This window comes from Arachis hypogaea, chromosome 6, assembly GCF_003086295.3.
Source record: "Arachis hypogaea cultivar Tifrunner chromosome 6, arahy.Tifrunner.gnm2.J5K5, whole genome shotgun sequence".
Classification (NCBI taxonomy): domain Eukaryota; kingdom Viridiplantae; phylum Streptophyta; class Magnoliopsida; order Fabales; family Fabaceae; genus Arachis; species Arachis hypogaea.
In genome coordinates, this window is record NC_092041.1 from 71,315,104 (window position 1) to 71,387,192 (window position 72,089).

General features: G+C 37.7%; 2 protein-coding genes, 1 long non-coding RNA gene and 1 other non-coding gene across 4 annotated transcripts; 3 read left to right on the forward strand and 1 right to left on the reverse strand.

The window, feature by feature from the left end:
• Nucleotides 1-4,100: 4,100 nt before the first annotated feature.
• On the reverse strand, nucleotides 4,101-4,208 carry LOC112699621 (small nucleolar RNA R71). The gene has a single exon (XR_003152565.1). It is a non-coding gene; the product is annotated as a small nucleolar RNA R71 (small nucleolar RNA).
• Nucleotides 4,209-28,481: 24,273 nt separating this feature from the next.
• Nucleotides 28,482-32,792, forward strand: LOC112696688 (probable purple acid phosphatase 20). Its single transcript, XM_025749516.3, has 5 exons — nucleotides 28,482-28,811; nucleotides 31,219-31,513; nucleotides 31,602-32,179; nucleotides 32,281-32,369; nucleotides 32,531-32,792. The coding sequence occupies exons 1-5, from the start codon at nucleotides 28,656-28,658 to the stop codon at nucleotides 32,709-32,711; spliced, it is 1,299 nt and encodes a 432-aa protein (XP_025605301.1). The 5' UTR covers nucleotides 28,482-28,655; the 3' UTR covers nucleotides 32,712-32,792.
• Nucleotides 32,793-46,958: 14,166 nt separating this feature from the next.
• On the forward strand, nucleotides 46,959-48,620 carry LOC112698190 (uncharacterized). The gene is made up of 2 exons (XR_003151422.2): nucleotides 46,959-47,802; nucleotides 48,254-48,620. It is a non-coding gene; the product is annotated as an uncharacterized lncRNA (long non-coding RNA).
• A 1,242-nt stretch (nucleotides 48,621-49,862) lies between these two features.
• LOC112805611 (serine/threonine-protein phosphatase 7 long form homolog) lies at nucleotides 49,863-50,787 on the forward strand. The gene is made up of 4 exons (XM_025847972.1): nucleotides 49,863-49,868; nucleotides 49,954-50,010; nucleotides 50,056-50,650; nucleotides 50,744-50,787. Exons 1-4 carry the CDS (start codon nucleotides 49,863-49,865, stop codon nucleotides 50,785-50,787), a joined length of 702 nt encoding a protein of 233 aa, XP_025703757.1.
• Nucleotides 50,788-72,089: the final 21,302 nt, after the last annotated feature.

Consider the following 72,089-nt stretch of genomic DNA (forward strand, 5'->3'; position numbering starts at 1 on the left):
TTTATCAAACCTCCCCACACTTAAACTAAGCATGTCCTCATGCTAAACCAAGAAAGGCAAGAAAAGGGGTATGAACATTTATTCAATGCAAATAAAATATATGCACCTATCTATGTGAATGCAACTAAATGCAAAATGATTCTACCTACTTGGTTAAAAGTAAATCAACCTCTAAGAACACATATGAACATGTATGGCTAACATAGTATGACGATTCATGAATCCTACCAATTCAAATATCAAAATGATGTTCAAATAGACTTGCAGGAAGAAAGCTCATGAAAGCCGAGAACAAGGAATTGAGTATCAAACCCTCACCAAAAGTGTATCCTCTTTAGTCGCTCAAGTGTATAGGGTTGATTCACTCGTTTCTCTTCTAATCATGCTTTCCATTATTTGTTTTTCATCTAACAATCGACAATTATTCAATGCATGCATACATTTATCATGAGGACTTATTCATAGGTCGTAATAGGGCTAGGGTCAAGGTAGGATTGTATATGGTCAAGTGAGCTTGAAATTTGAATCTTTGATTAACCTAAGCTCTCACTAAACACATATAACAACCTATACAATTCTAATACAATGTTCCATATGCATCGTTATTATTACTTTGCTTTGGGGCATTTTTGTCCCCTTTTTATTGCATTTTTTTCTATATATATTTTTTTCTTTTTCTATTTTTTTCTTTCAATATATATATTTTTTCTTTATTTTGTATCTTTTCTTCCTTTTACAATAAAGTATATACATGAGTATCAATGCATATGGTTTAAACATAATTAATACATGAGTATGTACCCAATTCCCAATATTTTCAATAAAAATACAAAATACACTTTTACCTCAACTAATGTCCCAAGTTTTCCACACCCAAATGATACACAACCTCACTAGCCTAAGCTACTCAAAGATCCAAATTAAGACACATTTATTATTTTTCACTTAGGGGTAATGATGTGCGACAATTAAGAACAAAAGGGATTAAATAGGCTCAAAATTGGCTAACAATGGTTGATGAAAGGTAGGCTATTTGGGAAAGTGAGCTAAAAATGGTGGCCTCAATCATATAAATGCATGTATACAAGGAATAATGGACATAAAGAATCGAACAAATCAAAGATTACAATCATAGAAAGAGAATAATACACACAAGAATGAAAATAAGTGGTTATATAATGTAACCACGCAATTGGGCTCAAAATTTACATGATTGTGTTCTTAGCTCAAAAACCATGTTCCAAAATAAATTCTTCAAGCAAGTTCAACAAAAAAAAATTTCAAATTGGTGGGGTGCCCTAAAATAGTTTTCTTGGAAAAGAAATCCTCACCCTAACCAAGTAGTCCTAACATAAAAAGGAAGTGGTAAAATATGTACAAATCCTAACTAACATGCAACCTATCATGCAATGCAACAACTATCTAACATCGGTGTTGAAAAAGGACGTGTTTACCCACGGAGGTTGGTTGATGAGCGGATAATTTATACGCTTCTTGGCATTGTTTTTACATAGTTTTTAGTGTGATTTAGTTAGTTTTTAGAATATTTTTATTAGTTTTTAAGAAAAATACACATTTCTGTACTTTACTATGAGTTTGTGTGTTTTTCTGTGATTTAAGGTATTTTCTGGCTGATATTGAGGGACCTGAGCAAAAATCTGATTCAGAGGCTGAAGAAGGACTGCTGATGCTGTTGGATTCTGACCTCCCTTCACTCGAAATGGATTTTTTGGAGCTACAGATATCCAAATGACGGGCTCTCAATTTCGTTGGAAAGTAGACATCCAGGACTTTTCATCAATATATAATAGTTCATACTTTGCTCGAGTTTAGATTTACAAGATGACCAGAGCTTGCTTCATACCAACAATCTCTGTGGGATCGACCCTTACTCACGTAAGGTTTATTACTTGGACGACCCAGTGCACTTGCTGGTTAGTTGTGCGAAGTTGTGAAGAACGTGTGTGAACCATAGTATTGTGCACCAAGTTTTTGGATCCATTGCTAGGAATTGTTTGAGTTGTGAAAAGTATGAGTCACAATTTTGCCTATCAACTTTTTGGCGCCGTTGCCGGGGATTGTTTGAGTTTGGACAACTGACGGTTCATCTTGTTGCTCTGATTAGGTAATTTTCTTTTCAAAAAGTTTTCAAAAATCTTTCAAAATTTTTTATTGTTTTCGTTTTTTAAAAAAAGAAATTTTTGAAAAATCCAAAAAATATATATATATTTGTGTTTCTTGTTTGAGTCTAGTGTCAATTTTTAAGTTTGGTGTCAATTGCATGTTTTTTAAAGTTTGTGCATTTTTTGAAAAATTCATGGATGGTGTTCTTCATGATCTTCAAGTTGTTCTTGATAAGTCTCCTTGTTTGATCTTTAAATTTTCTTGTTTTGTGTCTTTTCTTGTTTTTCCTATGCATTTTTGCATTCATAGTGTCTACACATGAAAAATCTCTAAGTTTGGTGTCTTGCATGTTTTCCTCTCTTGAAAAATTTTCAAAAATAAGTTTTGATGTTCATCTTGATCTTCAAAGTGTTCTTGGTGTTCATCTTGACATTCATAGTGTTCTTGCATGCATCATGTGTTTTGATTCATAATTTTCATGTTGAGAGTCATTTTTGTGTTTTTCTCTCTCATCATTAAAAACTCAAAAGAAGTCAAAAAAATATATTTCCTTGTTTTACTCATAATTTTTGAAATCTTTGGGTTGACTTAGTCAAAAATTTTTAAAATAAGTTGTTTCTTGTTAGTCAAGTCAAGATTTCTTTTTTAAAAATCTTATCTTTTCAAAATCTTTTTCAAAAGTCAAATCTTTTTCATTTTCCTTTTGTTATTTTCAAAAAATTTTTAAATTTGATTTTCAAAATCTTTTTCTTATCTTTATTTCATGATTTCCAAAAAATTTACTAACAATTAATGTGATTGATTCAAAAATTTGAAGTTTGTTACTTTCTTGTTAAGAAAGGTTCAATCTTTAAATTCTAGAATCATATCTTTTAGTTTCTTGATTAGTCAAGTAATCAATTTTAATTTTAAAAATCAAATCTTTCTAAATATCTTTTTCAAATCTTTTTCAAAAATAAATTTCAATCATATCTTTTTAAATCATATCTTTTTCAAAATCAATTTCAAAATCTTTTCTAACTTCTTATCTTTTCAAAATTGATTTTCAAATATTTTTCAACTAACTAATTAACTTTTTGTTTATTTCTAATCTTTTTCAAAACCACCTAACCACTTTTCTCTTTCTAATTTTCGAAAATCACCATCCTCTTTTTCAAAATTCTTTTAATTAACTAATTGTTTCAAATTTTAATTTTAATTTTATTTCTTCTCTTAATTTTCGAAAATCACTAATCATTTTTCAAAAACAATTTTCGAAAACTCCTCTCTCTCATCTTCTTCTATTTATTTATTTATCTATTAACACTTCTCTTCATCTAAAAGTTTGAACCCTCTCTTCTCCTCTGTGTTCGAATTTATTCTCCTCCTTCTTCTACTCACACAAAAGAATCTCTATACTGTGACATAGAGGATTCCTCTTTCTTTTCAGTTCTCTTCTTTTTCATATGAGCAGGAGCAAGGACAAGGACATTCTTGTTGAAGCAGATCTTGAACCTGAAAGGACTCTGAAGAAGAAGCTAAGAGAAGCTAAAGCACAATAATCCAGAGAAAACCTTACAGAGAATCTCGAAAAAGAAGGAGACATGGCCGAACCCTACAATAATGCAAGGAGGATGCTTGGTGATTATACTACACCTACTTCCAATTTTTATGGAAGAAGCATCTCAATCTCTGCCATTGAAGCAAACAACTTTGAGCTGAAGCCTCAACTAGTTGCTCTAATGCAACAGAACTGCAAGTTTCATGGACTTCCATCAGAAGATCCCTATCAGTTTTTAACTGAGTTCTTGCATATATATGATATTATTAAGACTAATGGAGTAGATCTTGAAGTCTACAGGCTCATGCTTTTCCCTTTTGCTATAAGAGACAAAGCTAGAACATGGTTGGACTCACAACCTAAAGATAGCCTGGACTCTTGGGATAAGCTGGTCACGGCCTTCTTGGCCAAGTTCTTTTCTCCTCAAAAACGGAACAAGCTTAGAGTGGATGTTTAGACCTTCAGGCAAAAAGATGGTGAATCCCTCTATGAAGCTTGGGAAAGATACAAGAAGTTGACCAAAAAGTGTCCTTTTGACATGCTTTCAGAGTGGACCATTTTGGATATATTCTATGATGGTCTATCTGATTTCTCTAAGATGTCATTGGACCATTCTGCAGGTGGATCCATTCACCTAAAGAAAATGCCTGCAGAAGCTCAAGAACTCATTGATATGTTTGCAAATAACCAATTCATGTACACCTCTGAGAGGAATCCTGTGAGTAATGGGACGCCTCAGAAGAAGGGAGTTCTTGAAATTGATGCTCTGAATGCCATACTGGCCCAGAACAAAATATTGACCCAACAAGTTAATATGATATCTCAGAGTCTGAATGGATTTTAAAATGCATCCAACAGTACTAAAGAAGCATCTTCTAAAGAAGAAGCTTATGATCCTGAGAACCCTGCAATGGTAGAGGTGAAATAGATGGGTGAAGCCTATGGAAACACCTATAATCCCTTATGGAGAAATCATACAAATTTCTCATGGAAGGATCAACAAAAACCTCAACAAGGCTTTAATAATGGTGCAAGAAACAGGTTTAGCAATAGCAAGTCTTTTCCATCATCTTCTCAGCAACAGACAGAGAATTCTGAGCAGAGTCCCTCTAGCTTAGCAAACATAGTCTCTGATCTATCTAAGGCCACTTTAAGTTTCATGAATGAAACAAGGTCCTCCATTAGAAACTTAGAGGCATAAGTGGGTCAGCTGAGTAAGAAAATCACTGAAACTCCTCCTAGTACTCTCCCAAGCAATACAGAAGATAATCCAAAAAGAGAGTGCAAGGCCATTGATATTATCAAAATGGCCGAATCCAAAGAGGAAGGGGAGGATGTGAATCCCAATAAGGAAGACCTCATGGTACGTCCCCCAGACAGAAAGGAGTTCCCTATTGAGGACCTAAAGGAATCTGAAGCTCATATAGAGACCATAGAGATTCCATTAAACTTCCTTCTGTCATTAATGAGCTCTGAGAACTATTTTTCCTCTGAAGAGGATGAAGATTTAACTGAAGAGCAAGTTGCTCAATATCTAGGAGCCATCTTGAAGCTGAATGCCAAGTTGTTTGGTAATGAGACTTGCGAAGATGAACCTCCCTTGCTCATCAGTGAACTAAATACATGGGTTCAGCAAACTTTACCTCAAAAGAAACAGGATCCTATAAATTCTTAATATCCTATACCATAGGCACCATGACCTTTGAGAAGGCTCTGTGTGACCTGGGGTCAAGTATAAATCTTATGCCACTCTCTGTAATGGAGAAAATGGGGATCTTTGAGGTACAAGCTGCAAGAATCTCATAGGAGATAGCAGACAAGTCAACAAAACAAGCTTATGGATTGGTAGAGGACGTGTTAGTGAAGGTTAAAGGCCTTTACATCCATGCTGATTTCATAATGCTAGACACTGGGAAGGATGAGGATGAATGCATCATCCTTGGAAGACCCTTCCTAGCCACAACAGGAGCTGTGATTGATGTTGACAGAAGAGAGCTATTCCTTCAATTGAATGGGGACTTCCTTGTGTTTAAAGCTCAAGAATCTTCCTCTACAACCATGGAGAGGAAGCATGAAAAGCTTCTCTCAATACAGAGTCAAACAAAGCCCCCACAATCAAACTCTAAGTTTGGTGTTGGGAGGCCACAACCAAACTAAGTTTGGTGTTGAACCCCCACATTCAAACTCTAAGTTTGGTGTTGGGAGGTCCCAACAATGCTCTGAACATCTGTGAAGCTCCATGAGAGCTCACTGTCAAGCTATTGACATTAAAGAAGCACTTATTGGGAGGCAACGCAATTGTTATTTATCTATATTTCTATTTTTCTTTTATGTTTTATTAGGTTTATGATCATGTGGAGTCACAAAATAATTGCAAAAATTAAAAATAGAATAAAAAATAGCAGAAGAAAAAGCACACCCTGCAGGAAGAGCTGTCTGGCGTTTAAACGCCAGAAACAAGCATCTGTCTGACGTTTAATGCCAAAAACAAGCACCAAGCTTGCATTTAACGCCAGAAATAAGCATCAGGCTGGCGTTAAACGCCGGAAACAGGCTACATTTGGGCGTTTAACACCAGAAACAAGCTGCAGTCTGGCATTAAATGCTAGGATTGCATACAGAGGGCATTTTACACACCTAAAAGGTGCAGGGATGAGGAATCCTTGACACCTCAAGATCTATGGACCCCACAGGATCACCTCAGGATCTGTGGACCCCACAGGATCCTCACCTACCCCACTTCTATCTTCTTCACACAATCCAATAACACTATACCCTTCACCAATCACCTCAATCTCTCTTCCCCATTAACCCTTCACCAATCACATCCATCCACTCTTCCCCATAAACCCCACCTACCTTCAAATTCAAAATCTCTTTCCCACCCAAACCCACCCTAAATGACCGAACCCAAACCCCTATCCCCCCACTATATAAACCCCTCTATCCTTCTTCATTCTCACACAACACTACCCTCTCTTCTCCTCCTTGGCCGAAACCCACACCTCTTTCCCTTTCCTCCATATCTTCTTCTTCTATTCTTTCTTCTTTTGCTCAAAGGCAAGCAACATTCTAAGTTTAGTGTGGTAAAAGCATAGCATTTTTGTTTTTCCATAACCATTGATGGCACCTAAGGCCAGAGAAACCTCAAGAAAAAGGAAAGGCAAGGCAATTGCTTCCACCTCTGAGTCATGGAAGATGGAAAGATTCATCTCAAAAGCCCATCAAAACCACTTCTATGAAGTTGTGGCCAAGAAAAGGGTGATTCATGAGGTCCCTTTTAAGCTCAAACAGGGCGAATATCTGGAGATCCAACAATAGATTAGAAGAAGAGGATGGGAAGTTCTCTCCAATCCAATTTAACATGTTGGAATCTTAACGGTTCAAGAGTTCTATGCAAACGCATGGATCACTAAGAACCATGATCAAAGCATGAACCCAAACCCAAGGAATTGGCTTACAATGGTTCGGGGGAAATGCTTAGATTTCAGTCCAGAAAATGTAAGGTTGGCGTTCAACTTGACTATGATGCAAGAAGACGCACGCCCCTACACTAGAAGGGTCAACTTTGATCAAAGGTTAGACCAAGTCCTCATGGACATATGTGTGGAAGGAGCTCAATAGAAAAGAGACTCAAAAGGCAAGCCGATTCAATTGAGAATACTGGACCTTAAACCTGTGGCTAGAGGATGGTTGGAGTTCATCCAACGCTCCATCATCCCCACTAGCAACCAATCTAAAGTAACTATGGATCGGGCCATCATGATCCATAGCATCATGATTGGAGAGGAAGTAGAAGTTCATGAAGTCATCTCTCTTGAATTCTACAAAGTAGCCGAAAAGCCCTCTACCTTGGCAAGGCTAGCTTTTCCTCATCTCATTTGCCATCTATGCAACTTAGCTGGAGTTGTCATAGAAGGAGACATCCTTATTGTAGAGGACAAGCCCATCACTAAGAAAAGGATGGAGAAAACAAGAGAGCCCATTCATGGAACTCAAGAGACGCATGAGGAAGCTCATCATCAAGAAATCCTTGAGATGCCTCAAGGGATGCACTTTCCTCCAAACAACTATTGGGAACAACTCAACACTTCTCTAGAAGGATTGAGTCATAACATGAACCAATTAAGGATGGAACACCAAGAGCACTCCATCATTCTCAATGAGATTGGAGAAGATCAAAGACCTTTGAGGGAGGAGCAACAAAGGCAAGGAAGAGAAATAGAGGAGCTCAAAGACACCATTGGTCCTTCAAGAAGAAGGTGCCACCCTCACTAAGTTCGACTCATTCCTTGACTTCCTTGTTCTTATCTCTCTATTTTTCAGTTTTATGCTATATGTTTGTCTATGTTTTGAGTCTATATGTTTTGCACTCGAAATGAATCTTCTGAAGCTACAGAACTCCGAATGGCATGCTCTTAATTGTGTTGGAAAGTAGACATCCAGGGATTTCTAGCAATATATAATAGTCCATACTTTATTCGAGTTTAGACGACGCAAACTGGCATTCAACGCCAGTTCCATGCTGCATTCTGGAGTAAAACGCCAGAAACTTGTCACAAACCAGAGTTAAACGCCAAAAACATGTTACAACTTGGCGTTTAACTCCAAAAGAAGTCGTTACACGTGAAATCTCAAGGCTCAGCCCAAGCACACACCAAAGTGGGCCCCGAAAGTGGATTTCTGCACTTAAACTTATTTCTGTAAACTTTAGTAACTAGTTTAGTATAAATAGAACTTTTTACTATTGTGTTATCATCTTGGAATTAGTCTTTTGATTAATCTCTTGATCACGTTTGGGGGCTGGCCATTTGGCCATGCCTGAACCTTTATAACCTATGTATTTTCAACGGTGGAGTTTCTACACACCATAGACTAAGGTGTGGAGCTCTGTTGTTCCTCAAGTATTAATACAAAGTACTATTGTTCTTCTATTCAATTCATGCTTATTCTTATTCTAAGATATTCATTCACACTTCCACCTGATGAATGTGATAATCCGTGACACTCATCACTATTCTCACTTATGAACGCGTGTCTGACAAATACTTCCGTTCTACCTGTGAAAGCTATAGTGTATATCTCTTGGATTCCTGACCTATGATGCATGGTTGCCTCGCATGACAACCGAGCCTTCCATTCTGTGAGATGAGAGTCTTCATGGTATAAGCTAGAATTATTGGCGGCCATTCCTAAGATCCAGAAAGTCTAAACCTTGTCTGTGGTATTCCGAGTAGGATCTGAGATGGGATGACTTTAACAAGCTTCAAACTCGCGAGTGTTGGGCGTAGTGACAGACACAAAAGAATCACCGGATTCTATTCCAACATGATCGAGAACTGACAGATAATTAGCCGTGTGGTGATAGCGCACCTGGACCATTTTCACTGAGAGGATGGATGGTAGCCATTGACAACGGTGATCCCCTAACATACAGCTTGCCATGGAAAGGAGTAAGAATGACTGGATGAAAGCAGTAAGAAAGCAAATATTCAAAAGGAACACAGTATCTTCATGCGCTTATCTGAAATTCCCACCAATAAATTACATAACTATCTCTATCTCTATTTTATGCTTTATTTATCTTTATATTCGAAAACCATTATAACCATTATAATTCGCCTGACTAAGATTTACAAGATGACCATAGCTTGCTTCATACCAAAAATCTCCGTGGGATCGACCCTTACTCACGTAAGGTTTATTACTTGGATGACCCAGTGCACTTGTTGGTTAGTTGTGCGAAGTTGTGAAGAATGTGTGTGAACCATAGTATTGTGCACCAAGTTTTTGGAGCCATTGCTAGGAATTGTTCGAGTTGTGAAAAGTATGAGTCACAATTTTGCCTATCAGTGTTGAACCCCCACATTCAAACTCTAAGTTTGGTGTTGGGAGGTCCCAATAATGCTCTGAACATCTGTGAAGCTCCATGAGAGCTCACTGTCAAGCTATTGACATTAAAGAAGCACTTATTGGGAGGCAATCCAATTTTTTTTATTTATCTATGTTATTTCCTTTTTTTAGGTTGATGATCATGTGGAGTCACAAAAATAACTGCAAAAATTAAAGAAAAATAAAAAACAGCACTAAAAATAGCACACCCTGGAGGAGAAACTTACTGGCATTTAAATGCCAGTAAGGGTAGCAAAATGGGCGTTTAACGCCCAGTCTGGCACCATTCTGGGCGTCAAACGCCAGAAAGAAGCACCAGACTGGCGTTAAACCCCAGAAACAGGCTACAATCTGGCATTAAACGCCAGAAACAGGCTACAATCTGGTTTTAAATGCCAGAAACAGGTTGCAGCCTGGCGTTTAACACCAGAAAAGGAATAAAAGCTGGCGTTTATGCCAGAAACAAGTAGCAGTCTGGCGTTAAATGCCATGATTGCACAATAAAGGCGTTTTGTACGCCTAAAAATGAGCAGAGATGAGAAATCCTTGACCCCTCAGGATCTATGGACCCCACAGGATCCCCACCTACCCCACCTTTCACTCTCTCCCTCCATCTCCTCCATTCTTTTCTTCTACCCCTTCTTTCCTTCTTCTTTTGCTTGAGGACGAGCAAACATTTTTAGTTTGGTGTGGTAAAAGCATTGCTTTTTGTTTTTCCATAACCATTTATGGCACCTAAGGCCGAAGAAACCTCTAGAAAGAGGAAAGGGGAAGGCAAAAGCTTCCACCTTCGAGTCATGGGAGATGGAGAGTTCTTCTCAACGGTCCATCAAGACCACTTCTATGAAGTTGTGGCTAAGAAAAAGGTGATCCTTATATAATTCAGCTGGAATTGTCATAGAGAAATACATCCTCATTGAAGAGGACAAGCCCATCACTAAAAAGATGGAGCAAACAAGAAAGACCACTCATGGACCTCAACAAGAGCATGAGGAATTCCCTCATCAAGAAATCCCTAAGATGCCTCAAGGGATACATTGTCCTCCACACAACTATTGGGAGCTACTGAGGATAGGAGCACCAAAAGCACTAAGGATGGAGCACTAAAAGCACTCCATTATTCTCCATGGGATTAGAAAAGATCAAAGAGCTATGAGGGAGGAGCAACAAAGGCAAGGAAGAGACATAGAGGAGCTCAGGCGTTCCATTGAATCTTCAAGAGGAAGAACTAGCCGCCATCACTAAGGTGGATCCGTTCTTTGATTTCCTATTTTTATTTTTCTGTTTTTCGATTTTTATGCTTTATGTGCTATCTATGTTTGTGTCTTCACTACATGATCATTAGTGTCTAGTGTATATGTCTTAAAGCTATAAATAACTCCATGAATCCTTCACCTCTCTTAAATGAAAAATGTGCCTAATTACAAAAGAACAAGAAGTACTTGGATTTCAAATTTTATCTTGAAATTAGTTTAATTATTTTGATGTGGTGGCAATACTTTTTGTTTTCTGAATGAATGCTTGAACAGTGCATATTTTTTATAGTGAAGTTTATGAATGTTAAAATTGTTGGCTCTCGAAAGAATGATGAACAAAGAGAAATGTTATTGATAATCTGAAAAATCATGAAATTGATTCTTGAAGCAAGAAAAAGTAGTGAAAAAAAAAAGTGGCGAAAAAAAAAGCAAGCAGAAAAAGCCAATAGCCATTTAAACCAAAAGACAAGGGTAAAAAGGATCCAAGGCTTTGAGCATTAATGGATAGAAGGGCCCAAGGAAATAAAATCCAGGCCTAAGCGGCTAAATCAAGCTGTCCCTAACCATATGCTTGTGTCATGAAGGTCCAAGTGAAAAGCTTGAGACTGAGTGGTTAAAGTCATGATCCAAAGCAAAAAAAGAGTGTGCTTAAGAACTCTGGACATCTCTAACTGGGGACTTTAGCAAAGCTGAGTCACAATCTAAAAAGGTTCACCCAATTATGTGTCTGTGGCATTTATGTATCCGGTGGTAATATTGGAAAACAAAGTGCTTAGGGCCACGGCCAAGACTCATAAAGTAGCTGTGTTCAAGAATCAACATACTGAACTAGGAGAATCAATAACACTATCTAAAATTTTGAGTTCTTATAGATGCCAATCATTCTGAATTTCAAAGGATAAAGTGAGATGCCAAAACTGTTCAGAAGCAAAAAGCTACTAGCCCCGCTCATCTAATTGGGACTAAGTCTTATTGATATTGTGAGATTCATTATATATTCTCTTCTTTTTATTCTATTTTGTTTTCAGTTGCTTGGGGACAAGCAACAATTTAAGTTTGGTGTTGTGATGAGCGGATAATTTATACCCTTTTTGGCATTGTTTTTACATAGTTTTTAGTGTGATTTAGTTAGTTTTTAGTATATTTTTATTAGTTTTTAAGCAAAATTCACATTTCTGGACTTTACTATGAGTTTGTGTGCTTTTCTGTGATTTCAGGTATTTTCTGGCTGAAATTGAGGGAACTGAGCAAAAATCTGATTCAGAGGCTGAAGAAGGACTGCTGATGCTGTTGGATTCTGACCTCCCTGCACTCGAAATGAATTTTTTGGAGCTAAAGATATCCAAATGGCGTTCTCTTAATTGCATTGGAAAGTAGACATCCAGGTTTTTCCATCCATATATAATAGTCCATACTTTTCCCAAGTTTAGACGAAGCAAACTGGCGTTCAACGCCAGCTTTCTGTCCTATTCTGGCGTTAAACGCCAGAAACAAGTTGCAAGCTAGAGTCAAACACCAGAAACAAGTTACAAACTGGCGTTTAACTCCAAGAGAAGTCTCTACACATGAAATCTTCAATGCTCAGCCCAAACACACACCAAGTGGGCCCGGAAGTGGATTTCTGCATCATTTACTTATTTCTGTAACCCTAGTAACTAGTTTAGTATAAATAGAACTTTTGACTATTGTACTAGGAGTCTTTTTCCCTATTTTCAAATTCATATGCCATTTGGGGAGGTTGGCCATTCGGCCATTCCTAGACTTTGTTCTTATGTATTTTCAACGGTGGAGTTTCTACACACCATAGATTAAGGTGTGGAGCTCTGCTGTTCCTCAAGTATTAATGCAAAGTACTATTGTTCTTCTATTCAATTCATGCTAATTCTTATTCTAAGATATTCATTCACACACAAGAACATGATGAATGTGATGATTATGTGACACTCATCACCATTCTCACTTATGAACGCGAGATTGACAACCACTTCTTCTCTACATGAAGACAAGCTTGAATGTATATCTCTTGGGTTTCTAATCAACGATTCACATTGACTCCCCTCTGACAATGGGGCATCTGAATCTGAGATTGGAACCTTCGTAGTATAGGCTTGACTCCATTGGCAGTATTCTTGAGATCCGAAAAGTCTAAACCTTGTATGTGGTATTCCGAGTAGGATCTGGGATGGGATGACCGTGACAAGCTTCAAACTCGTGACTATAGGGCGTGGTGATAGACGCAAAAGGATAGTAAATCCTATTCCTACACGATCGAGAACCAACAGCTGATTAGCCATACGATATCTGTGCATGGTATTTTTCATCCGAGACGAGAAATCCGACAGTTGATTAGCCATACAGAAACCGTAGAGGACCATTTTTACTGAGAAGATGGGAAGTAGCCATTGACAACGGTGACACCCAACGTACAGCTTGCCATAGAAAGGAGTATGAAGGATTGGATTAAGGCAATAGGAAAGCAGAGATTCAGAAGAAACAACGCAACTCCATATACTTATCTGAAATTCCCACCAATGAATTACATAAGTATCTCTATCTTTATTTTATGTTTTATTTATCTTTTAATTATTAAAACTCCATAACCATTTGAATCCGCCTGACTGAGATTTACAAAATGACCATAGCTTGGTTCAAGCCGACAATCTCCGTAGGATCAACCCTTACTCACGTAAGGTTTATTACTTGGACGACCCAGTGCACTTGTTGGTTAGTTGTGCGAAGTTATGAAAAATAGTTGAGATTACAATTGTGCGTACCATGTTGTTGGCGCCATTTAGAAAGTAAGAAAGAAGAAAAAGATAAGAAGAAAGAGGAAAGAAAAAGAAAGGAGAAAGAAAAAAAAGAAGAAAGAAAAGAAGAGAAGAAGGGAGAAAGAAAACAGGGCAGAAAAAGGGGAAAACAGGGCGCAGAGGGCGACACGTAAGCATCGTCCATGCGTGCGCGTGGAAGGCAGGAGAGACAAGTGACGCGTAAGCGTCGCCCATGCGTACGCATGGAATGCAGAAAGTCCAGGTGACACTAAGCATCACCCACGCGTACACGTGGGTTTATATTGTGCTATTCGCACAAATCCCGCACCACTCCAGCACAACTCTCGAGTTTCTGTATCGGGAGTCCCAATATGGCATACGACGCATACGCGTCGGCCACGCTTACGCGTGGCTTGCCATTTTTTTTTGCATATGAAAACAGAAACAGGGCACTCTCCTAATCTACAAGCGTTCTAAAACAATCAAAATTTAAATTTAACAACAAATCTTTTTAGTTTTTGAAAAATTTTCAAATACAAAACACACAAAACTTACACTTCAAGCAAAATACAACTTAACAACAACTATTCTAATCAAAACATGAATTTAACAAACAACCTATCAGTAAAAGCAAAATGTATAAGAGTATAGAAAATAAGAAAAACTACCTACAATGGCAACTCAATTCATTCATTGATTATATTTACAAGAGAATGGAAAGAGTTTACTATGGTGGGGTGTCTCCCACATAGCACTTTTAGTTTAAGTCCTTAAGTTGGACCATTGATGGGGTCCTTGCTATGGTGGCTTATGCTTGAAATCATCCTTGATTCCCACTAATGTTTGCATCTCCAATGTCCACCGGGATCCCAAATTAGGCGCATAAAGCCTTCAAGTAAGCTTAAGTAAATGACAAAGCCCCAAGAGTTGTGATTGTTGAAATAAATTCCAGGCTCCCAAATCTTATTCTTGCACCCACCTTCTTGTTGACTACCATAGTTAAATCTGGGTGACAAGGCTTGTGAATTCTCAATTAAGCATCCAAACATTCTCCTAGACCCATGCAATTTGGTTCTACACCAACCATTGCTATTCAACTTTGAGCATGCAACCATCATGAACTTAGATTGATATTTCCAACCACTACACAACTCTCTCATACTCTTAACTCCACAAAGAGCTCTAAATTGACTATCATTTTCAATCAAACCATATTCAACTGAGAGAGTAAAGCTTAGGGATAAGAATTTTACCTACTTGAATGTTGTGTTGGATGATGGTGACTTAGGAAGGGGGACCTCCCCACACTTAGCCAATGCGAAATCCATTCCCTTGTGCTCTTCCTTTGCAACTTCCACCTCTTTGCAAGCTTCTTCAATTTCAATTCCTTGATCACCAACTTCTTCTATACACCCCCTCATTGCTTAAATCGTGTGTTGGAGGTTGTGCACGGTCCTCCTTGTCATCAATTTCATAACACAATGAGGGAGGTTCATCAATTTCAAAAGACACATTGGTTGGTGTGGAATCATCTTGAATAATGGAGCTTACTTCTTGCTCAACCTCTTCCTCTTGGTAGCTTCCTTCCAATTTGATCTCTTCTTCATTGCTTACCAAGGGTATGGGAGGTGAGGTATCTTCTTCTTTACTCTCTATGTCAAGCCCAATGGGAGAGGAATTCCTCTATGATTGAATCCATCTCTTGATCAACCTCTTCAAAGTCTTCAATCATGATATACTTTGGAGGTTGTGCACCTTCCTCAACACCAATGTCAATCTTCTTGGAAGAGAGCTCTATGATTCAACATTCCCATGGACTTCCAACAACCCCTAGGTCTTCAACCACTTCTTCCGGCTCAATTGTCTCAACTTCCTCCCTTTGTGACAATTCTTGCTTCAACTCCTCTTCTCCACCTTGAAGCTCCAAAATCACTCCCTCACTATGCTCCTTGATTGTTTCTCCACATTCAACAATGGGAGTGCCTTGATCGCATAGGCTTAGGTGGGAGGAGACCATGTTGCTAAGGGCTTCCATCACAATAGCAATATTGGCTTCTATCTCCTTGAACTCTTCTTCCTGCTTCAGACACCTAGCTAGATGTTCTTGTTGCTCTTGCATTAGGGGTTGGAGCGATTGGTCCGGTGAAGGTGGTGTGGAAAGAGAGTGTTCATTGTTTGGGAGAAAGGGTTCATAATTGGAAGTTGGTTCATCTGTTAGAGATAAGTGTGTATGTCCAACAAAATACTACTACTACTACTACTACTACTACTACTACTACTACTACTACTACTACTACTACTACTACTACTAAGTGTGTATGTCCAACAAAATACTACTACTACTACTACTACTACTACTACTACTACTACTACTACTACTACTACTACTACTACTACTACTACTACTACTACTACTATTATTATTATTTATTATTATTACTATTATTATTATTCCTTTTTATAAGAATAAACTTTTATAATTTATAATAGTATCCTTAATTAAAATTAGAAACGAATAATTACGATAGGGATCATAATAATGAGAAATACGTTTTTTGAGTACTTTTAATTTAAATTGTTCTTAATCGTAGAATCACTAAAAATGGGACATTAGTGATTTGGATAGATTAATATATATATATATATATATATATATATATATATATATATATATATATATATATATATATTCTTTATTAGATGAAGATTAATAGATCTCATTTATTAAATTATATATATAAAGGGTATATATAGAGATATAACCATTGAACTGACTCACTCTAAGAATTCCTAATGGTTATAGTTATCGCATATTTGTCAATAGGATATTCTTATGATGAACATAATATTAGAATTTTCCTTTGACCTATGACTATCATAGTAATTGACAATGTATTTGTTATACTTTGATTCTGGACACCTAACACCCTACGGTGTTAGTTGAATGGACATTGGGTATGATTTAAATATTTGTAGAATTAATGATTAGTCAAAATGGAATCCATCAACTATGTTAATGAGTTTGAGCTCTATGATTATAATGAATGAAATAAACAATGCCTTGGCCAAGGGGTTTGAATGAATTAAGAAATGAGTTTCTTAAGTCATTCATAATTCATTATAATAATGGTAACATGTTAGAGTTTAACAATCAAACCGTACTCTAAAAGTTAGCCAAGAGTTGAAAAGATGGAAGGAGTTGTATTTTTTGTTCATCTTGGGTTCTTAGTAAAAATATTATTACTTCATACTATCAGGTCGTCAAGGAGTGTTGCTAGACGCCAACCTTGATTAGTAAATTTATGATGACTAATTTATTACCCACTTAGTATTGAACCTATGGGGTCATACACTAATGAGTGTTCTAATCCTTGGTAAATAATCATTTAATTATTATTTTGATTAGATCAAATAAATAATTATATTAATCCAAATGGAATATATTTATATTCTTTACTAGCACCATGAATATAATAATATAATAATTGAGAATATTAAATAATTAACTGTTTATTCTATGATGAGTTTTAAACATGGATAATATCCTAACTGATTCTCTTTCAAATTAGGTTGTAATTTGATTCACAAATCAGTCACCAATCTCATACTATATATATGTGTATATGATAAAAGAATATATATGTGTATATGATAAAAGAAATACAACACAAGTTTTTTCTTTTACCTCCACATACACAAATATTCCAATTCTTAGTGAAAAATTGCTGGTGCAAGGAGTTGCAAGAAATTCCTCAGTTAAATCCATTAGTCAAGGAGTTGACAACAAGGATCAGTTTCGGTGTGGATACACACAGTACCTTCGTACTATCGAAGGAGAAAGTTTTCATTCACTAGGGTACTCAGGTATTGGCATCTAACCCATCTTATTTTAATAAAGCTTTAAGCACAAAATAGATCAATAGGATTACTTTATTACTTTCGCTGCGTGTTAGGAACACTTGTAATCCTACATTATCTTGGTAAGGGTATGGAGATGGTATATATGGAGGTGGTTCTTAGAAGTAGTTGTGTTGGAATCGTTGTTGTTCTATGTATGGTTCATATGGCTCATAAGGTGGTTAGTATGGTGGGTAAGGATTAGGGTCATGTGGAGGTGTTTGGTGGTAGGGGGCTTGTGAGTATGGTGGTTCAAAATTAGGTTGAGGGGTGGTTCATAGGCATATGGTGGTGGTTGTTGACAACCACAATGAGGGTCACCACATTCATTAGATTGATATGCATTAGGAGTGGAATTATACCTATAAGGGATCGGAGGAGGTTGTTGCCAAGGAGGTTGATCAATCCTTTGAGGCTCCTCCCACCTTTGATTGTTCTATCCTTGATGCATATTATCATTGTAGTTCCCATTTCCTACAACATAATTTGAACCAAACTCATAGCCAAAGGGATGAGAATTCATGGTAGCAATTAAAAATAAAAGCTAATAAAAATAAGCAACAAAGTCCTAAACCTAACAAAAACTAACAAATAAGCAAAAGGCAAGCATATTCACATATTCACAATAGCCAATAATATAACACCATTGCAATTCCTCGGCAACGGCACCATAAATTTGAAAGAATATTTCGTATGGTTAGGAATTTCACATAAAATATTTACCATTGATAATATAGTTCTCAACCAACTAACAATACTCAAATCAAATTTAAAAAATTGGTTGTCACAAGTACAAACTCCAATGAAAATTAACCGAAGTATTCAAACCTCGGGTCGTCTCACAAGGAATTGCAATGAAGTGCTCAATTATTGGCTATGAAAGAATAAGGGGGTTGATTTATAATTGGCAAGAAAAATAAGTAACAAGAAAGTAAATAACAAGAACTAATAAAAGAAAGGAGAGAACTCTTGGCTAGACATAGGTAATTGAGATCACCATCCTTGTCTACAAACCATACATTGATAATTATGAGGAACCGAGCTCATTAAGTCTACTTCTATGCTTGAAGTATGTCAAATGGCTTGATCAACATCAATCCATAAGTCCTAACCTAACTACTAATTGACTTAGTAGAAGGCTAGTGTCAATGGTTATCAAATTGACCACAAAGGGTTCTCAAATTACCAATTCATTGAGACCCAATGACTCAAGGTCACTCAATTCCCTTAGCCTAGGCCAAGAGTAAAGAAAACTACTCAAAAATTAGAGAAAACATTTTATCAAACACCTAGAGTGCAATAAAAGTAAACATCACAAAATACAAGAATTAATGAAACCCATAACTAACATAAGCAAGGAATCAACAATAGCAATGAAGATAAACATAAGAGGACATGGAAACATGAAATTAAATTAAAGGAAAAGTAAATCCAACAAGGGTTCTTGAACATAAAAGAGAGCAAAATAAGGAGAGTAACAAGAAAATCTAAGATTAAGACAATAGAACAATAAAATGTAAAGATAATTGAACTGAAAACAAGAATTAAAAGTAGATCTAAGAGAATTTTAACCTAAACTACCCTAAATTCTAAAGAGAAGGGAGAGCTTCTCTCTCTAGAATTCTACCTACGACATGATGAAAACTACACTATGAGTCTCCCCCCTCATTCCCTTGCCATCCTTGGGTTCAAAAGCATCATAAAATGAGTTGGATTTGGGCCTCTGATAAACCACTATTTTATGGTTTATCTTGTTCTCAATTGAGTGGTTTTTATCAACTCTTTACCCACTTATTCATACTATTTGCATGGTTTTATATTTGCCTTCCTAATTATGTGCTTTGATTGAAAATATGCTTCTTTGGCTTTTATTTCCTTTTGTTTAATCCTCTCTTATTACCATTAGATGCCTTGATATGTGTGTTAAGTGATTTCAGGAATTACAGGGCAGGAATGGCTTAGAGGATGGAAAGGAAGCATGCAAAAGTGGAAGGAATACAAGAAGTTGAAGGAACTGCAAAGCTGTCGCCTGACCCTCTCACACTAAAATGATCATAACTTGAGCTACAGAGGTCCAAATGATGCGGTTCTACTTGCGTTGGAAAGCTAACGTCCGGAGCTTTGATTTGATATATAATTTTCCATAGTGGCCGTATAGATAGACGACGCGAACACGCGCTCCATGCGGACGCGTCGCATCTGCGAATTTCATTCCGCGCGGACGCGTGGATGACGCCTCCGCGTCACTTTGCCGCGACCTGTACGGACCAGATTTCACAATCAGCGATTTCTGGGCTATTTCTGACCCAGTTTTTGGCCCGGAGAACACAGATTAGAGGCTATAAAGTGGGAGAATGCATCCATTCATGATCATGCTTTTCATAATTCACTTTTCATAGTTTTAGATGTAGTTTTCAGAGAGAGAGGTTCTGTCCTCTCTCTTAGGATTAGGATTAGGATTTTTAGAACTTAGGAATATTTATATCTCATCTTTTTATCAGGTTCAATATCTTTTTATTTCGACTTCTCTTAATTGTTGATTATTGATGTTGCTTATTTGGCTTATGACTCTTCATATTTGGATTGATTTTATTTTATTAATGCAATTGAGGTATTTCAGATTTATATGTTACTGATGCTTGGGCGCTATCCAAATTATTTTCATTCAAGTAGATGTTATTCCCTTTCGGCTTTGGTTGATTAATTGGTAACTCTTGAGTTATCAAACTCATTGTTGACTGAAAATTGGAATTCTTCAAGAATTAATTCGAGTTCCAATAACTCTAGCCTTTTCCAAGGAAAGACTAGGACCTGAGGAATTAAAATTAATTCATCCACTTGACTTACCTTCATAGTTCAAGGTTGACTTAGTGGAAAAAAAAAATCCAATTCTCAACACAATTGATAAGGATAACCGGGATAGGACTTCCAGTTCTCATACCTTGCCAAGAGCTTTATTAGTTATTATTTAAACAACTTGTTATTTTATATTACTTGTTCAACGAGTTGGGAAACATGTGTAATATGAACTAGATTTAGTATCCCCTTACGACAGATGCCTATTTATGGATTAGTGAGAATCTAGGCTGGATACTTGGTGAAAAGGAGTTTAGGATGCTTAGTGAGTTTTTATTGCAGTGCATTGTATTTATTTGGCACTTTTACCGTACTGGGAACCCATGGGCCCGGGGTTCTCATTCCGTATACACTCTTGTTTTTCAGATACAGGTTCAGGTGCTCAGAAGTGAGCTGTGGTTCGTCTGAGAGACGGCGAAGATATTTATTTTTTCTTCTTTCTGTTTTGCTTAGAATCTCTCCACCTTTGTTTTGAAAAGATTATATTATGTATTGAACTCTTTTGGAACTTGCCTATAGAGGCTCTTATGTTTCCTTTGGGAGAGATTAGGATATACTGTTGTCAACTACTTTCATACTGTACCCTAGCCGGCCTAAACTTCGCGGGTCGCGACTAGTGGCTATTTACTTATGTTATATATATCAATCTGTTATCTATCTCTTAATCTCCTTTATGCCTTGTCCGTATATCGCTTTCGGCTTCACGTTTTATCTTTTCGTTGTCGAAAAGTGAGTGATACATCTTCGCGATTTTATTTCTACTCTTTTCAGGCTTCTCGGTTAATACTCCTTTCGAAATTACCTATATTTATATATAAAAAAATCCACCTGAGAGTCGTACCACCGTAATATTATTGACTTATGACTCGAGCATAAGAATTTGAATATTAGGGTGTTACATTATGGTATCAGAGCAGTTCGTCCTCGTGAGCCTGAGGGATGGAACTGCTTATGCTTCAATGCATACTCTGAGTTTGTGCCTGTGCTAGTTAGGGTATCTAACCGATACATCTAGCATGAAGTACATGAGTGTACCTTTGGAACCTTGAAGCACTATACTTCCGATATTGAGACTGATCAACTTGATATTGATTGTTTGGTGTGTATTGGAACTAGATGGCGCCTCGTGGACCCGGTCGGGGACGTGAGAGAGATTGTACTAGTACGCAGGAACTGGAAATCAACCCGAATAACTCAGTAAACCTTATGGCGGCATTGGAGAATATGGCTGCTACTATGCAGGCCACTGCGGAGGCTCTTGGGCAACAGATAAACAATAATGGCAATGGCAGAAGGGAAGCTCAGGGCCCGATGACACTGGCAACTTTCTTAAAGGTTAATCCACCTAAGTTCAAGGGAACCACCAATCCGACTGAAGCTGATACTTGGTTTCAGGCCATGGAGCGAGCACTGCAAGCACAGTTGGTGCCTGAAGAGCAGCGTGTTGAATTTGCCACCTATCTTCTCACGGGGGAAGCATCGCATTGGTGGCAAGGGGCTCGACGCCTCCTGCAACAGAGAGATGATCCTATCACTTGGGATGCCTTCCAGGTGGAATTCTATAAGAAGTACTTTCCGAATTCTGCCAGGACAGCCAAGGAATTGGAGTTACTACTGCTGAAGCAAGGTGCTATGTCCGTATCTGAGTATACAGACAAATTTGAGGAGCTATTCAGGTTTTCCCGCATGTGTCAGGGAGCTCCGGGAGACTTCGAGGAATGGAAATGCATTAAGTATGAAGGAGGGCTCCGAAGCGACATCTTGAGTTCAGTGGGACCAATGGAGGTCTGAACTTTTTCAGAGTTGGTAAATAAGAGCAGAATTGCTGAAGAGTATGTGAAGAGGATGGTTGCAGAGAAAGGAAGTCATAGAGAGCACAACCAAGGATTCGCACCAAGGGGTCGAGAGTTTAAGGAGAGAGGATACATACAACACCTTCCCCAAGGACGGAATAACTTTGCGACGAGTGAGGAGTCCCAAAGAAACGGTAAAGCAAAACGGGTAGCGGCTGTTTCTGATGTTTCGAGCTGTCAAAGATGTGGAAGTCATCACACAAATAGGCCGTGCCGATTGGGGTTAGGTGTGTGTTACAAGTGCGAGTTACCAGGGCATGTATCAAGAAATTGCCAACAATGAGAGAGTCAGGATGCGGGCCGATTGCGGCAGTAAGATTGACGTAATTCCAATAATTAGGCTTAAATGGCAGTGTGTGATTTTATAATACCGCCTGTACAGTAAAACTGGGAATGTCGAGCTTAATATTTGACTGAAAAGCAAACCGGATGGTCCGAGTAAGGATTTGCCTTAATACAAATGGATAAATGCCTGTGATGTAAATGATTTTCTATTGAGAATGATGTGTTGTGTTTGTTATGTATTCAGTTGATTTCTAGATTTTTGGTGAAACGGATTGAACCCGTGACTTTTAGTTCCTTTGATCTAAATAGATAAGAAATGGTCCTAAATGATGATTTGGAAACGTTGATATGAAATACCAGTCATGCTAAGTTGTGGTTGGGTACTTGAGAAAATAAGTGATGGAGCTAATACTTGACGAGAAATCAAAGTGGCATAGCAGAAGCTTGCTAAAGCGTTAGCATAGTATGGTAATAATAAGGAAAAGTGGGTATGATTAGAAATGCTTTATGCTTTGAGTACCTAAAAGTTTAGTGAGCTTATGCAGATAATGATTCTAGATAATTGGAATTAATTGCGGCTGTGAGCCTTGCTGGTTCTGAAATGGAAGAGGAAATTATCATTGATGCGTAATCGGATTTAGATGATGATTGAGTGCAATTTGTCGTGTTTGAGAGATGAGTGCTATGATGTTTGGTCATGGTGACCTTGGATTTAGATCAAGATTTGTAATGATTAGTTTCAGAGGAATAGTTTGGAAACCTTTAAATTGCAATGCTGATGCGGTACTGAGATTGGTTTGAGGAAACCCGTGACGGGTGGTAGACTCCAGTTTTTAGGAAAGGTGCTGTCAAGATTTCCCAAGAATTTGAAAGAGTGTTGGTTATAGTTTCGAGAATGAAATTTGATTGATTATAGTGATGTGGAATGATGGCTATGATTAACGATGATGGCAATATTATTGATGACATGATTTGAGATTTAATAGGGTGTGGGTTGATGAGACGGTAAAAGTAAGGAACGAGGCTGTTGGTCAGCGTTGAACGAACGACCGAGACCCTCAGGAATGGAGAAATCAGAGCGCGGCAACGGAAGCGCGCAGAGTAAAAGAACCTTGGAACTGTTGTGCGTTTGATATAAAGGCAGACTATGCTCGCGTACTCGTAGTGATGGATAGAATTTTCGAGGGCGAAAATTTCTGTTAGGGGGGTAGAATGTAATACCCGGTCTAACCAAAATTAATTAAATAATAAGTTAAGTAGGAGCAAATATGCGTGGAAGATTTGGTAATTGGAATTTGATGATTTAAATATGATATTTGGATTCAGTGAATTTTTCCGAGTCGGAAGATATAGTTTTCTGCGTAAAAGCGCGCAGTGGAATTTTGATCGGCAGTACCGGCTGAGACCTGTCTGGTACTGCAGCTGAGAAAATTGATTATGAGTAAATAAGATTAAGAAATGAGGAATTATAATTAGGGGAGGTAGAAATATTTGAAGTGCGATTTAGAGCGCTAATCTTAAAGGTTTTGACCCAAAATTGGGCCAACGGACAAAAATAAGTGAACCGGGCCTAAGTAGGCCCAAGACCCAACATATATAAACATTAGTTATGAGCATTTCAGCTCATTTTACCATAAAAGAGAGGTTCGGGCGCTGAAATAGAGAAGAGAGAGAAGAGAAGAGAGAAAACCTAACTCTCTTTGATCTTCAAACCACCATAACTTGAGCTACGGAGCTCCGATTGACGAACCGTTTGCGGCCACGTGACAAACCCCAATTTGACGGTTTATCTTGTATTGATTTTAGGGAATTTTATAACCTTTGACCCACATTTATTCAATGAAATAGCATGGTTTTGTATATTCTCCTTTAATTATGCTTAAGAGTGAAAACATGCTTTTTTAGGTCTTAAAATGAATAAATTTAATTCACCTTGATTCCATTAGATGCCTTGATATGTTTGTTAAGTGATTTAAGGTTTAGGAGGCAAAGATTGGATCAAGGGAATGAAGAAAGAAGCATGAAAAGTTGGAGAACTCATGAAGAAATGAAAGAACCGGAAAGCTGTCAAGCCGACCTCTTCGCACTTAAACGACCATAACTTGAGCTACAGAGGTCCAAATGATGCGGTTTCAATTGGGTTAGAAAGCTAACATCTGAGGCTTCGAAACGATATAAGATTTGCCATAGTTGCTACAAGTATGGTGGCGCGCACGCGCATAGTACGCGCATGTGCCGTTGCTGCCACCTAGTCCACTTGAAGCAAAACGTGGCTAGCGATTTTAGAAGCCTTGTGGGCCCAATCCAACTCATTTCTGATGCTATTTAACCCAAGGAGTGAAGAGGGAAACATATGTTAGTTACCAATTAGTTTTAGTTTAGCTTTTAGTTAGTTTCTAGAGAGAGAAGCTCTCACTTCTCTCTAGGATTAGGATTAGGATTAGGATTAGGTTTAGTTCTTAGATCTAGATTTTAATTCATCTTATTCTACTTCCATCTTTTCAATTCCTTGTTGTTACATTCATCTTCCTCTATTCTTTTGTTGTAATTTCCTTTATGTTGTTCTTATACTTTGATTGTAGATCCACTTTTGTTCCTTCCTTTCTCTTTCAATTCAATTCAAGGTAAATCATAATAATTGTGTTCCTTTTTGATTTGTGTTGTTATTTTATATTACTTGTTCAACGAGTTGGGAAACATGTGTAACATGAACTAGATTTAGTATCCCCTTACGACAGATGCCTATTTATGGATTAGTGAGAATCTAGGCTGGATACTTGGTAAAAAGGAGTTTAGGATGCTTAGTGAGTTTTTATTGCAGTGCATTGTATTTATTTGGCACTTTTACCGTACTGGGAACCCATGGGCCCGGGGTTCTCATTCCGTATACACTCTTGTTTTTCAGATACAGGTTCAGGTGCTCAGAAGTGAGCTGTGGTTCGTTTGAGAGATGGCGAAGATATTTATTTTCTCTTCTTTGTGTTTTGCTTAGAATCTCTCCACCTTTGTTTTGAAAAGATTATATTATGTATTGAACTCTTTTGGAACTTGCCTATAGAGGCTCTTATGTTTTCTTTGGGAGAGATTAGGATATACTGTTGTCAACTACTTTCATACTGTACCCTAGCCGGCCTAAACTTCGCGGGTCGCGACTAGTGGCTATTTACTTATGTTATATATATCAATCTGTTACTATCTCTTAATCTCCTTTATGCCTTGTCCGTATATCGCTTTCGCCTTCACGTTTTATCTTTTCGTTGTCAAAACGTGAGTGATACGTCTTCGCGATTTTATTTCTACTATTTTCAGGCTTCTCGATTAATACTCCTTTCGAAATTACCTATATTTATATATAAAAAAATCCACCTGAGAGTCGTACCACCGTAATATCATTGACTTATGACTCGAGCATAAGAATTTGAATATTTGGGTGTTACATTAGATATGTGGGCACTGTTACTATGCTGAGAATCTCTGGTTCTCACTCCATACATATTTTGTAGTTTTCAAATACAAGACTTGAGGCACCTCGCTGAGACATGTTGGAAGCTTCTAATAGCGAAGATCTTTGTCTTTTAGGACTTTATTTTGGATATATGTATATAAGTTTAGATACTTAGTATCTCCACTGTTTATGTATATGATGTATTAACTTCCTCTTAGAGGTTATTTTGGAGAAATAGGTTCTATATGTAAACCTTGTATTTTGGTGTCTTTTGGGTTCTCTAATATATATATGTATATATGCTCATGTGCTCTGGCCGGTTTATTTTCGCAAGTTGAGTCATGAACTTTGCTATTTGTATTTTGGAACCCTTTTGTTTATATCCATGTTAGCTTTCTCTTGCCTTGCTCCGTTACGTTATCGTTTCGTGAGTATTGCGCTTTTCGATTTAATGATTTTGTTTTACCCTTTTCTTCAAAGGCTTCTAGTTATAAAACCTTTTTCAAACTATATTATATATATATATATATATATATATATATATATATATATATATATATATATATATATATAATTTTCTTTTTAGAGGTCGTAATACCTCACAACCTCTGTCTTATGACTTAAGCATAAGATTTTGTGTAGTAAGGTGTTATATTATAGTATCAAAGCAATTCATTCTTGTAGAGTTTGAGGGATGGACTAACACTAATTATTATATATTTTTAAAAAAGAGCTTATATTTTTAATGATATTGAGGATATTTAAAAAATTGAGAATTCTAAGAAATACAAAGAATAAAATAAATATATTTATAATTTATTTTAAGAAATATCATAAACAATTTCTAAAAGTCTCTTTTATAGTATATAAAAATATCGTTTTCGAGTATAATGTGTGAGTTCTTAGATTTGGATATTTAGGATTCGTTGAAGTATTGAGAGATAAAAATAATAGAATAGAATTTGCAATAGACAACGGTTAAAAAATAATATAATAGTGTAATTCTTTAATGCGTATATCAAATACACTTTTTTTTTTAGGCTTAATAATGTTTAAAATGGGTTACTGATAAGTTTGTTACAGGATACAATGAAAATATCTATCTTATTTTAGCATTACATAATCAAGCCTTATACCAATAATAATGGTATTTCCTATTCTACATATAAAGAAAGAGTTGAGATGGAGAAGAGAGAAATAATGAAATTGAGGAAGAGTTGTTATTGTATGGATTATTATTATGTTCTGTTTTGTTATTCTGTCATCATATTTACAGGCATTAAATTTGTTTTGTCATTCTATCATCATATTTATAGGCATTAAATTTATGTTTGAGCCTACTCTTGAAGAGAAACATTCTTTTAAAAAGATGTAACTCTTTAATGGATTACAATTTTTTAATAAATTATAACTCTTTAATAAGTCACAAATTTATATAGATATGTAACATTTTAAACTTAACTTTTTATATATTTTAAAATTATATTATCTCACATAATGTTCTAAAATAAATTAAGTATAAATTTAGAGAATACAATGTCCAGTTTTTCAAATAAAAAAACTCTACAATAACTTATATAATTTGGATTTTTGTTTCTAATTTTCAAGCACAACCTTTGTATCAATTTAATTAATTACTTAAACTTACTAATTAAGAGACGAATGGATTTAATATATAAGATTCTGGAGATTTATTATTTAACATAATATTTTATGTTATATTAATGTTTTTGTCTATAATAATATTATGAAAATATAAATTTTTTAAAATTACGTTAATTTTGTCTTGATATTATAGATTATAATAGAAAAGATTTATAAAATTAAAAGGTTGTAAGGAACCAAAGTCGACTAAAAAAATCAGAATCTCCGTAGATTAAAAAAAATAAATAATATATATAAATTTTTTAGTTATTATTTTATGTGAAAGAATTTAATTTTTTATTAATAATTAATTTTAATATTTATTATCTAATATTTAAAAGAATTTAATATATATATTTTTATATTTAATTTAGTATTAAGACTGTTATTCTAATAAAAAAATAATTTTTTAATTTAAAAAAAATTAATTTTAATTAAACAAAAAATAATATATAATATATTTTAATTATAAAATTAGTAATATATAATAAATATAATAGATTCAACCAATCGTTTAATATATAAATTAACAGAGATCATAAATATGCTGAGAATATCCTTTTAATTTTATGAACGGAAAAGTCTAGGGACCAGCAGTTTTATTGAATTTTGGCCAGCATGTAATCAGCAGAGAAAGGTGAGCCATTGGATGAAATCTCATACCAATCTCATACCATTAAATCACCATTAATGTCTAGTTAATGGCTAACAATCACAAAAATTACTGGTCCCCTAGCATTGCTCTTCATGAACCGGTGTGAGCCAAAAGACACATCCACGTTGAAGGGTTGACACATAATTGAATAGTTTCCTCGTATGAAAACAGACATACCAAACATTAATTACACTAAATTCTGAAAACAAATATAATATTTTTCATTGTACAGCTATATATATTGGACAGGGCAAAATATTTTAGCCATCATCATCATCACCATCATATATATAATTTGTTTTTGCGCTTTGTACGTGACACCGTCCTTAGTTTTGTTCTTCCTTAATAAATAACAATTACACCCACCACTTCTCATATCAACAGTAGTTTATATATATCTATCTGATCTGTTGCAATTACACATCAATAATTTCAGTAAGATGGGGATGGTGATGCAAATGCGTCTCTTGCAGTTGGTGGTGTTATTCATCGGAGTATTTGAATTAAACGGCGTCGTTTGTTCTTACACTCGGCCTCCTGTTCGTAAAACCATCTTTGTTCCTCATGACGATGATGATTCCAACTCACCAGAACAGGTAATAAACTCTAATCTATCTCACTACTCAAGTTTTAATTAATAAATTAAATTAATTTTGTGTATGTGCAAACATACATACATACAAGTGTGTAACTTTGAATATTGTTATTGCTTGCATTTTGGTCATGAATTTAATGAAATAAAAATTTTATTTTTTGGATCTGTCGCGATAAATATATGTATGGATGGATGGCAGCATCATCATCTTCATTAACTGCTACTATTCTGTCGGTGTAGATCGTAGTTTGATAAAATTTGCCGATTAACGGTGTGTATGTAAGTACAGTTAGGTGAAGAAGACAATCAAATGATGATGATGATGCGGTTATCAATTTGGTTGGGGAAGTCGTGGGGAGTGGTGAATTGTGACTTGTGTGTGATGGATTGTTGCACCCAAATACCGAATAATGTGTACGCTGTCACATTATGAAAATAATAAAAAGAGCAATGTTAGGGGGACAGCAACTTTTGTGATTGCTAGCCATCAATTAACCATCAATGATGATTTGATGGTGTGAGATTGGTATGAAATTTCATCTAATGGCTCACATTTCTCTGCTGGTTACATGCTGGCCAAAATTCAATAGAATTGCTGGCCCCTAAACTTTCCCTAATAAAAATCATTGTCATTATCTGCTTAATTTATACCGTTTTCAAGAGTAGATATCATATCATATATAATAGAAATGGGAAAGAAATCCTAAAATATAATGGATGTTACTGCTATAGTTTATTGGCTTGACGCATCTATCTTATATAATAATTACAAATGTCCTAATGGTATTTTTATGGATACTAAAGATAGAATCAATTTTTTTAGGACGCCTTTTTGTTTTTAATTAAATATATAACGTATAATTTTCTTTTTTAATTAAAAATTTTTAACTCTTTTTTATTAAAATAAGTTACGTTTACTTGAAATTACATATATGCATACATATAAACGATATAATTTTTTGGTTACTTCAAATAATAATAATAATAATAATAATAATAATAATAATAATAATATTATTATTATTATTATTATTATTATTATTATTATTATTATAAAAAATATATTTTATTAACGTAATATTAATTTCATTTTTTAACATTTATCATTAATTATGAAAGAAAAAATTATATAATTTTGTAGCAATTAAAATATTTTTTATTATATTAATAAAATGGTAAAAATTCAGCTGTAGTTTATTTCACGTGAAGTAGCCGTTAGATGAAAATTTAATCAAATAAGTCAAATTATCTAACGGCATGAAGTCAACTGCACTTGAATTTTCACCTAATAAAATATATATTTTATATTATTATTTGAAAAAACAAAAATAATATATATTATCTCGAAGCATATTTATTAAAAATAAGTCAAAATATAGCTTATTTTTATTTTCTAGTGAAAATATTTAAAAAAAAGGTGTCATTAAACATTTCTTAGAATATCATTTCCTCAATTGATTTTTGTTCTGTGAGGACAATTTATCAACACAAACCATTGTTGTATACGGAGTGTATCACATAACCGCAGTTTTAGTTTACGGATTTCAATACCATTTTTGTATTTGGTGCATGCAACACGGAGAGAGAAAATAACGAAGAGGTGAGGAGTTACTTTCATAGATAGATATTTTTTTATGAGAATCTGTTCTTTTATGTTTATTAATTTTTAAAATAAATTTATACACTATTTTTCGTCTTCTTCACATAGAAATCTCTCTATTATAGAATTATTCTTTGTATTTTTATTTGTTTTTCGCTGGAGCTCTCCTCAAGTTTTTGGTTCGTTTCCTATTGCTGTTTAAAGATTTATGTTATTAAAATTTAATTTTAAGACATTTCTATAAAGAAAAATTGAGCATGGTTATCTAATTATATATTTATTTGTTAAAAGATCATTTGAATAGTAGGTAAAAAAGATAAATATATTTTAAGAGTAAACTATTCTTGTTAACAATGAAACTTTAAAACACTGATAATATTAACTACGAATGGGTAAAATTAATTGTGTAAAAGATGGTTTTTATGTGATAAAAGTATCTGAGAGTTAATTTTATTCATTTGAATTTGTCAAATACTCTAAACTTTTTCGTCTTTCAAAAATAAAAGGTTAATTTTGTTTATTCATGAGTATATTTGTTAACATTAAAATTTCATATATAAAAATAATAGTTTATTTTTTAAAGTGAGATAGTAATATATAATTAGATGTCACTGTATAAAAATAGTAGTTATTTTTTAAAAAAATAACTGATATTAGTTAAAAAATTACTCTCTTAAAAAAATACGTAACTTATATAAAATATATTTTATATATAGCCTTGTAGCTAATGTTCCTTTTATTATTATTGTGCATACAATTTCCAATGTTTATTGTTGTTTCCTAATGAGTAAGTTTGGTGGGCGTAAAGGTACATATATCTCAAGTGGGCCAAGATAAGATGAGAATATCATGGATCACAGGCAACTCAGGCCCGGCTAAAGTTGAATACGGCCCATCTCCTTCTTCAATCGCATTTTCTGAAACTGGTTCTACCTCCTCATATCATTATACCTTGTATGAATCTGGAGAAATTCATGACGTGGTAATTGGGCCACTGAAGCCCAACACTGTCTACTACTACCGTTTGGGTGATCCACCTTCAAGCCGAACCTACCAGCTCAAGACTCCACCCTCTCAATTGCCCATCAAGTTTGCAGTTACTGGTAAGTCATTTTAAGGTGTTCTCAAAGTAAATACTCTTCTCTTTTTACTACTACTAAATAAAGATACGATACATGGTTATCTGTTTAGGTGATCTTGGACAAACAGAATGGACAAAGTCAACGCTAGAGCATATAGAAAAGTCAAATTACGATATGCTACTACTAGCAGGTGACCTAGCCTACGCAGATATGGTACAAGAGCTATGGGACTCGTACGGTCGGCTGGTTGAGCCCTTAGCGAGCCAGCGTCCATGGATGGTGACGCAAGGGAACCATGAGATTGAGAAGATTCCCATCATCCATAGCGAGCCCTTCACAGCCTTCAATGCCAGGTGGCGAATGCCCTACGAGGAGAGCGCTTCTGACTCCAACCTCTACTACTCCTTCGACGTGGCCGGTGGTGTCCACGTCATCATGTTGGGTTCCTATACTGATTTTGAGGCTGGGTCCTCGCAGTACCAATGGCTTCAGGGGGACTTGAAGAAGGTCGATAGGTCCAAGACTCCTTGGGTGGTGGTGTTGATCCACGCGCCGTGGTATAACTCCAACCAAGCTCATCAGGGTGAGAAGGAATCCGTCAACATGAAAGCGGCTCTCGAAGGTTTGCTCTACCAAGCTCGTGTTGATTTTGTTTTTGCTGGACATGTTCATGCTTATGAGCGCTTTGTGAGTCTTTTAATCTTATTATATTCTTGCTACTCAAGGCTTTATTATGATTTAACGTCTAGAATTTAAAATAAAATGACTTTTTTGTTTTATATTTTCAGACGAGAGTTTATAAAGACAAAGCTGACAACTGTGGTCCAGTGCATATAACAATTGGTGATGGTGGAAACCGTGAAGGCCTTGCTACCAAGTAAAGACAATTTTGACTTCTTTTCTTTTCCGCCTATTAACAATATGGATTTTTTGAAACTGAAGATTCACTTCTAAATTTAAGCCAGCAAGCACAATAATAATTGATCATGACTTTGGGTATTTATTATAATAAATTGTCTCTGATTTTTATGTTGACAGCTACATAGATCCGAAGCCAGACATATCGATATTCACGGAGGCTAGCTTTGGGCATGGAATATTGGAGGTATTTAATGCATCACATGCACTCTGGAGTTGGCATAGGAATGATAATGACGAAGCTACTGCTAGTGACTCTGCTTGGTTAACAACCCTCACTTCTAACCCTGCTTGTAAATGATCCTAGTTAGGAAAAATAGTATTCCTAGCTAATATATCCTTTTCTCAATTATTAAAAAATATACTGTTGATATATTCGTCAGCTGATGCCATGACCAAAATTTAGAATTATCTGTCACTAATTTTTTAACCTTTCAAATTTATCTAATTTGAATTGAGTAAATTTAAAAGGTTAAAAAAATATTGTAACGTTATTTCCTTTAATATACTTACAAGGCTCATAATTTAAAGTCTAAACAAGGACAAAAATTACAATGAGTAGCTGAGAATTATTCTGGAATATTTCCTGAAATAAAAAAGGTGAAAATGCTCCTTAATATTGCGATCTAAATGTTTCTCAAAGTGCTCCAGTCCACTCTTTGAACGGTGGTAGGAATACTTGTAAAGAATTTTAATGATATCTAAGTTAGTAAAAACTTTAAACATAACGAATAAAGTTGGGCGAAAAATATTTAAAATATTAGGATATTTATAAGATAGACCAATGATTTAGTCATAATGACTAGTAAACCTTTTATGCTGGTAATGGACAATTATTTTTTCACTACCAACAAAAAAAATTATGCCATGTAGTATGTAGAGTGGATTATCACTTTCGTGATAATAATTGAACTAATAGAGGAGTCCTTAATATACTCTCTACATCGAGTCGGGTTAGAAGTAATAGAACCTGAATTTTTGGGCGCGTATGCGTATACGGTGCGCACGCGTACATGAGATTGGGCCGGAGGCTTAGAATGGGCTTGAGGCACGCCCAACTCTCGGGTCCGTGGCCTAGAGTGGTGGCAGCACGCATGGACGCGAGCGCGGCAAGTGCGCGTCCGCGTGCATTACTAACTTTTGAAACGGCGCGTTGGCGCGATGTGCGCGCTCGTGCAGACCGAGTTGGGCCAGGGGCCTAAAGTTGGTCTAGAGCCGGCTCAACTCTCTGGATTTTGACTCAAAAACCTGCAGCAGCGAATCGGCGCGGACGCACGTTGTGCGCGTCCGCGTGGGTCGAGTTGGGCTCAAGGCATAATGTTTGCCCAAGGGAGGCCCAACTCTCTGGATTGTGGCTCGTGGTGCATCCATACAGGGACGCGTGCGCGTACATGGCGCGCTCGCGCCCACCCCCCATTTTTTTCTCTTCTCTCTCTTTTTTTTTCTTTTCTATTTATATTTTTTTGTCTTTCTTGCTTTTATCAGAAAACAAATTGCTGGATGCTCCCTTTAGTGTTCACAACTCTTATTCACTCAACTATCATACAATTCACAAAAATACAATTTTTTTTTGACATTATTCATCTACTACTAAACACAACATGCATGTGACTAAACTAACAATGAAGTTGTACAAACAAATTTGTATGAAACATCTACCTACAATGGCAACTCAAATCACTTATTAAGTAAATGTAAAAGATTGGAAAGAGTTTACCATGGTGGGGTGTCTCCCACCTAGCACTTTTAGTTTCAGTCCTTAAGTTGGACATTTTGAGAAGCTTGTTGTCATGGTGGCTTGTGTTTGTACTCATCCTTGAATCTCCAAGGATCCATGCTCCTCAATTGGTTGACAGAATTTCCAACCATTTTTATTGAGCTTGGGCAGAATTCTACCCAAAATACGAGTCCCCATATTTGGTCTTCACATGGCGAACCGGGATCCCATATCTTATTTTCGCATCCATCCGTTAGTTGAGTTCCATGATTTTGTCGGACGGGTAGTTGACATGAATGTGGTGGACACACAGAATTCTCTTTACTCCACCAATGCTTCCTTCTAGATCCACACAAGGTGATCCTTGTCCCAACATCATCCCTATACCTTGAGGCCTTGACTTTAATGAGCTTAACACCTACTTTCCAACCACTACACAACTCATTCTTACTTTTGATTCCACAAAGAGTTCGAAGTTGACCATCATTTTCAATCAAACCATATTCAAGTGAGAAATTAAAGCCTAGAGATAGAGATTTTACCCACTTAAATGTTGTGTTGGATGGTGACTTGGGAAGGAAGGCTTCCCCACACTTAGACAATGCAAGATCTACCTTTTTGTGCTCTTCGTTGCTTGTTTCCACCTCTTCACATGGCTTGGTGTTGACATTTTGTTTAATGGGAGGTGATTCAACTTTGGATAGGAATTCATCGATGAATGAATTCATCTCTTGATCAACCTCTTCATATTCTTCAATTTCAATATACACCATGTCATTTTCGTTTTCCGCGGGAGGTTGTACACACTCTTCTATAGCTTCAACTTCATGTTCAATGGGAGAGGATTCGATTGTAGATAGAAATTCGTCCATGATTGAATCCATCTCTTGATAAGCTTCTTCCAAGTCTTCAATGATGGTATGCCTTGGAGGTTGCGCACCCTCTTCAACATCAATATCAAGCTTCTTGGGAGAGTGCTCCATGATGCTACATTCCCATGGACTTTCAACATCTCCTAGATCTTCAACCACTTCTTCCCTTTCTTCAATGATCATAGGCTCCTCCAATTGTTCTAACACAAAATTCGACTCCTCCTTTTCCACTGGATTTTCCAATTTCTCCTTCATGCTTCGTTCTTCTTTTGACTTTTCGCATGGGATCATGGGAGTACTTTGAGCATTCAAACATCGGTAGGCTAAGGTGGACACTACCTTGGTCAAGTTGGTCACAAACTCAAGTGTATCCCGCTTCATGGCTTCTTGTCCTTGAAGTAACAAAGTGAGAGAATTGTTTATTGGTGCTTGTGGTGGGTAGGAAGGTTCATCATTTTGGGGAGAGAGTTCATAATAGGAAGGTGGTTCTTCTTGGTAAGGTTGTGGAGATTGTGTGTATTGAGGTGGTTCTTGGTTACAATAATGATAAGGTTGTGGTGATTCTATAGGTTCTTGCTCAAAATGGTTATAAAAATATGGTATGGATGATTGGTCATATGATGGATATGGATCATAGGAAGGTGCTTGGTATGGAGAGGCTTGTGAGTATGGTCGAGGTTCATGTTGAGGATGAGATTCATAGGCATATGGTGGTGGTTCTTGCAAGTCACAAGGTGATTCACCATAGCCATTGGATTGGTATGCATCATAGGATGGCTCTTCTTCATAGTGCATTGGTGGAGGTTGTTGCCATGAAGATTGATCATATGCATATGGCTCCTCCCACCTTTGATTGTTCCATCCTTGATACATATCCTCATTGAAGCTTTCATTACCTACAACACAATTGGAACCAAACTCATAGCCAAAGTGAGAATTCATAATGGAAAGAGAAGATAAAATTCTACACTAGCAAATGAAGCAAAAAGCAAGATATTTACACTATTTACATATGTACAATAACCAATAACACAACACCATTGCAATCCTCGGCAACGGCGCCATTTTGACGATTGGATTTTTGACGGTTTAGAATTTCACTAATAAAATCTCGTTGTAAAGTATAGTTTCTAAACCAAACAATAATCCTTTCGTACAAAAAGTTGTTTGTCACTAGTACAAACCCCTAAATTTATAAACCGAAGTATTGGACCTCGGGTCGTTCTCCCTAGGAATTACAATGAAGTGTCTTGTTATTGGTTTGAGTTATTTTGGGGTTTTGATAAGAAGCATGAAGGATAAATGGCAATGAAAATAAACTAACAACTATAAAAGGCTCTTAGCAAGGTATGAAAATTAGAAGTCCTATCCTAGTTATCTTTCTCAATTGTGATGAGAATTGTTCATTGCTCCCACTTAGTCAACCTCTAACCATGGAGGGAAGTCAAGTGGATGAATCAATTTTATTCCTCAAGCTCTAATCAACTCCTAAAGGAAAGACTAGCTTTAGAGGTATTCAAATCAATTAGCAACCTCTAATTATCAATCAACAAAAGGATTAGATAACTCAAGAGTCACTAATTACTCAACCAAAACCAAGAGGAACAAAATCTACACTAAAATCCAACCAAGCATTTCATCAAACACTTGGAAGGCATAAAAGAAAAGCATAGTAAATTGACAACAAGAATAGAATCTAACAACAATTATTGCAAAGAATTAACAACAACAATCAAGGAAATCACAATTATCATGAATTACCTCAAATTGCATTATTGAAAGGAAATAAAGGAACAACAATCTATCCAAAACAAAATGAAGAATTACAATTATTAAAACACATAACTAGAAAGAGGAAGAGAGGAAGATTGAGAATTGATAAAGGAAAATTGAATCAAAGTAGGAATCAAACCTAGATCTAAGAAGAGAGATTAACCTAAACCTAATCCTAATTCTAATTCTAGAGAGAAGTGAGAGTTTCTCTCTCTAGAAACTAAAACTAAAACTAATCCTAGTGAGTGTGTGTCAATGTATATCAAAGGTATCTTCATCCCCTTCAATCCTTGGCTTTTATATGCATTTTGGCGCCAAAGTTGGTTGCTGAAAACCCTCCAAAATCGCCAGGCACGTGTTACATAAATGAAGTCATGTGCCATCATCGGCGCGTGCGCGCACGGTACGCGTGCGCGTCCTTGGCCTATTTCGCAATGTGCGCGCGAGCGCCTTGTGCGCGTACGCGTGCACGGCCTGGATCAATTCTTTGGCTTTTTTGTGCTTCTCTCCACTTGTATGCTTCCTTCCTTGCTTCCCTTGATCCATGCCTAGCCTATTTCAACCTGAGATTACTAGCAAACACATCAAGGCATCTTATGGAATCAAAGAGAAATTAGAATTCATCAAAATAAGGCTTGAAAAGCATGTTTTTACACTCAAGCACAAATATGGGAGAGATAACAAAACCATGCTAATTCTAGGCTAAATGTGACAAAAGGCTATCAAGATGCTCTAAATTCAATACAAAACAAACCGTCAAATTGGGGTTTGTCAACCTCCCCACACTTAAACCTTAGCATGTCCTCATGCTAAATTAAGAAGGAACTAAGGGTTATGACATTTATTGAATGCAACTAAACTATATGAGTCCTATCTAAATGCAACTACCTAAAGTAAATGCAAATGCTTAATTCAAACACCTCAAATTGCCAAGAGAGCATGTGTGAGCACAAGGGCTAGTCAATAGGAATTAATTCCAAACCACAATTGTATTGAATTATCAAAAAGAATTTAAACTTGCAAGAATATAGATAATACGGGTGAACACATGTAGTTGAACTTTTGAACCCTCACCGGATATGTGTATCCGCTCTATTCACTCAAGTGTTTAAGGGTCAATTCACTCAATTCTCTTCTAATCAAGCTTTCCAAAATTTGATTTTCTTCTAACAATCAACATTTATTCAATGCATGCATACATTCATCATGAGGTCTTTCATTTAGGTTGTAATGGGGTTAGGGTCAAGGTAGGATCATTTATGGTTAAGTGTACTAAGATTTGAATCTTTGATTAGCATAAACTTCCCCACCTAACTATACAATGACCTATATAAGTTCAAACTATTCCAACTACCCATTCTTCACTTTTTCTTACATATTCATGCATCCTTATTTGATTCATGACACCTGTGCATTGATTCCTTTTTATTGACTTCACTTTGGGGCAATTTGTCCCCTTTTTATTATTTTCTTTCTTTTGTCTTTCTTTTTTCTATTCTTTTTTTTTTCTTTTTCTTTTGTCAAACTATATACAAGAACATCAATGCATAAGGTCTATTCATTTGATCAATACATGAGTATGTACCCAATTCCTAAACATGAAGGTATACTACCCCTTTTATCCCATCCAATGTTCCCAAGCCTCACCAACTTGAATAATAAACACTCTCACTAGCCTAGGCTAATCAAAGATCCAAACAAGGACTTTTATTGGTTTTCCGCCTTAGGCTTGTAATGAGCTAAATTGAGAATAAGTTGGTTAAGCATAGGCTCAAAATTGGCTAACAATGGAGAATAAAAGGTTGGCTATTTGGGTAAGTGGCTAATGAAATAATGGCCTCAATCATGTAAACGCATAAATACAAGAAATAGATGGACATATAGAATCAAGCAAATCAAGGATTACATTCATAGAAAGAGAGCAATTTCACACAAGAATGGAAAATAAGTGGCTATAAAATGTAACCACATCAATAGGCTCAAGTCTCACAAGCTTGTGTTCTTAGTTCAATACATGCTTCACAAAGTATGAAATTCAAGCAAGTTTCACCAAAAATTTTCTTTCAATCAATTGGATTAATGCCCTATATTTAAATTCCTTGGAAAATTTCAATGTTTGACTAGGCATTGTTGTGATTGAAAAATTCAAAAATTCTTTAGTTCACCCTTTTTCTTTTTTTTCACTTAAAACCAATATATTATGCAAAAGGGTGACTAAATATTTGCAATCCAAAATATGATTTCTAATCACAACCACAAACTAAAAGACAAAGATAAACAAAATGTATAAAGAGGAATCCAACTAAAAGTATGAAATCTATCATCCAAAACATCTAAAAGTATCCAAAAGCATCAAAATATCTAAAATCCAAGCTAAGCAATAAAAGTGTCTAAAGCAGACTAGAAATGCATCAAAATGTATACAAGAATGTGCAAAGTAGGATAACTAGGCTGAAAAGTTCACCGGTTCCCAAATAATGCTACCGGTGCCCTCCCCACACTTAAAACCAAGCATCGTCCTCGATGCTAAACCGGAGGATCAGTGGGAGGTACAACGATAGGCTCAGGCTCTGGCTGTGGGATCGGCTCCTCCTGAGTCTCTGGTGGCACTGTAGTGTCAGGGGCATCCTGCTGAACCGGCGGCTCCGCAGCCTCCTCCTGATGATCCTGCACATCGGAGGCCGGAGAGTCGGGAAGCGGGGGCAGCTCAAGGCCCTGGGCCACAAACATCTGGTCAATCCGATCCAAACGGCGTCTGATATGGCGTTTCTCACGCTCTAAGAACCGGAAAAGACGCTGGACTAGGAGATAAGTAGGCTCAGGTGCTGCTGGTGGATCAGTGGATGATGAAGGAGCTGCGGCTGTAGAGGATGATGGGGCAGCTGTAGGGGCTGATGGTGAAGGTGTCCCCACGACAGCTCTGGCCCGAGAGCGGCGTCTAGCAAGTGGTCTCTCGTGCACCCAACCACCCCAGGGAATAGTAACCTCCCTGTCATTATCATCAGGGGGCGGTGGTCGCACATCATCATCCAACCATGGAACCTCAGCTAGGGCCGCCATACTCGTGACCAATGTAGAAAATGGAAGTAGGCCACGAATATGCGCCCGCCACATACACTGCCAGATGAGTCTAGGGAAAGAGACCTCCTTCCCCTCCATAACACACCCAATCAGTAGAAGCATCTCCATAGGAATCTCAGAGAAGTGGGTGGTGGGAAGGACATAGCAAGCAAATATCATCTGCCAGGTCTTGGCCTCCCTAGTCAAATGAGTAAACAATATCCCTTTCGGCTTGGTGTTGTTGGCATCCATAACCCATGTGGCCTCTGGTAACCCAATAACAGTCCTGAGTGCCTCATAATCGAAGGTCATGCTGTGTATGGCTAACTCAGCCTGCTGATGGGCACACAGCGCATCCGGGACATGCCGGCACTGTAGCGCCTCCTCAATAGCGGTCTCAGTGATCATAATCTCCCTACCCCTCACCTGAACCGAATCCAATGTCGGACGGAAGAAGTTGCAGTAAAATTCCTTCACCCAAGATACATTGATATCCCCCAAATCCCGGTCAACAAAGTTGATACCCAACTCAAGGATCCGACCTTCAATGGACCGTCTCACATCAGTAGGGAGAAGCAGCTTCTTCTCAATGTTTAGCTTTGTAGTCTGATATTTAGAAAACCGGAGCTCACAGTAGAGATTAGGGAACTTGTCCGGATTGGTAGAAGGTAACTGCTGATTTTCCTTATCCACATCATTTAGCGGATTCTTGGCATAATTCTTATAGATGGAAGGAATAGAGAGGGTAGAGTGTTTTCTCTTCTTGGAGGCAGTGGCTATGGCTTTGCCTTTGTCCGACATCCTGAAAAATATGATAGGATATATAAGACATTTAGCATGTAGCAAAGAAGGCATGTTCAGGAGACAAATGACAAAAACAAACATGATGTTGCAATGAATATGCAAAAGTGAATCAAGTAAGCCATAAGTGAACAAATGAACCAAAAGATATAATCCTCATTAGGGCAACAATTCTTAATTCAAAAGGCAATAATGTCATCAAAATGTAAAAGAATGGTTAAAGAATGTTAAAGAGGAGTGGAAGGTAATTAGTTAAAGAAGTTAGTGAGTTTAGAAAAGTAGGTTAGGAAGATGATGACATTTTTGCACAATTGAGAAGAAAAGATTGTGGTGCATGTTCACAATGGTTGTGCAAATCCGGGAAGTCAAAAGGAAAAGAAAGTTGCCCAAGTTTGAAATAAAGATCAAAATGAAACCAATTTTCTTGAAAATCGGGCAGCATTCCGGCTTAAAGTTGGACGTTCCCGGATAGCAGAGTGTCACAATAAGCATAGAAAACAACATCAATTAGGCAAAGTGACAGTGATGTAGCATGCAGGCAACATGAATTGCATAAAAATCAGTCCAAAAATCAGCATGTAACATCCAAATAGCAGACAACAAATAAGCATGAACGGAGCACTTATCAGGCCTAGAATCCTCTATCCAGCCCTAGCTACCTAACCGCAATTATTTCTATCTAACCTAGCATACAAAATTCGAATTCAACTAACTAACATACAATAGACTAACTAACATACATGAACAATAAAAAGAAAAACAGAAAAATACAGAAACGGAGCAGGAACCTGGGAGCAGTGAAGAACTAAGAATGGAAAGGAAACTGGGGGGAAAGGCAGTGCCAGGAGCAACAGAGGCAGCACTTGCGCCGCCGTGGACGGTGGCCGGAAGGATGAGTGGTTGCGGTGATGGAGGTTCGGCCAGGAGAAAGAGGAGAGAGGAAATGAATGAGAGAGAGAGAGTGAGTGAGTGAGGAAAGAGCGGGAGGGGAAAAAGAGAGATGGGCTGCCGGCGGTGAAGACGGGGTGGCGGCGGAGGGATCGGTTGCGGTGTGGGAGGAGTGAGAGAGAAAGAACAGGTGGTGATGAGAGGAGAAGAGAAATGGTGGTCAAGAGCGGTGACGGAGGTAGGTAGTGCGGCGGTGGACGGCGCTGCTACTACGACGGCAGTTGGGGGCGAGAGAGGAGGAAGAAGAAGATGGAGGTTTTGGGGTGGTGTGCGCGACTGCGCAGTGTGCGTCGCGCATTAGGGTTATCCCTATTTTTAAATCGACGCGCGCGCGCCACTTGCGCGTCCGCGTCCCTTGATGAAACTTGGGTCCTACGCGTGCGCGTGCAGCACGCTCGAACGTGGATGAGCACATTAGGAATGGACGCGTGCGCGTACAGTGCGCGCACGCGTGCATGGAGTTGGGCTAGGGGCTTAGAGTTGGCCCAACTCAAGCTTAACTCTCTGGAGAATGGCCTGGAAGTCGCGCAATCAAACCGGCGGGCACGCGGCATGTGCGCGTTCGCGCGCAGTGAAAAGAATTGGAGATCCACGCGTGAGCGTACAGTGCGCTACAGCGTGTGTGACAAAGATAAGTATGGGCGCGTACGCGTATACGGTGCGCACGCGTACATGAGATTGGGCCGGAGGCTTAGAATGGGCTTGAGGCACGCCCAACTCTCGAGTCTGTGGCCTAGAGTGGTGGCAGCACGCATGGACGCGAGCGCGGCAAGTGCGCGTCTGCGTGCATTACTAACTTTTGAAACGGCGCGTTGGCGCAATGTGCGCGCTCGCGCAGACTGAGTTGGGCCAGGGGCCTAAAGTTGGTCTAGAGCCGGCTCAACTCTCTGGATTTTGGCTCAAAAACCTGCAGCAGCGAATCGGCGCGGACGCACGTTGTGCGCGTCCGCGTGGGTCGAGTTGGGCTCAAGGCATAATGTTTGCCCAAGGGAGGCCCAACTCTCTGGATTGTGGCTCGTGGTGCATCCATACAGGGACGCGTGCGCGTACATGGCGCGCTCGCGCCCACCCCCCATTTTTTTCTCTTCTCTCTCTTTTTTTTCTTTTCTATTTATATTTTTTTGTCTTTCTTGCTTTTATCAGAAAACAAATTGCTGGATGCTCCCTTTAGTGTTCACAACTCTTATTCACTCAACTATCATACAATTCACAAAAATACAATTTTTTTTTGACATTATTCATCTACTACTAAACACAACATGCATGTGACTAAACTAACAATGAAGTTGTACAAACAAATTTGTATGAAACATCTACCTACAATGGCAACTCAAATCACTTATTAAGTAAATGTAAAAGATTGGAAAGAGTTTACCATGGTGGGGTGTCTCCCACCTAGCACTTTTAGTTTCAGTCCTTAAGTTGGACATTTTGAGAAGCTTGTTGTCATGGTGGCTTGTGTTTGTACTCATCCTTGAATCTCCAAGGATCCATGCTCCTCAATTGGTTGACAGAATTTCCAACCATTTTTATTGAGCTTGGGCAGAATTCTACCCAAAATACGAGTCCCCATATTTGGTCTTCACATGGCGAACCGGGATCCCATATCTTATTTTCGCATCCATCCGTTAGTTGAGTTCCATGATTTTGTCGGACGGGTAGTTGACATGAATGTGGTGGACACACAGAATTCTCTTTACTCCACCAATGCTTCCTTCTAGATCCACACAAGGTGATCCTTGTCCCAACATCATCCCTATACCTTGAGGCCTTGACTTTAATGAGCTTAACACCTACTTTCCAACCACTACACAACTCATTCTTACTTTTGATTCCACAAAGAGTTCGAAGTTGACCATCATTTTCAATCAAACCATATTCAAGTGAGAAATTAAAGCCTAGAGATAGAGATTTTACCCACTTAAATGTTGTGTTGGATGGTGACTTGGGAAGGAAGGCTTCCCCACACTTAGACAATGCAAGATCTACCTTTTTGTGCTCTTCGTTGCTTGTTTCCACCTCTTCACATGGCTTGGTGTTGACATTTTGTTTAATGGGAGGTGATTCAACTTTGGATAGGAATTCATCGATGAATGAATTCATCTCTTGATCAACCTCTTCATATTCTTCAATTTCAATATACACCATGTCATTTTCATTTTCCGCGGGAGGTTGTACACACTCTTCTATAGCTTCAACTTCATGTTCAATGGGAGAGGATTCGATTGTAGATAGAAATTCGTCCATGATTGAATCCATCTCTTGATAAGCTTCTTCCAAGTCTTCAATGATGGTATGCCTTGGAGGTTGCGCACCCTCTTCAACATCAATATCAAGCTTCTTGGGAGAGTGCTCCATGATGCTACATTCCCATGGACTTTCAACATCTCCTAGATCTTCAACCACTTCTTCCCTTTCTTCAATGATCATAGGCTCCTCCAATTGTTCTAACACAAAATTCGACTCCTCCTTTTCCACTGGATTTTCCAATTTCTCCTTCATGCTTCGTTCTTCTTTTGACTTTTCGCATGGGATCATGGGAGTACTTTGAGCATTCAAACATCGGTAGGCTAAGGTGGACACTACCTTGGTCAAGTTGGTCACAAACTCAAGTGTATCCCGCTTCATGGCTTCTTGTCCTTGAAGTAACAAAGTGAGAGAATTGTTTATTGGTGCTTGTGGTGGGTAGGAAGGTTCATCATTTTGGGGAGAGAGTTCATAATAGGAAGGTGGTTCTTCTTGGTAAGGTTGTGGAGATTGTGTGTATTGAGGTGGTTCTTGGTTACAATAATGATAAGGTTGTGGTGATTCTATAGGTTCTTGCTCAAAATGGTTATAAAAATATGGTATGGATGATTGGTCATATGATGGATATGGATCATAGGAAGGTGCTTGGTATGGAGAGGCTTGTGAGTATGGTCGAGGTTCATGTTGAGGATGAGATTCATAGGCATATGGTGGTGGTTCTTGCAAGTCACAAGGTGATTCACCATAGCCATTGGGTTGGTATGCATCATAGGATGGCTCTTCTTCATAGTGCATTGGTGGAGGTTGTTGCCATGAAGATTGATCATATGCATATGGCTCCTCCCACCTTTGATTGTTCCATCCTTGATACATATCCTCATTGAAGCTTTCATTACCTACAACACAATTGGAACCAAACTCATAGCCAAAGTGAGAATTCATAATGGAAAGAGAAGATAAAATTCTACACTAGCAAATGAAGCAAAAAGCAAGATATTTACACTATTCACATATGTACAATAACCAATAACACAACACCATTGCAATCCCCGGCAACGGCGCCATTTTGACGATTGGATTTTTGACGGTTTAGAATTTCACTAATAAAATCTCGTTGTAAAGTATAGTTTCTAAACCAAACAATAATCCTTTCGTACAAAAAGTTGTTTGTCACTAGTACAAACCCCTAAATTTATAAACCGAAGTATTGGACCTCGGGTCGTTCTCCCTAGGAATTACAATGAAGTGTCTTGTTATTGGTTTGAGTTATTTTGGGGTTTTGATAAGAAGCATGAAGGATAAATGGCAATGAAAATAAACTAACAACTATAAAAGGCTCTTAGCAAGGTATGAAAATTAGAAGTCCTATCCTAGTTATCTTTCTCAATTGTGATGAGAATTGTTCATTGCTCCCACTTAGTCAACCTCTAACCATGGAGGGAAGTCAAGTGGATGAATCAATTTTATTCCTCAAGCTCTAATCAACTCCTAAAGGAAAGACTAGCTTTAGAGGTATTCAAATCAATTAGCAACCTCTAATTATCAATCAACAAAAGGATTAGATAACTCAAGAGTCACTAATTACTCAACCAAAACCAAGAGGAACAAAATCTACACTAAAATCCAACCAAGCATTTCATCAAACACTTGGAAGGCATAAAAGAAAAGCATAGTAAATTGACAACAAGAATAGAATCTAACAACAATTATTGCAAAGAATTAACAACAACAATCAAGGAAATCACAATTATCATGAATTACCTCAAATTGCATTATTGAAAGGAAATAAAGGAACAACAATCTATCCAAAACAAAATGAAGAATTACAATTATTAAAACACATAACTAGAAAGAGGAAGAGAGGAAGATTGAGAATTGATAAAGGAAAATTGAATCAAAGTAGGAATCAAACCTAGATCTAAGAAGAGAGATTAACCTAAACCTAATCCTAATTCTAATTCTAGAGAGAAGTGAGAGTTTCTCTCTCTAGAAACTAAAACTAAAACTAATCCTAGTGAGTGTGTGTCAATGTATATCAAAGGTATCTTCATCCCCTTCAATCCTTGGCTTTTATATGCATTTTGGCGCCAAAGTTGGTTGCTGAAAACCCTCCAAAATCGCCAGGCACGTGTTACATAAATGAAGTCATGTGCCATCATCGGCGCGTGCGCGCACGGTACGCGTGCGCGTCCTTGGCCTATTTCGCAATGTGCGCGCGAGCGCCTTGTGCGTGTACGCGTGCACGGCCTGGATCAATTCTTTGGCTTTTTTGTGCTTCTCTCCACTTGTATGCTTCCTTCCTTGCTTCCCTTGATCCATGCCTAGCCTATTTCAACCTGAGATTACTAGCAAACACATCAAGGCATCTTATGGAATCAAAGAGAAATTAGAATTCATCAAAATAAGGCTTGAAAAGCATGTTTTTACACTCAAGCACAAATATGGGAGAGATAACAAAACCATGCTAATTCTAGGCTAAATGTGACAAAAGGCTATCAAGATGCTCTAAATTCAATACAAAACAAACCGTCAAATTGGGGTTTGTCACCCACCACCAACAACTCCGTCATGGACTGCAACATACAACTCCATCACATGTTGCGGCATTAGTCATGCATGTACGTCAAACATTACCTTCACATGCTGATCCCCATCAATCCAAAATAACCAGTTGGTAAATCCACCATTCGGAAGCGCGTGCAGAGACATCTACACCATAATACACATATCTCGGATGCTGATACCCTAATTATATTCTTGACTGTATTTCGGATGATAAGGAGGCATTAGGAAGCTGTGTTTATCTCAAATGTTGAGATCCCTTTCACAAAACACGCGTATCTCGGATATTCAGTATCCGATATCAGTGCATGTTCATATCTCGGGTGCATCCAATATGTAAGTCGCAGTCACTATCACATAACATAGTCTATTTATCCGAGATACACCCATTTTTAAAAATTCTTTCAACGTCCGAGATGTGGCCAAAAATATTTTTTTTATAATTATCTCACCGTTTATTATTTTTCGTAAATATTATATTTATTTAATCTAAATTAAAAAAATCTCTAAACCCACCATTATAAAATAGAGAATATTTAAAGGACAGAAAAAAGAAGAGACGTTTAAGATCTTTGTCTACTGTTTAAAAAAAAAAAAAGAGAGAGAGAAATCTTTCTGTGGGCAACAGTAAAAGCCTCTTACACATGATGAGGGATGAGCTGATATGAGTAAGTAACTAATATGGGTTGAAATTTGAAATTTCAATGGATTCCGTCACTTGTATTCGATCGTTGATGAAACGAAATCATCAATCTGCACTGAATGATGATGCAAGGCAATCATCCCCAACTCTTTATCCCCTTCTTTTTATTTAGTCCTTGATAAAAGAAATTATGAATGCCTCATGGCTCATTACCTATTGTAATTATGAAACAGGGTATCTGACGATAGGTATTCATGAGTAACATGTATAGGTGATCATGGAGGGGGAAAAAGAAATAATAATAATGATAATAACACTAACTCTTGAGCAGTCTCATTAGTCATTAATGAACAAGAACAACTATAAACTCCATTGAGTTGTGAAGGGTTATGAAATAGGAAATAAGATTATTTAGGTGATGTGTCAATATATAGTGATAAGAATAGATTGCTTCTAATAATAATAATAATAATAATAATAATAATAATAATAATAATAAATCTATATATTGAACTGCTATTATTTTGAATTTGTACAATTAATTTAATTCATATTTTTCAATTTTTTTCTCTATTCAATGGAATATGGGTTTTGCTATTTTTTTCAGCTGAATAGTATTTTATACTGTCTTTCTGGTTATTTATTAAATGAAAATTTATAAACCCCTAGACTTTCATATTGTTATTTTTTGCAGTACACGACAAAATTGTTTTTTATCACTTTTGTGGAGATGGAACATAGCAAGAAAATTTAGACCTCTCCTCTAATGGTAGTCGCTAATTATTTTTGTTATGGCCGAACGTTTGGTATATTACTGTTACATATATTAGATAAGAAGGGTGAATTATACTGTTATGATTGTCACTGCAGATAGAGGAAAATCATTAATCACAATTTTATGCGTACAATAAGAAATCGATACTCATGATTTGCTTTAAAAAATTTAATAAAATAAAATCATTACTCAATATTTATTCTAAAAAAAATTGTAAAATGTGTCTGTCACAATTTTCCTTTTGCTTTAGCAATATTTCATATTGACAAAATTTAACCAAAAATCCCCTGTATTTTTGGCAAATTACGCGTGTGTTCTCAATATAACAAGAATTAGCAAATGGAGTAGGTAATTTTTTTTTAAATAGCTTTTTCTACAGCAAAAAATAGGCTTTTAAATATGCATATCCCTTTAGTTGCAAAACTTTTTTCCATTTTTTGCTCAGGTAATAAACCAAATGGCTGCAAAGTTTGGAAAATGGTGTGGGCCCCTATGCAGGTCCAAGCAAACAAATTAAAACTTGAGTTGGAGTACTCGTTCGAAGTTATAGGGATAGTGGCAAGACTGTCCTTTCTCACCTGAGTTTATATATCAGAACTGAATGGCAGAAATACAACAGAGGGTTGGGAGGCCTAGAAAAGCGAGATGATGATGCTGAATTATGCCTTGGACTGTGTTGTGATACCTTATTTATGTTTATCCAGCTATATGTACTGTATTAAGTTGTTGTTTTGATACATTCTGGTTGCTCCATCCTTTTGGAAGTGTAATTATTTTCCATCTATAGAAAGAAAGGCACTTTTTAATTTCTATATGGACCACTCGGTTGTGTTGCACCGGGTTATGGAAAGGGGCTGAACATAAATATGGTATCAGGTGTGTTGTAAATCGGATCTTGTGACACAGTGTGTGCAACACAGAGGGTCTGAGTTCTTGTTACAAAAACGGATGGTTCATTTTGTTGTATGGTGGACACGCGGTATGCAAATATAGCTTTTCAAATGGTGTTCCACAGACTAACTCATTGGATACAATAAGGACTCTCACTCACCATTTGAGTTATTACTTTGAACTTTAATTTTCAACCTCAAAATTCCATCTCCTTTCTCTGCTGCTGATGGGTTTGCATGGTGGAGAAAATAGCAAAATGGGTTTGCATGGTGGAGAAAATAGCAAAATGTCAAAAAAAATAAAATTAAAGATGTTGATCGTCCTGAGCTTCATATTATGCACTATCTTAGTCATTCTGATTAAGTAAGTTTGTTTAAAATTTTTTAATTTTTATAATTATAGTTATTATTGTTAGAAATTTAGTTGTTATTATTGTTAAGATCTGAACTTAAAAATATATATAGAATGGTTAAGACTAATTTTAATTTTTTTAATTTTTTCACTATTTTTGTATAAAAATTATTATTGTTAGTGTGTTAATTATTATTATTATTGTTAGTGTGTTAACATGCTATATACATAGTTGTTGCAGTTTAAAAGAAAGAAACGCAATAGTTTTTTTAATTTGTTTAATATTTTTTATTATAATTATTAGAATTTTGGAAGATGTGAAATATTAAAATATTTTAAAAATAAATTATAAAATGTAAACCAAATTGTTATTAATTTTTGGATACAACGTCTTTTTTTTGAAATATTTTATAAATTTTTAATTATTTATAATTGTTAGGATATTAAATATTATTGTGGCTATAAGTAGTTGGACATAGGAATAAAAACTGAATGGTTAGTATTAATTTTTAAAAGTGTGTTACTTTATTTTTGTTAATTGTAATTATCATTGTTAGGAAGTTAATTATTATTGTTATTAGAAAATGAATTTAAGAAGAAAATGATAATAATTATTAATATCTTTTAAAATTTAGAAATATGTGTTTAATTTTACTTAACTAATAATTAATAGATAATTAATATTACAAATAATAATAATGTTATGTATTAGAAAAATTTTTTTCATATCGCAAATAAATAAACAAACAGCATCTCTAATTTTACTTAAGTAATATTTGTTGTTGAATTAGTTGTGTAGATTTTGTTAATGAATGGCTGTAGTTAAAAATTTTTTGTCTTCTAGTAGTAAGTAAGTTAGTAATAGTTAATGAGTTGACTAATAATTTGTTATGTTTTTTGTAGAAATTAAGAATGTTGACCTGTGACCATCCAGTTTCGCCGGATCGGTACAACAATCGAGTGAAGGAGCATTTACGAGTTACTGGATTTTATCATGCATCTTAGATTGGTGTCGTACAAAATCAGAAAGCACTCGTGAATGCTCTAATCGAACGCTGGCCCCCTGATACACATACGTTTCACCTTCCAATTGGTGAATGTGCCGTAACTCTTGAAGATGTGGCTCTAATTCTTTGTCTTCCGACGGATGGTCTTCCAGTTACTGGGATGACAACGAATAGTTTCTCAACGTTGGAGGCGGAGTGTTTGCATCAATTTGGAGTTGCACCGCGTAAGTCGGAGTGTAGAGGATGCTGCATAAAACTGACTTGGCTGCGGGATCTAAAAGAAAACATGCAGTTGAATGATGGAATAAGTATACAGAGGTATGTGAAGTGCCACATTATGTTGCTAATCGGGACGATCTTGTTTGGGGATAAATCTGGGGCAGGTGTGTACTGGAAGTTTCTACCCTTGCTTCGTGATTTTGCCAGTATTGGACAGCATAGTTGGGGATCGGCATGCCTAGCACACCTCTACAGGGTGTTATGCAGGGCATCTCGTTATAACTGTAAGGAAATAGATGGTTCAATAACACTTCTGCTCGATTGGGCTTGGATCCGACTGCCATATCTATCGCCGCTTCCCAGGGAACCCCACAGTTTTTCACTAGTCAACAAGGTAATATTATGTTACAATCTACCCCTATCTTTATATTTAAATTCAGTTTAGCTAATTGAATATATGATATTAGGTGGCGTAACTGGGAGCGTGGTGACCGACGATATAGATATCTAAATCTAGCCACTTTAGGAATGCCTTTGATGAACTCCAGGAAGGCCAAGTGTGTTTTAATTAAAGAATTCTTAGTTTCGGGTTCGGTGTCCGGGACAAATTTATGAAGCATTGTTGCATTGTTGTTGTTATTGGTATTCTGGGTTGTAATCATGAGTTTCCTTTATTTTTCCCAGTTTGTGTGGGTTGCATATGCTGTGGATCGCGTGGATCCGAACATAATTCCTACTGAAATCTATATGCAGTCGGTTGTGTGGACCGCTATTGTTCCGTTGGTGTCATTTGAATGTATCGAGTGACATGTGGTGCACGAAATTGTGATAATCAACAATGGCACCAAAGACTTGGAGCTCTTAAACGTGAATCACACTTTGTCATAACTTCGCACAACTAACCAGCAAGTGCACTGGGTCGTCCAAGTAATACCTTACGTGAGTAAGGGTCGATCCCATGGAGATTGTTGGTATGAAGCAAGCTATGGTCATCTTGTAAATCTCAGTTAGGCGGATTCAAATGGTTATAATGGTTTTCAAAAATTAAGATAAATAAAGCATAAAATAAAGATAGAGATAATTATGTAAATCATTGGTGGGAATTTCAGATAAGTGTATGGAGATGCTTTGTTCTTGTTGAATCTCTGCTTTCCTACTGCCTTCATCCAATCCTTCATACTCCTTTCCATGGAAAGCTGTATGTAGGGCGTCACCGTTGTGAATGGCTACTTCCCATCCTCTCAGTGAAAATGGTCCAAATGCTCTGTCACAGCACGGCTAATCATCTGTCGGTTCTCGATCATGTCGGAATAGAATCCAGTGATTCTTTTGCGTCTGTCACTACGCCCAACACTCGCGAGTTTGAAACCCGTCACAGTCATTCAATCCCTGAATCCTACTCGGAATACCACAGACAAGGTTTAGACTTTCCGGATTCTCAAGAATGCTGCCAATGGATTCTAGCTTATACCACAAAGATTCTGATTAAGGAATCCAAGAGATACACGCTCGATCTAAGGTAGAACAGAAGTGGTTGTCAGTCACGCGTTCATAGGTGAGAATGATGATGAGTGTCACGGATCATCACATTCATCATGTTGAAGTGCAGCGAATATCTTAGAATAAGAATTAGCTGAATTGAATAGAAAATAGTAGTAATTGCATTAATACTCGAGGTACAGCAAAGCTCCACACCTTAATCTATGGTGTGTAGAAACTCCATCGTTGAAAATACATAAGTGATCAAGGTCCAGGCATGGCCGAATGGCCAGCCCCCAAAGTCTAAGAACTAAACGTCCGAAGATAGATACCAAGATAGGGAAAAGGACCCCCCAATACAATAGTAAAAAGTTCTATTTATAATAAACTAGCTACTAGGGTTACAGAGATAAGTAATTGATGTAGAAATCCACTTTCGAGGCTCACTTTGGTGTGTGCTTGGGCTGAGCTTGAGGTTTACACATGCAGAGGCTTCTCTTCGAGTTAAATGCCAAGTTGTAACGTGTTTTTGGCGTTTAACTCTAGTTTGTGACGTGTTTCTGGCGTTTTACTCCAGAATGCAGCATAGAACTGGCGTTGAACGCCAGTTTGCATCATCTAAACTCGAACAAAGTATGGACCATTATATATTTCTAGAAAGCCCTGGATGTCTACTTTCCAACCCAGTTGAGAGCGCGCCATTTGGAGTTCTGTAGCTCTAAATAGGGGTGTGCAAAAAAAACTGGTTTCACTGAACTAAATTGAAACTGAACTGAAACTGTTTTAAATAAACCAATTTTTTTAAATAAAAAACTGAACTGAAACCATAGTTTTTATGAAAACCAGTTTATTAAAAATCAGTTTTTATGGTTCAGTTTAGTTTTAAACCAAATTAAAACTGGTTTTATTTAAACTCTGAATTAGTTTTTACATACTCTCTCTCTCTCCTTTCACTCTCTCTCTCTCTCCTCTTTCTTCCCCTCATTTTTCCCTTCTCTCTTTCTTTCTCCTTTTTTCCGTCTCTCCCTACTCTCTCTCTCTCTCTCCCTCCTTCTCTCTCTCCCTCCCCTCTCTCTCTCTTTCACTCTCTCTCCTTTTTCTCTCTCCTTTCTCTCTCTCTCCTTCTCCCTTCCCGTCTCCTTTCCTCTCTCTCTCTCTCCTCTCTCTCTCTCCCTCTCCCTCTCCCTCTCCCTCTCCCATCCGTATCTCTTTCTCCTCTCTCTCTCCTCCTCTCTCTTCTCCTTTCTTTCATTCTCTCTCTTTTCCCTCTCTCCCTCTCCCTCTCCTTTCCTCTTTCTCTCTCTCCTCCTTCTCTCTCTCTCTCTCTCTCTCTCTCTCTCCTTTTCCTCTCTCCCCCTTCTCTCTCTTCTTTTCTTCTCTCTCCTTCTCCCTTCCCGTCTCTTTTCCTTTCTCTCTTTCTCTCTCCTCTCTCCTCCTCTCTCTTCCCCTTTCTTTCTCGCTATCTCTCTCCCTCCCATCTCTCTTTGTCTCTCTTTCTCTCTTTCTCCCTCTCTCTCCTTTCCCTCCTCTCCCTCTCTCTCCCCCTTCCTTCATCTCTCTCTCCACCTTTTTCCTTCCTCCCTCTCTCTCACTTCTTTTTCTCGCTCTCCCCTTTTCTTTCTCTATCTCTCTCCTCTCCCTCCTCTCCTTTCCCCCCTCTTTCTTCCTCTTTTTCTCCTTCTCCTCTTTCTTCCCCTCCTTTCTCTCGCTTTCTCCTTTTCTTCTCACTCTCTCTCTCCCTCTCTTTCCTTTTTCTCCCCTCTCCCTTGCTCCCCCTCCCTTCTCCCTTTTCTCTCTTTCTCTCTCTCTCTCTCTCTCCCACCCTCTTTTTTCTCTCTCTCCCCTTTTGTTTCTCTCTCTCCTTTCATTCTCTATTCCTTCTTCTCTCTCTCTTTTTTCTTTTCTCTCTTTCTCCCTCCTATTTCTCTCTCTCCACCTTCTCTTTTTTCTATCTCCTTTCTCTCTCTTTTTTCACCCTCCTCTCTCTTTTTCTCCTCTTTCTTCCCTTTCTTTCTCTCTTTTCTCTTTCTCTCTCAACTTTCTCTCACTCTATATCCCTCTTCTCTCTCTCTTTCTCTCCCTTTTTTCTCCAAAATAAGAGAGAGAATGAGGGATAAAGAGAGAAAAAAAATAGAAAAGAAGGAGAGATAGAAAAAAAAGAGAGGAAGAGGAAGAGAGAGAAAAAAAGAGAGGAAGAAGGGGGAGAAAGAGCACAAGAGAGAGAGAAGAAGAGAGAGAGGGAGAAAGGAAAAGAGACAGAGAAAAAGAGAGAGGGAGAGAGAGGGGGGAAAAGGAAAGGAGAGAGGGGGAGAGAGAGATAGAGAGGAAGAGGGATAGGGAAGAGAGAATGAGAAAAGGGATAAAGAGAGAAAAATGATAGAAAAAGAAAGGGGAGGGAGAGAAAGAGGGCTAGAGGAGAAGGAGAGATAAGAGGGAAAGAGAGAGGAAAATAAGAATAGAAAGGGGGAGAAAGAGAGAGGAAGACAAAGAGAGGGGAAGGGGAGAAAGAGGGAGAGAGAGATAGAAGAGGAAGAGTGAGAGAGGAAGGAGAGAGAGAAAGGGAGAGAAGGAGAGAGAAAAAAAGGAGGGAGAGAGAGGGAGAGAAGAGGAAAAAGAGAGAAAGAGGGGAAGAAAAGAGAAAAAGTGAGAGAAGGAAGAGAGAAAAATAGAGAGAGGAGGGAGATAGAGGGAGAGAAGGAGAGAGAGGGAAAGAAAGAGAATGTAAGATCTTATTTTATATATGTTAGGAGAGAGAGAGAGAGTGAGAGAGTGAGAGAGAGAGAGTGAGGGAGAGAGAGAAATAGGGAGGAGGGGGAGAGGAAAGGAGAAGAGGGAGAGAGGGAGGGAGGAAGAGGGATAGGGGAGAGAGAGAATGAAAGAGAGGGGGAGAGAGAGAAAGAGAGAGAGAGGGGGAGGGAGAGGAAGAGGGATAGAGGAGGGGGAGAAAGAGAAAGACAAAGAGAGAAGATGAGAGAAAGAGAGAGAGAAAAGGAAAAGAGAGAGGGGAGGGAGAGAGAGAAAGGAGGGAGAGAAGGGATGTAGAGAGAGGAGGGATAGAGAGAGAAAGACAATGAGAGGGGAGGGGAGAAAGAGGAGAAGGGGGAGAGAGAGAGAGAGAGAAAGAGAGAAAAGGAAAAGAGATAGAGAGAGAGAGAGCGAGAGAAAAGAGGTGGAGAGAGGAAAAGAAGAAAAGAGAGAGGAAGAAGGAAAGGAGAGAGATGGAGAGAAGGGAGATAGAGAAAGGAGGGATAGAAGGAGAGAGAGAGGGAGAGAAGGGAGAGAGAGAGAGAGAGAGAGAGCAGGGAGAGAGACAGAGAGAGAGGAAGAGAGGGGGAGAAGGAAAGAAGGAGAGAGAGAGAGTAGGAGAGAGAGGGGGAGAGAGAAAATGTAAAAATTAATTTTATATATGTTAAAAGTTAAAACTAGTTTTTAGCTTATAAACCAGTTTAAACTGGTTTTTTCAATTAAAACTAGTTTTATTTTTATGAACTGGTTTAAACTGGTACACTGTATTGTAAACTGGTTTAAAACCAGTTTCTTATTTGACAAAGTAGTTTGGTTCAGTTTCTAAACCATTCAAAATGGTTTAGTACAGTTTCAGTTCAATTTATGAAAAAACTAAACCATGAACACCCCTAGCTCCAAAAAATCCATTTCGAGTGCAAAAAGGTCAAAATCCAACAGCATCAGCAGTCCTTTTTCAGCCTGAATCAGATTTTTGCTCAGGTCCCTCAATTTCAGCCAGAAAGTATCTGAAATCACAGAAAAATACACAAACTCGTAGCAAAGTCCAGAAATGTGAATTTTGCATTAAAACTAATAAAAACATCCCTAAAAGTAGCTAGATCCTACTAAAAACTACCTAAAAATAATGCCAAAAAGCGTATAAATTATCCGTTCATCACAACACCAAACTTAAATTGTTGCTTGTCCCCAAGCAACTGAAAATAAAATAGGATAAAAAAAAGAGAATATACTATAAATCCCAAAACATCAATAAATATTAGTTCTAATCAGATGAGCGGGATTTGTAGCTTTTTGCTTCTGAACAGGTTTGGCATCTCACTTTATCCTCTGAAGTTTAGAATGATTGGCATCTATAGGAACTCAGAGTTCAGATAGTGTTATTAATTCTCCTAGTTAAGTATGTTGATTCTTGAACACAGCTACTTTTATGAGTCTTGGCCGTGGCCCTAAGCATTTGTTTTCCAGTATTACCACCGGATACATAAATGCCACAGACACATGACTGGGTGAACCTTTTTAGATTGTGACTCAGCTTTACTAAAGTCCCCAGTTAGAGGTATCCATAGCTCCTAAGCACACTCTTTTTGCTTTGGATCACGACTTTAACCACTCAGTTTCAAACTTTTCACTTGGACCTGCATGCCACAAGCACATGGTTTGGGACAGCTTGATTTAGCTGCTTAGGTCTGGATTTTATTTCTTTGGGCCCTCCTATCCACTGATGCTCAAAGCCTTGGATCCTTTTTACCCTTGCCTTTTGGTTTTAAGGGCTATTATTGGCTTTTTCTGCTTGCTTTTTCTTTTTCTTTTATATATATATATATATATATATATATATATATATATATATATATATATATATATTCGCCACTTTTTTTTGCAAGCTTTTGTTATTCACTGCTTTTTCTTGCTTCAAGAATAAATTTTATGATTTTTCAGATTATCAATAACATTTCTCTTGTTCATCATTCTTTCAAGAGCCAACAATTTTAACATTCATAAACAACAAGATAAAAAATATGCACTGTTCAAGCATTCATTCAAAAAGCAAAAAGTATTGTCACCACATCAATATAGTTAAACTAATTTCAAGGATGAATTCGAAACTCATGTACTTCTTGTTCTTTTGAATTAAAAATATTTTTCATTTAAGAAAGGTGAAGGATTCATGGAATTATTCATAGCCTTAAGACATAGACACTAGACACTAATGATCATGTAATAAAGACACAAACATAGACAAACATGAAGCTCATAAACCGAAAAACAGAGAGATAAGAACAAGGAAGTTAAGGAATGAGTCCACCTTAGTGATGGTGGCACCTTCTCCTTGAAGGACCAATCGTGTTCTTGAGCTCCTCTATGTCTCTTCCTTGCCTTTGTTGCTCCTCCCTCATAGTTCTTTGATCTTTTCTAATCTCATTGAGAATGATGGAGTGCTCTTGGTGTTCCACCGTTAATTGGTTCATGTCATGACTCAATCCTTCTAGAGAAGTGTTGAGTTGTTCCCAATAGTTGTTTGGAGGAAAGTGCATCCCTTGAGGCATCTCAAGGATTTCTTGATGATGAGCTTCCTCATGCGTCTCTTGAGTTCCATGAATGGGCTCTCTTGTTTTCTCCATCCTTTTCTTAGTGATGGGCTTGTCCTCTACAATAAGGATGTCTCCTTCTATGACAACTCCAGCTAAGTAGCATAAATGGCAAATGAGATTAGGAAAAGCTAGCCTTGCCAAGGTGGAGGGCTTTTCGGCTATTTTGTAGAGTTCTAGAGAGATGACTTCATGAACTTCTACTTCCTCTCCAATCATGATGCTATGGATCATGATGGCCCGATCCACAGTTACTTCGGATTGGTTGCTAGTGGGGATGATGGAGCGTTGGATGAACTCCAACCATCCTCTAGCCACAGGCTTAAGGTCTAGTCTTCTCAATTGAACCGGCTTGCCTTTTGAGTCTCTTTTCCATTGAGCTCCTTCCATACATATGTCCATGAGGACTTGGTCCAACCTTTGATCAAAGTTGACCCTTCTAGTGTAGGGGCGTGCGTTTTCTTGCATCATAGGCAAGTTGATTGCCAACCTTACGTTTTTCGGACTGAAATCTAAGCATTTCCCCCGAACCATTATAAGATAATTCTTTGGATTCAGATTCATACTTTGATCATGGTTCCTAGTGATCCATGCATTGGCATAGAACTCTTGAACAATTAAGATTCTGACTTGTTGAATGGGGTTGGTAAGAACTTCCTAACCTCTTCTTTGGATTTTATGCTGGATCTCCGGATACTCATTTTTCTTGAGCATGAAAGGGACCTCGGGGATCACCTTCTTCTTGGCCACAACTTCATAGAAGTGGTCTTGATGGGCTTTTGAGATGAATCTCTCCATCTCCCAAGACTCATAGGTGGAAGCAATTGTCTTCCCTTTCCACTTTCTAGAGGTTTCTCCGGTCTTAAGTGCCATCAATGGTTATGGAAAAACAAAAAAAGCTATGCTTTTACCACACCAAACTTAGAATGTTGCTCGTCCTCGAGCAAAAGAAGAAAGAATAGAAGAAGAAGAAGAAGAAGAAGAAGAAGAAGAAGATATGGCGGAGAGGGAGAGAAGTGTGGGTTTTGGCCAAGGAGGAGAAGAGAGGGTGGTGTTGTGTGAAAATGAAGAAGGATGGGGGGGTTTATATGGTGGAGGAGAGGGGTTAGGGTTCGGTCATTTATGGTGGGTTTGGGTGGGAAAGAGATTTTGAATTTGAAGGTAGGTGGGGTTTATAGGGAAGAGTGGATGGATGTGAGTGGTGAAGAGGTGATGGGAAAGAGTGATTGAGGTGATTGGTGAATGATGTTTGGGGAAGAGTGTTATAAAAAGGTGTGAGAAAGGGGGAGAAGGTAGGTGGGGATCCTGTGGGGTCCACAGATCCTGAGGTGTCAATGATTTCTCATCCCTGTACCCTTTAGGCGTGTAAAATGCCCTTTGTATGCAATCTTGGCGTTTAACACCAGACTACAGCATGTTTTTAGCGTTAAACGCCACCTCCATGCTTGTTTTGGGCGTTCAACGCTAATCTGCAGCATGTTTCTGGCATTGAACGCCACTTCCATGCTTGTTTCTGGCGTTTAATGCCAGCTCTCCTCAAGGTGTAATCCTGGCATTTAAACGCCAGACTGCTGCTTATTTCTGGCATTCAACGCCAGCTTCATGCTCTATTCTGGAGTTGAACGCCAGCCAGATGCTCCTTACTGGCGTTTAAAAGCCAGTAATCTCTTCCTCCAGAGTGTGCTGTTTCTTCTGCTGTTTTTTATTCTATTTTTAATTTTTGCAATTATTTTGTGACTCCACATTATCATAAACCTAATAAAACATAGAAGAACAATAGAAATATATATATAAATAAAAATTGGATTGCCTCCCAATAAGCACTTCTTTAATGTCAATAGCTTGATAGTGAGCTCTCATGGAGCTTCACAGATCATCAGAGCATTGTTGGGACCTCCCAACACCAAACTTAGAGTTTGAATGTGGGGGTTCAACACCAAACCTAGAGTTTGGTTGTGGCCTCCCAACACCAAACTTAGAGTTTGATTGTGGGGGCTTTGTTTGACTCTGTATTGAGAGAAGCTTTTCATGCTTCCTCTTCATGGTTGCAAAGGAAGATCCTTGAGCTTTAAGCACAAGGTAGACCCCATTCAATTGAAGGACTAACTCTCCTCTGTCAACATCAATCACAGCTCCTACTGTGGCTAGAAAGGGTCTTCCAAGGATGATGCATTCATCCTCATCCTTCCTAGTGTCTAAGATTATGAAATCAGCAGGGATGTAAAGGCCTTTAACCTTTACCAACACATCCTCTACTAATCCATAAGCTTGTTTTATTGACTTGTCCGCCATCTCTTATGAGATTCTTGCAGCTTGTACCTCAAAGATCCCCAGCTTCTCCATTACAGAGAGTGGCATAAGATTTATACCTGACCCCAGGTCACATAGAGCCTTCTCAAAGGTTATGGTGCCTATGGTACAGGATATTAAGAATTTACCAGGATCTTGTTTCTTTTGAGGTAGAGTTTGCTGAACCCATGTATCTAGTTCACTAATGAGCAAGGGAGGTTCACCTTTCCAAGTCTCATTACCAAACAACTTGGCATTCAGCTTCATGATGGCTCCTAGATATTGAGCAACTTGCTCTTCAGTTACATCTTCATCCTTTTCAGAGGAAGAATAGTTCTCAGAGCTCATAAATGGCAAAAGGAGGTTCAATAGAATCTCTATGGTTTCTAGGTGAGCCTCAGATTCCTTAGGTTCCTCAATTTGGAACTCCTTTTTGTTCAGAGAACGTCTCAGGAGGTCTTCCTCACTGGGATTCACATCCTTCTCCTCCTTTGTGTATTCGGCCATTTTAATTATATCAATGGCCTTGCACTCTCTTTTTGAATTCTCTTTTGTATTGCTTGAGAGAGTACTAGGTGGAGTTTCAATGATTTTCTTACTCAGCTGACCCACTTATGCCTCCAAATTTTTAATGGAGGACCTTGTTTCATTCATGAAACTTAAAGTGGCCTTAGATAGATCAAAGACTATGTTTGCTAAGCTAGAGGGGCTCTGCTCAGAATTCTCTATCTGTTGCTGAGAAGATGATGGAAAAGGCTTGCTATTGCTAAGCCTGTTTCTTCCACCATTATTAAAGCCCTGTTAAGGCTTTTGTTGATTTTTCCATGAGAAATTTGGATGATTTCTCCATGAGAAATTATAGGTGTTCCCATAGGGTTCACCCATGTAATTCACCTCTGCCATTGCAGGGTTCTCAGAAGATGCCTCTTTAGTACTGTTGGGTACATTTTGCCATCCATTCAGACTCTGAGAAATCATGTTGACTTGCTGAGTCAACATTTTATTCTGAGCCAATATGGCATTCAGAGCATCAATTTCAAGAACTCTCTTCCTCTGAGGCATCCCATTACTCACAGGATTCCTCTCAGAGGTGTACATGAATTGGTTATTTGCAACCATGTCAATGAGTTCTTGAGCTTCTGTAGGCGTTTTCTTTAGGTGAATGGATCCACCTGCAGAATGGTACAGTGACATCTTAGAGAACTCAGATAGACCATAATAGAATATATCCAAAATGGTCCACTCTAAAAGCATGTCAGAAGGACACTTTTTGGTCATCTGCGTATATCTTTCCCAAGCTTCATAGAGGGACTCACTATTTTTTTGCTTGAAGGTCTGAACATCCACTCTAAGCTTGCTCAGCTTTTGAGGAGGGAAGAACTTGGCCAAGAAGGCTGTGACCAGCTTATCCCAAGAGTCCAGGCTATCTTTAGGTTGTGAGTTCAACCATGTTCTAAATCTGTCTCTTACAGCAAAGGGGAAAAGCAAGAGCCTATAGACTTCAGGATCTACTCCATTAGTCTTAACAGTCTCACAGATCTGCAAGAACTCAGTTAAAAACTGATAGAGATCTTCTGATGGAAGTCCATGAAACTTGCAGTTCTGTTGCATTAGAACAACTAGTTGAGGTTTTAGCTCAAAATTGTTTGCTCCAATGGCAGCGATTGAGATGCTTCTTCCATAACAATTGGAAGTAGGTGTTGTATAATCACCAAGCATCCTCCTTCCATTGGAGCTCTCAAACGTGAATCACACTTTGTCACAACTTCGCACAACTAACCAACAAGTGCACTGGGTTGTCCAAGTAATACCTTACGTGAGTAAGGGTCGATCCCACGAAGATTGTTGGTATGAAGCAAGCTATGGTCATCTTGTAAATCTCAGTTAGGTGAATTCAAATGGTTATAATGGTTTTCGAATATAAAGATAAATAAAGCATAAAATAAAGATAGAGATACTTATGTAAATTATTGGTGGGAATTTCAGATAAGTGTATGGAGATGCTTTGTTCCTGTTGAATCTCTGCTTTCCTACTGCCTTCATCCAATCCTTCATACTCCTTTCCATGGCAAGCTGTATGTAGGGCGTCATCATTGTCAATGGCTACTTCCCATCCTCTCAGTGAAAATGGTCCAAATGCTCTGTCACAGCACGGCTAATCATCTGTCGGTTCTCGATCATGTCGGAATAGAATCCAGTGATTCTTTTGCGTCTGTCACTACGCCCAACACTGGTGAGTTTGAAGCTCGTCACAAACATTCAATCCTTGAATCCTACTCGGAATACCACAGACAAGGTTTAGACTTTCTGGATTCTCAAGAATGCTGCCAATGGATTCTAGCTTATACCACGAAGATTCTGATTAAGGAATCCAAAAGATACACGCTCGATCTAAGGTAGAACGGAAGTAGTTGTCAGTCACGCGTTCATAGGTGAGAATGATTATGAGTGTCATGGATCATCACATTCATAATGTTGAAGTGCAGTGAATATCTTAGAATAAGAATAAGCTGAATTGAATAGAAAATAGTAGTAATTACATTAATACTCGAGGTACAGCAGAGCTCCATACCTTAATCTATGATGTGTAAAAACTCCACCGTTGAAAATACATAAGTGATCAAGGTCCAGGCATGGCCGAATGGCCAGCCCCCAAAGTCTAAGAACTAAACGTCTGAAGATAGATACCAAGATGTCTAATACAGTAGTAAGAAGTTCTATTTATACTATACTAGCTACTAGGATTTACAGAAATAAGTCTAAGTGTAGAAATCCACTTCTGAGGCCCACTTTGGTGTGTGCTTAGGCTGAGCTTGAGCTTTACACATGCAGAGGCTTCTTTTGGAGTTAAACACCAAGTTGTAACGTGTTTTTGGCGTTTAACTCTGCTTTGTGACGTGTTTCTGGCGTTTTACTCTAGAATGCAGCATGGGACTGGCGTTGAACGCCAGTTTGCGTCATCTAAGATCGAACAAAGTATGGACCATTATATATTGTTGGAAAGCCTTGGATGTCTACTTTCCAATGCAGTTGAGATCGCGCCATTTAGAGTTCTATAGCTCCAGAAAATTTATTTCGCGTGTAGGGAGGTCAGAATCCAACAGCATCAGCAGTCCTTTTTCAGCCTGAATCAGATTTTTGCTCAGGCCCCTCAATTTCAGCCAAAAAATACCTGAAATCACAGAAAAACACACAAACTCATAGTAAAGTCCAGAAATGTGAATTTTGCATAAAAACTAATAAAAACATCCCTAAAAGTAGCTAGATCCTATTAAAAACTACCTAAAAACAATGCCAAAAAGCGTATAAATTATCCGCTCATCAACATGCTACCGATAGGTATAGGCGACAGTTTGGTTTCGTTTAGGATGTACCTTGATGAGCGGATAATTTATACGCTTTTTGGCATTGTTTTTAGATAGTTTTTAGTAAGTTTAAGCTACTTTTAGGGATGTTTTCATTAGTTTTTATGTTAAATTCACATTTCTGGACTTTACTATGAGTTTGTGTGTTTTTCTGTGATTTTAGGTAAATTCTGGCTGAAATTGAGGGATTTGAGCAAAACTCTGAAGAAGGCTGATAAAAGGACTGCTGATGCTGTTGGAATCTGACCTCCCTGCACTCAAAATGGATTTTCTGGAGCTACAGAACTCCAATTGGCGCGCTCTCAACGGCGTTGGAAAGTAGACATCCAGGGCTTTCCAGAAATATATAATAGTCCACACTTTATTCGAAGAATGACGACGTAACTTGGCGTTGAACGCCAAGTACATGCTGCTGTCTGGAGTTAAACGCCAGAAAAACGTCATGATCTGGAGTTGAACGCCCAAAACACGTCATAACTCGGAGTTCAACTCCAAGAAATGCCTCAGCTCATGGATTAATCAAGCTCAGCCCAAGCATACACCAAGTGGGCCCCGGAAGTGAATTTATGCATCAATTACTTACTCATGTAAACCCTAGGAGCTAGTCTAGTATAAATAGAACATTTAACTATTGTATTAGATGTCTTTTGACCACGTTTCATCTTTGGTCTCAGTTTTGTTTTATCCTTCATCCTAAGAGATCATTGATCACGTTAGAGAGGGCTGGCCATTCGGCCATGCCTGAACTCTTTGCTTATGTATTTTCAACGGTGGAGTTTCTGCACACCATAGATTAAGGGTGTGGAGCTCTGCTGTACCTCAAGTATTAATGAAGTTCTATTTTCTTTTATTCAAATCTCTCTTATTCTTATTCCAAGATATTCATTCGTACCCAAGAACATGATGAATGTTATGAGTCAGATTACCCTCATTATCATTCTCAGTTATGAACGCGCGTGATTGACAACCACTTCCATTCTACATGAAACAGAGCTTGAATGCGTATCTCTTAGATTCCCCAACAGAATCTTCGTGGTATAAGCTAGATAGATGGCGGCATTTATGAGGATCCGGAAAGTCTCACCTTGTCTGTGGTATTCCGAGTAGGATCCTGGGAATCCGGAAAGTCTAACCTTGTCTGTGGTATTCCGAGTAGGATTCCGGTAATGAATGACTGTGACGTGCTTCAAACTTGTAACCTGCTGGGCGTTAGTGACAGACGCAAAAGAGGGATTCTATTCCAGTAGGAGCGGGAACCAACCGGTGATTAGCCGTACTGTGACAGAGTGCGTGAGCATTAGTTTTCACTGCGAGGATGGGATGTAGCCATCAGCCATGGGTGATGCCTCCAGACGATTAGCCGTGCGACTGACAACCGCATAGGATCATTTTCCCGAGAGGAAGAAAGTAGCCACAGTTGATGGTGAACCCCTATACAAAGCTTGCCATGGAAAGGAGTAAGAAGGATTGAGTAGAAGCAATAGGAGAGCAGGCGTCCTTGGGCTCTACAGCATCTCCATCCACTTATCTGAAATTCCCACCAATGAATCTGCATAAGCATTCTATCCCTTTTATTATTCCTTTTTATTTATTATTTAATCCAATAATCACAATTCCCCTTTTTTCTGCCTAACTGAGATTTGCAAGGTGACCATAGCTTGCTTCATACCAACAATCTCTGTGGGATCGACCCTTACTCGCGTAAGGTTTATTACTTGGACGACCCAGTACACTTGCTGGTTAGTTGAACGGAGTTGTGTCCACTCGTGCCAATTTCTAAAATCCAATTACAATGAATATGATCACAATTTCGTCCACCAAGTTTTTGGCGCCGTTGCCGGGGATTGTTCGAGTATGGACAACTGACGGTTCATCTTGTTGCTCAGATTAGGTAATTTTCTTTTCAAAAGTCTTTTTCAAAATTTTTCTTTTCTTTTTTCGTTTTTCTAAAAATGTTTTTCGAAAAAAATTAATAAAAATACAAAAAAATTTTAGAAAATCATAAAAATCAAAAAAAAAAGTTGTGTTTCTTGTTTGAGTCTTGTGTTAATCTTTAAGTTTGGTGTCAATTGCATGCTTTTAAAATTTTTCTTGCATTCTTTTCGAAAATCTCATGCATTCATAGTGTTCTTCATGATCTTCAAGTTGTTCTTGACAAGTCTTCTTGTTTGATCTTGATGATTTCTTGTTTTGTGTCTTTTGTTGTTTTTCATGTGCACTTTTGCATTCATATTTTCCATGCATTAAAGATTTCTAAGTTTGGTGTCTTGCATGTTTTCTTTGCATCAAAAATTTTTCAAAATTATGTTCTTGATGTTCATCATGATCTTCAAAGTGTTCTTGGTGTTCATCTTGACATTCATAGCATTCTTGCATGCATTCATTGTTTTGATCTAAAAATTTCATGCATTGAATATTCTTGTTGTTTTTCTCTTTCATAATTAAAAATTCAAAAATCAAAAAAATATCTTTTCCTTATTTTCCTCCAAATTTTCGAAATTTTGGGTTGACTTGGTCAAAAATTTTTAAAATTAGTTGTTTCTTACAAGTCAAGTCAAAATTTCAATTTTAAAAATCTTATCTTTTCAAAATTTTTTTTTAAAAATCATATCCTTTTCATTTTTTTTTATAAATTTCGAAAATTTCAAAAATCTTTTTCAAAATATTTTTCAAAATCTTTTTCTTATCTTTTATATCTAATTTTCGAAAATTAAGCTAACAATTAATGTGATTGGTTCAAAAATTTGAAGTTTGTTACTTTCTTGTTAAGAAAGGTTCAATCTTTAAGTTCTAGAATCTTATCTTGTAGTTTCTTGTTAGTTAAGTCAATTTTAAAATTAACTCTTTTTCAAAATATCTTTTTATTAAAATTTTTATCTTATCTTTTATCTTATCTTTTTCAAAAATTTTATCTTTTTCAAAATTTGATTTCAAAATATCTTTTCTAACTTCTTATCCTCTTATCTTTTTCAAAATTTGATTTCAAATCTTTTTCAATCAACTAACTAATTTGTTGTTTGTTTCTTATCCTTTTCAAAAACTACCTAACTACTTTTCCCTCTCTAATTTTCGAAAATTCTCCCTCTCTTTTTCAAAAATTCTTTTTGTTTTAAATTTTAATTTTAATTATATTTTATCTCTAATTTTCGAAAATCACTAACTCTTTTCCAAAAAATATTTTCGAATTTTCTCTTCTCTCTCTCTTCTTCTATTTAATTATTTAATTACTAACACTTCTCTTCACCTTTCTTCATCCAAAAATCCGAATCCTTCCCTCTTCTTCCTTATACCCCTATCTTCTTCTACTAACATAAAGAAATCTCTATACTGTGACATAGAGGATTCCTCTTTCTTTTCTTGTTTTCTTCTCTTTCATATGAGCAGGAACAGGGAAAAAGACACTCTTGTTGAAATTGATCCAGAACCTGAAAGGACTCTGAAGAGAAAATTAAGAGAAGCTAAATTACAACAATCCAGAAACAACCTTTCAGAAATTTTCGAACAAGAGAAGGACATGGCAGCCGAAAATAATAATAATAATAATGCAAGGAGAATGCTTGGTGACTTCACAAAGCCAACGTCAAAGTTTGATGGAAGAAGCATCTCCATTCCTGCCATTGGAGCCAATAACTTTGAGCTTAAGCCTCAATTAGTTGCTTTAATGCAACAAAACTGCAAGTTTTATGGACTTCCATCTGAAGATCCTTATCAGTTCTTAACTGAGTTCTTGCAGGTATGTGACACTGTAAAGACGAATGGAGTTAATCCTGAAGTCTACAGACTCATGCTTTTCCCTTTTGCTGTAAGAGACAGAGCTAGAATATGGTTGGATTCACAACCTAAGGATAGCCTGGACTCATGGGATAAGCTGGTCACTGCCTTCTTGGATAAATTCTTTCCTCCTCAAAAGCTGAGCAAGCTGAGAGTGGATGTTCAAACCTTCAAACAAAAAGATGGTGAATCCCTCTATGAAGCTTGGGAAAGATACAAGCAGCTGACCAAAAGATGTCAATCTGACATGTTTTCAGAATGGACCCTATTAGATATATTCTATTATGGTCTCTCTGAATTTTCGAAAATGTCATTGGACCATTCTGCAGGTGGTCTATTCACCTGAAGAAAACGCCTGAAGAGGCTCAAGAACTCATTGACATGGTTGCAAACAACCAGTTCATGTATACCTCTGAGAGGAATTCCGTGAATAATGGGGTACCTCAGAAGAAAGGAGTTCTTGAAATTGATGCTCTGAATGCCATATTGGCTCAGAACAAAGTGTTGACTCAACAGGTCAACATGATCTCTCAAAATCTGAATGGATTGCAACATGCATCCAACAGTACTAGAGAGGCAGCTTCTGAAGAAGCTTATGATCCTGAGAACCCTGCCATGGCAGAGGTTAATTACATGGGTGAACCATATGGAAACACCTATAACCCATCATGGAGAAATCATCCAAATTTCTCCTGGAAGGATCAACAAAAGCCTCAACAAGGCTTTAATAATGGTGGACGCAATAGGCTGAGTAATAGTAAGCCATATCCATCATCTTCTCAGCAACAGACAGAGAACTCTGAACAAAACACTTCTAATTTAGCCAATATAGTCTCTGATCTGTCAAAGGCCACTTTCAGTTTCATGAATGAAACCAGATCTTCCATTAGAAATCTGGAGGCACAAGTAGGCCAGCTGAGTAAGAAAGTAATTGAAACTCCTCCCAGTACTCTCCCAAGCAACACAGAAGAGAATCCAAAAGGAGAGTGCAAGGCCATTGATTTAATCAAAATGGCCGAATGTACTAGGGAGGAGGAGGACGAAAATCCTAGTGAGGAAGACCTCCTGGGACGTCCTTCAAGCAAGAAGGAGTTTCCTATTAAGGATCCAGAGGAATCTGAGGCTCATCTAGAGAACATAGAGATTCCATTAAATCTCCTTCTGCCATTCATGAGCTCTGAAGACTATTCTTCCTTTGAAGAGGATGAAGATGTGACTGGAGAGCAAGTTGCTCAATATTTAGGAGCTATCATGAAGCTGAATGCCAAGCTGTTTGGTAATGAGACTTGGGAAAGTGAACCTCCCTTGCTCATTAGTGAACTAGATACTTGGATTCAGAAAACTCTACCTCAGAAGAAACAAGATCCTGGCAAGTTCTTAATACCTTGCACCATTGGCACCATGAGCTTTGAAAAAGCTCTATGTGATCTTGGGTCAGGGATAAATCTGATGCCACTCTCTGTAATGGAGAAGCTGGGGATCATTGAGGTACAACCTGCCTTGTTCTCATTACAATTGGCAGATAAGTCTTTGAGACAAACTTATGGAATGGTAGAGGACGTTTTAGTAAAGGTTGAAGGCCTTTACATCCCTGCTGATTTCATAATCCTAGACACTAGGAAGGAAGATGATGAATGCATCATCCTAGGAAGACCTTTCCTAGCCACAGCAGAAGCTGTGATAGATGTCAATAGAGGAGAGTTAGTCCTTCAATTGAATGGGGACTACCTTGTGTTTAAGGCACATGGCCATCCCTCTGTGACAAAATAGAGTAAGCATGAAGAGCTTCTCTCAGTTCAAGGTCAAGAAGAGCCCACACAGTCAAACTCTAAGTTTTGTGTTGTGAGGCCACAACCAAACTCTAAGTTTGGTGTTAAGACCCCATATCCAAACTCTAAGTTTGGTGTTGGCAACTATACAACATTGACCTGATCACCTTGTGGCTCCATGAGAGCCACTGTCAAGCTATTGACATTAAAGAAGCGCTTGTTGGGAGGCAACCCAATTTTATTTATCTAATTTTATTTTATTTTGTTTTAGTGTTATTTTTGTGTTTAATTAGGTACATGATCATGAGGAGTCACGAAAAAATCAAAAAAATTAAAAACAGAGTCAAAAATAGAAGAAAAAATTTTTCACCCTGGAGGACGCACGGGCTGGCGTTCAACGCCCAGAAGGTGCATCTGGCCGGCGTTTAACGCCAGAACAGAGCACCATTCTGGTGCTGAACGCCCAAAACAAGCAACAACCTGGCGTTAAACGCCAGGATGGTGCACAGAGAGGACAAACTGGCGCTGAACGCCAGGAACAAGCATGAAACTGGCGTTCAACGCCAGAAACATGCATCACATGGGCGTTGAACGCCCAGAACATGCACCAATGGGCGTTTGAACGCCAGAATGATGCATGAAGGCAATTTTCATGCCTATATGGTGAAGGAATGGTATTTCTTTTCACCTCAGGATCTGTGGACCCCACAGGATCCCCACCTACCATATTCCCACCTTCCCTCCTAATCCTATTTTTGTGATTTGAATTCCCCATGTCACAATTCCCAATCTTCTTCATCAATCACCTCAAATCCTCTTCCTAATCACCCCATTCACCATTCACATCAACCTCCTCTTCCCCACCCAACCCCACCCATATAGCCGAATCCATCTCCCATCACTCACTTCCATCTTCTTCTTCTTCTCTTCTTTCTTTTCTTGCTCGAGGGCGAGCAATATTTTAAGTTTGGTGTGGTAAAAGCATAGCTTTTTGCTTTTCCATTACCATTAATGGCACCTAAGGCCAGAGAAACCTCAAAGGGAAGACAAAAGCTTCCACCTCTGAGTCTTGAGAGATGGAAAGACTTATATATATAAGCTGGACTAGCTCAGTTGGTTAGAACATGTGGCTGCAAATCAAGAGATCCCTGAGATACCTCAGGGGATAAATTGTCCTCCACACAAACATTGGAAGCAATTAAGGGTGGAACATCATGAGCACTCCATCATTCTCCAAGAAATAAGAGAAGATCAAAGAGCAATGAGGGAGGAGCAACAAAGGCAAGGAAGGGACATAGAAGAGCTGAAGAACATCATTGGTCCTTCAACAAGAAGGCACCACCCTCACTCAGGTGGATTCATTCCTTGTTCTTTATTTTTCTTTCTGTTTTCGGTTTTTAATTATTATGTTTATCTATGTTTTGTGTCTCTACTTCATGATCATTAGTATGTAACCATGCCTTAAAGCTATGAATAAAATCCATTAATCCTTCACCTCTCTTAAATGAAAAATGTTTTAATTCAAAAGAACAAGAAGTACATAAATTTTCGAAATTATTAGTGAATTTAATTTAATTATATTGATGTGGTGGCAATAATTTTTGTTTTCTGAATGAATGCTTGAACAGTGCATATTTTTGATCTTGTTGTTTATGAGTGTTAAAATTGTTGGCTCTTGAAAGAATGATAAACAAAGAGAAATGTTATTGATGAACTGAAAAATTCATGAATTGATTCTTGAAGCAAGAAAAAGCAGTGAAAAAAAAATGGCGAAAAAAATTAAGAAAGAAAAAGAAGGAGCAGTAGAAAAAGCCAACAGCCCTTAAAACCAAAAGGCAAGGGTAAAAAGGATCCAAGGCTTTGAGCATCAATGGATAGGAGGGAACTAAATCCAGGCCTAAGCGGCTAAATCAAGCTGTCCCTAACCATGTGCTTGTGTCATGAAGGTCCAAGTGAAAAGCTTGAGACTGAGTGGTTAAAGTCGTGATCCAAAAGAGTGTGCTTAAGAGCTCTGGACACCACTAACTGGGGACTCTAGCAAAGCTGAGTCACAATCTGAAAAGGTTCACCCAGTTATGTGTCTGTGGCATTTGTGTATCCGGTGGTAATACTGGAAAACAAAGTGCTTAGGGCCACGGCCAAGACTCATAAGTAGCTGTGTTCAAGAATCAACATGCTTAACTAGGAGAGTCAATAACACTATCTAAAATTCTGAGTTCCCAGAGACGCCAATCACTCTAAACTTCAAAGGAAAAAGTGAGATGCCAAAACTGTTCAGAAGCAAAAAGCTACAAGTCCCGCTCATCTAATTAAATTAATATTCATTGATATTCTGAGATTTATAGTATATTCTCTTCTTTTATCCTATTTGATTTTCAGTTGCTTGGGGACAAGCAACAATTTAAGTTTGGTGTTGTGATGAGCGGATAATTTATACGCTTTTTGGCATTGTTTTTAGATAGTTTTTAGTAAGTTTAAGCTACTTTTAGGGATGTTTTCATTAGTTTTTATGTTAAATTCACATTTCTGGACTTTATTATGAGTTTGTGTGTTTTTCTGTGATTTCAGGTAAATTCTGGCTGAAATTGAGGGATTTGAGCAAAACTTTGAAGAAGGCTGATAAAAGGACTGTTGATGCTGTTGGAATCTGACCTCCCTGCACTCAAAATGGATTTTCTGGAGCTACAGAACTCCAATTGGCGCGCTCTCAACGGCGTTGGAAAGTAGACATACAGGGCTTTCCAGCAATATATAATAGTCCACATTTTATTCGAAGAATGACGACGTAACTTGGCGTTGAACGCCAAGTACATGTTGCTGTCTGGAGTTAAACGCCAGAAAAACGTCATGATCTGGAGTTGAACGCCCAAAACACGTCATAACTCAGAGTTCAACTCCAAGAAATGCCTCAGCTCGTGGATTAATGAAGCTCAGCCCAAGCATACACCAAGTGGGCCCCGGAAGTGAATTTATGCATCAATTACTTACTCATGTAAACCCTAGGAGCTAGTCTAGTATAAATAGAACATTTAACTATTGTATTAGATGTCTTTTGACCACGTTTCATCTTTGGTCTCAGTTTTGTTTTATCCTTCATCCTAAGAGATCATTGATCACGTTAGAGAGGGCTGGCCATTCGGCCATGCCTGAACTCTTTGCTTATGTATTTTCAACGGTGGAGTTTCTGCACACCATAGATTAAGGGTGTGGAGCTCTGCTGTACCTCAAGTATTAATGAAGTTCTATTTTCTTTTATTCAAATCTCTCTTATTCTTATTCCAAGATATTCATTCGTACCCAAGAACATGATGAATGTTATGAGTCAGATTACCCTCATTATCATTCTCAGTTATGAACGCGCGTGATTGACAACCACTTCCGTTCTACATGAAACAGAGCTTGAATGCGTATCTCTTAGATTCCCCAACAGAATCTTCGTGGTATAAGCTAGATAGATGGCAGCATTTATGAGGATCCGGAAAGTCTCACCTTGTCTGTGGTATTCCGAGTAGGATCCTGGGAATTCGGAAAGTCTAACCTTGTCTGTGGTATTCCGAGTAGGATTCCGGTAATGAATGACTGTGACGTGCTTCAAACTTGTAACCTGCTGGGCGTTAGTGACAGACGCAAAAGAGGGATTCTATTCCAGTAGGAGCGGGAACCAACCGGTGATTAGCCGTACTGTGACAGAGTGCGTGAGCATTAGTTTTCACTGCGAGGATGGGATGTAGCCATCAGCCATGGGTGATGCCTCCAGACGATTAGCCGTGCGACTGACAACCGCATAGGATCATTTTCCCGAGA

Coding starts and splice junctions, on each gene's coding strand:
- LOC112696688 (XM_025749516.3), top strand. CDS start 28,656: ATGGGGATGGTGATGCAAATGCGTCTCTTGCAGTTGGTGGTGTTATTC. Junction 31,514..31,601: donor CATCAAGTTTGCAGTTACTG/GTAAGTCATTTT, acceptor TTATCTGTTTAG/GTGATCTTGGACAAACAGAA. Junction 32,370..32,530: donor CGTGAAGGCCTTGCTACCAA/GTAAAGACAATT, acceptor TTATGTTGACAG/CTACATAGATCCGAAGCCAG.
- LOC112805611 (XM_025847972.1), top strand. Junction 50,011..50,055: donor CGGATCGGTACAACAATCGA/GTGAAGGAGCAT, acceptor CATGCATCTTAG/ATTGGTGTCGTACAAAATCA. Junction 50,651..50,743: donor GCTTCCCAGGGAACCCCACA/GTTTTTCACTAG, acceptor ATATGATATTAG/GTGGCGTAACTGGGAGCGTG.